The sequence below is a fragment of the Miniopterus natalensis genome, chromosome 15 (genome assembly GCF_054644295.1).
Source record: "Miniopterus natalensis isolate mMinNat1 chromosome 15, mMinNat1.hap1, whole genome shotgun sequence".
NCBI classification, from domain to species: Eukaryota; Metazoa; Chordata; class Mammalia; order Chiroptera; family Miniopteridae; genus Miniopterus; species Miniopterus natalensis.
In genome coordinates, this window is record NC_142095.1 from 28,667,497 (window position 1) to 28,739,585 (window position 72,089).

The 72,089-nt window shown below is 40.3% G+C and overlaps 1 protein-coding gene across 1 annotated transcript; it reads left to right on the plus strand.

The window, feature by feature from the left end:
• The first annotated feature begins 27,160 nt into the window (after positions 1-27,160).
• On the plus strand, positions 27,161-59,644 carry SLC25A36 (solute carrier family 25 member 36). Its single transcript, XM_016209855.2, has 7 exons — positions 27,161-27,274; positions 38,246-38,410; positions 40,918-40,995; positions 42,887-42,987; positions 50,743-50,809; positions 53,466-53,755; positions 55,775-59,644. Exons 1-7 carry the CDS (start codon positions 27,234-27,236, stop codon positions 55,966-55,968), a joined length of 936 nt encoding a protein of 311 aa, XP_016065341.1. The 5' UTR covers positions 27,161-27,233; the 3' UTR covers positions 55,969-59,644.
• Positions 59,645-72,089: the final 12,445 nt, after the last annotated feature.

Here is a 72,089-nt window from a genome sequence, read left to right on the forward strand (position 1 = left end):
GCTACAGCAAACATTATAGTTAATAATGAAATAGAAACATTTTAAAAATAGGGAATAAAATAAGAATTTCCCTACTGTTAACACTTCTCAGCAACATTAATTCGAGAATCTAATCAGTATAATAAGTAAAGAAAAAGAAATAAAAGATATACTGACTGAAAAGAAAAAAATAAGAATTCGTTTTCTCAAATGTTTGTGTATATAGAAATCTCAAAGTGACAATAAATTATTAGAATAATTCTCAGAATAACTAAGAGTTTAGCAAAGGAATGATAAAGAAAACAGAATAGTATTTACCCTCAGTGGGTAGAGAGAGAATTCAATTGGAAAAGGACATGGGTAGCTTTTGAAAACACTGGTAAGGTCCTATTTTTTATGCTGAATGGTGAAGAGAAGACCATTTATTATTCCACATAGCTTATAATATGTGTGTGAGTGTGTTTGTGTAATTTTGTTTGTATGACATACTACATAATAAAAAATTAAAAGCAAATAAAAATAATTCATTTCCTATTTCTGGGATTTCTAAAATATAAAGCATATAGCCACATCTGTTGGGGATGTTGTAGAGATAATTCTTTCTTTGACTGGGAAAATCATAACTTGCTCTTGAATGTCATTTGTCATTTTCAAAAGTTCTCTAACAACCATATATTGCCATATATTGGGACAGTGTAAAGTTGGGGTTGCCAAATATTCAGATGTTTATCAAAAAGCTGGAAATAAAAAAAATTTAATGTATGCAACTATTCTGAGACACTGTATGCATCAACACTGTGAAGGCCGAAGGACATCTATCTGTAGAGGCCTCCAGGCTGTGGCCTCTGTTCTAGACTCATCCTAGAAGCAGCCTTCGATCCTGAGTAAATAAGGTCATTTCCTTTTAGATGGGGCCTGAGTTCTCCAGGGCACCCCTCAACTCCCCATTCTCACCTCCTGCTGTCTTCATTCCTCTGCATTTGCTGTCTGGCCCAGCAGGTGGCTGAGTTTGTGAACCCCTCTTCCAGAATCTGACACTAACAGGAATCTGATTGCATTTCTCTTAATTGACCATCAGAGGGCAGGCATGGAAAATAAGAGGAGAAAACCGTAGCTTTTGCTACTACTGGTACTTTCAAGGAAAGGAGTCCAGGGATTAACCACGAAAGTCATTTTACTTGTTTATCCGAATTTAGAAGTATTCTGCGAACATAAGGTATGAAGGTGGGAATGCTCGTGTTTTGCTAGAGTTGATCAAAATCAGTGGCAACAGCTTGAAGTGGGACCTCTATAGAGATGCCGCTCTAAGAATCAGAGCTTGGCAGTGCTCAAGCTTATAGCTCAGGGAAACCAGGGCCTTGGCTCATTTCAGAAATTCTTACCAGTGAGCAAATGATTCAATATGCTCCCTCACAGTCACACTTTTCTGCTGAACACGTCTCCTAAAGAGAATCTCTCCAGGTCTGCTTTCCTCAGGAAATAAGGAGAGACTATATATGGGGCAAGATGGGGACAAGCGAGCCTCAGTCACAGGCAGTTAGTGTGTGGTATGCTGGCAGATGTTTAGCAACCAGCTCTCAAAACAAATAAAGAAGCTCTGATCTGCAGCATTTGCCATTTCCTAGCTTGGCCAACTTTAAGCTGCTTTGGCTCACTGAGAAGTCAAAGAAAAGAGGGCCTTGGAGACAGGTTCGGGGAGTTAGCCCAGGACAAGCTGCAGCTGCCCGTTGCTGCCCTGGTTGCAAGTGTCCTGGGGTCCCTTAGAGTTTAGGAGATAGTGCCTGAGAGAGAAGAAGAGCGGGAAGGGAAAAGTGTGGGTGTGCTCCTTTGTTTTGAGGGTTTTTTTAAAGCTGGGATTTTAGGGGAGGTGTTAAGGGGGGATCTCAATAGAATATTCACCAGCTTTATGCTAATGTACCAAAATGAGATTTACTCCCTGAACTTCTTCCGTCCTTGGGTGTGGTTGTGTGGCTGGCAGTTAGACAGACTTGAGCAGAGCAAGGACAATGGGCCAGGTGCGAAAAGTCCCCAGGGCAGAAAGCCCCGGGTGCCTAGCAATGGACAAACCTGGGGAAAAAACCAGGACCTCGCCCCCAGGGTAACCTTTCCTCTCCTAGTGTAAGGCTGGTCATGCGGTTCAGACCCCCTGACCTTGCATATCGCTGGCCATGCAGTTGGGGCTCTCCCCTGACCTTTCCTCCTCTGGCATGCCACTAGTCACGGGGTAGACCCCTTTGGAGAAGGAACAAGGGGCCGAAGAGCGGCCTCATGTGATTCTCACACGGGCCTTTGCACAACAGTCCCTTAAGCATTAACCCCTAGGGATAACATCCAGGCCTTGGTTGTATTTCAGCTCCAGGCCCAGAGGGACAGCAAAACCAGAGACACGATGCCATGGCTGACACCAGGACCAGCTGCACTGACTAAGGACCCTGGCACCCACCAATCAGTGGAGGCCACGACCCTAAAAGGACACACCTGGGAAGCTGATGAATATTTTATTGAGACCTCCCCTAAGCCCTCCCCTAAACCCCCAGTCTTTAAAAGTCCTTAGGATGGAGGACCCCCTGCAGCTCTCCCCAGGAGAGCTCTCCCGTGACCCCCTTCCTTTCTTCCCCTTGGCCTATAACCTTGACCTTCCTCTCTCCTAAGCTCCAAGGGCCCTTTTGCCTCTGTAACATTTCCCGAGTCCATTTCTTTCACAGCTCACTTATTCTACCTCTGTGACGTTCTAAATAAACTTTCTCTTAGAGTTTGAGTCTTAGATCTGAATTCTTATCCAGAACTCAAGTACCAAGGTTGCTCAATCAAAGTCCAGTCCGACTCCACTGGTCTAACACCTGGTGTCATTATACCTCCAACAGATGGAGCAAATGATACTAATTGAATTTCTGCTGTCTCCCCGAGTAGGGTGATCTAAGCTGTTTACACTCTGGCTGGGGAGAAGTGTAAACCATTTACTCCAAGTGTCCCGAGTTAGGAAAAATAGGATTTTGTGATTTATTAGATAGCTGCAAACTGCTTGACATTTTATCTATCTCAGTTTCCCTATTTCACTTGTCCTGGCTTACTAGCCTGTCTCAGTCTGGGGACTGGAGAATGTATCCAGGGAAGAGGCCACATCAGCATAAAAATGGACTTGAGAGAATTATCAAGGTTCCAAGCACCTGAGGCATGGAGGAAGGGAGTAGTCTCCAGGTGGACGTGTCTCTATTACCCTGTGGATTCTTCATCCCTTGGAGATGTCAAAGCCAGACCAGGGCCAAAGCAATCCCTTTAAAGCACAGGGCTGGGCATGGAGCCCTCTCTCCCAAGCCTGAGCACATTTACTGGGCAGAAGTCCCTCCTGCTGAGTCTCCGGATGACCTTGGTGTTAAATATTCCTACCTACTTCAACAGGGCTCCTAAAATTTCATTCACTCAGGCGGAGAACTGAATACCTACAGTTTGCTGGGACTGAGCTGTACGGCAAAGGAATTGTTACCAGGGAGATGAGACCTCAGTTCTTGCGTTCTTGAGGGAAAGATTTCAATCAAGAAATAGTGTAGAAAAGCAAGCAAGAATTTATTGGCTGCAGCAAAAATATACTTAGGACGGTGAAACAAGAGAGGTGCTTAGACGTAACAGGAGAGCCTAGGCTGGGCTGCTGTGGCTCACTGAAGTCGGAGAGAGAAGGGGGGCTTGGAGACAGGTGCAGGGGATAAGCCCAGGATGAGCTACTGCTGCCCATTGCTCCCCCAGTTGCAAGTCTCCTGGGGTCCTCTTGGAAGGAAGAAGGAGAAAGAAATAGCTCTGGTGTGCTCCCCTGGAGGAGAGAGTGAACTGGGACTTCATTTTCAGGGGTTTTAAAGGCTGGACATTTAGGAGAGGTCTTAGGGGCAGATCAACAGAATATTCTTCAGCTTTATGCTGACATAACAAAATGAGATTTTCTTTTTTTTTTTAAATAATATTGATTTCAGAGAAAGGAAGGGGGAGAGAGAGAGAGAGGGAGAGAGAAACGTCAATGATGAGGGTCATTGATCGGCTGCCTCCTGCATCCAATCAACCCCAATGAGGGGGATCGAGCCTGCAACCCGGGCATGTGCCCTGACTGGGAATCGAACCGACATCTCCTGGATCATAGGTCAATGTTCAACCGCTGAGCCATGCCTACTGGGCGAGAGTTATTCTTAATTTGTCTGTTCTTGGGTGTGGTTGGCACATGGCACTAATTGGGTTTTTGTTATTGCCTCAGAGTAGGGTGATTTAAGCTATTTACTTTCTGGCTGGGGAAGGAAATGCAAACCATTTACTCTCAAGTGTCCTTGATTTAGGGAAGAGACGATTTACTAGGTGACCACAAACTGCTGTTTAACTACCTGTCTCAGCTCCCCTATTCCACTCATCCTGGAATTTTCCTGGCTTCTACTATGCTATAACAGAATGAAAAGACCTTTCTGCCCTAATGCTCCCAGAAGGGTAGTTCATTACATTGGGCCCTCACTTTTACTTTAGAGCAGGTTTGGCAAACCAGGACTCGCAAGCCAAACCCTGCTGGCCCATTTTTTACCACCCATGAGCTTCGAATGGCTTTTACATTTCTAAAGAGTTTAGGGCTGGGGTGGGGGGATTGAAAAAAGATATTTTATGGTATGGGAACATTACATGAAATTCTAATTTCAGCATCCAAGGATAAAGTTGTATTGGAGCCCAGCCCTGCCTGTTGGTTTACACGTTGTCTAGGGCTATTTTGGCGCTACAACAGCAGAACTGAATGGTTGAGGGAGGACGGCCACAAAGCCTCAATTATTTACTCTCTGACCCTGTACAGAAACAGTTTGCCAACCTGTCTTGGGAGTTAAGTTTCTTTCGTATGTTTCTACAGAAAAGATTGGTGATGTGCAGAGTAAGAAGAATGTGAGCCCCCGAGAAGGGAGGGCAGGGAGGGGCAGGGAAGGGGGTAGCAGAGGTTCTGGTGGGGAGAACTGCAAAGTTTGGCTCTTCCCTCCTGGAAAAGGGGCGCTACCCAGAGGCAGCGAGGGCCCAAGGGCGCCCCGGGAGGACGGGAAGAGGAGGAGGAGAGGCCAAGCAGCCTCTGCACTTCACTGTCAACCAGGGCCATCCTTGCCTTTGCTTTTCACATTAATCTCATTTATAGCCTCCACTTGATTGGAACATTAAATCTCAGGGGTGGACGTCCCTACAGTTCCTTCGCTATGTGAGTATCTTTGTTGTTAAAATGGCATTGGCTGCTCATCATTAAACCTCTAGAGCAGCTCTGTCTACTAGAAATAATGTAAATTTATAGCGACCTCATTTTAAACAGTAAAAAAAACCCCAAAGACCTGATGCTGTTAATAAAGTATCTTGTGTATGTTACGAGCCATTGAGTTCACTCTGATTCCCGGAGACCCTACGAATGAGCGAGTCCACAGTGTCCTCTCTTCAGCAGCCGTGCTAAGCTCCTTTAGACTCATGCCGACAATTTGTTTTTTTAATCCTCACCAGAGGATGTTTTTTCCATTGCTTTTCCGATAGAGTGGGAGAGAGAGAGAGAAACATCGATGTGAGAGAGACACATCAATTGGTTGCCTCCTGCACCCCAACCAGGCCAGGGGTGGAGCCTGCAACCCAGGTACACGCCCTTGGCCGGAATCGAACCACAGACGCTTCAGTCTGCAGGCTGACACGCTAACCACTGAGCAAACCGGCCAGGGCCGATGATTTCTTTTATAGTCAATCCATCTGTTTGGGCTACTGCTTTTTCTACGGCCCTTTATTTTTCCCAGCATTATTGTCTTTACCAAACAACTCTACCTTCTCATGATGTACCCAAAGTAGGATAGCTTCAGTTTTGTCATTTTTGCCTTCAGCAATAATTGAGGCTTAATTTGCTCTAGAACCCATTTGTTCATCTTTCTGATGGTCCAGGGTATCAGTAGAGCTCTCCTCCAACACCCTGTTTCAAGTAAATTTTTTTTTCTTATCAACCCTCTTCACTGTTCAACTTTCAAATCAATACAAGACTGTGGATGATCTTGCTTTGGTTTCTAATGACACATCTTTGCTCTTGGTGATCAAAGTATCTTACTTGATCCAATATATCCAAAATATTATCTAGTCAACATGTAATCAATATAAAATTATCAATGAGACATTCTGTATTCTTTCTTCATACTAAGTCTTTGAAATCTGGTGGGTATTTTACACTTACAGCCCATCTCAATTTAAAAATCTCATGCTAGCCGGGCCAGCATGGCTGAGGGGTTTAGCATTGACCTAGGATCCAGGAGATCGAGGTTCAGTTCCAGGTCAGGGCACATGCCGGGGTTGCGGGGCTTGGTCCCCAGCAGGAGGCGTCCAGGAGGCAGCCGATCAATGACTCTCTCTCATCATTGATGTTTCTCTCTCTCTCTCCCCCTCTCCCTTCCTCTCTCTGAAACCAATAAAAAAAATATATTTTTTAAATCTCGTGCTAAATTTTCATCAAAAATACTTGATCTGTATGCTTTATAAAACTCAGAGTTGAAAAAGTAAACCATATACTCAAATTATCCTAAACATATTTAAACATTTACTAATAACTGAGTCAAGTTTTGGTTTTTTAATGTAAATTTAAATTAACTGACATTAAATAAAATTAAAATTTAGTTCCTCAGTTGCACTAGCCACATTTTAGATGCTTAGTAGTCACAGGGGCACTGGACTACTGTGCAGAACACAGAGCTCTTCAGGAGTCCACAACACAGAGCTGCCATGCATCGTTCCCTGTGGTTGGTTTCTACAACAGCAGGGCGACAATAAATATTTACAGAACACCTACTCTCTCCCCCGGAGCTCTCCAAACCAAGGAAGATAAGATGTGTGATTTCTCCATGTCGATGGACTGCAAAGGTGACCTTCCCCAGGATCATCCACTTGGAGGAGGTGGCTCATCTCCTGTGATTCGAAAAGAGCCCCCAGGAAAAAGGAAGGGTCTTCTTTAGATAAACAAAATGTAGTATATTCATACAATGGAATATTATTCAACTATAAAAAGGAGTGAAGTATTGATGCATGCTACAACATGGATAAACTTTACATGCTACAACATGGAAAACATTACACTTAGTGAAAAAGCCAGACAGAAAAGAGCAAATAGGCAAAGCCACGAAGATAGAAGGCAGATTAGGGGTTGCTAAGGGATGGGCAAGGGGGGAGTTGGGAGAATTGGAAGTATGCGGTTTCTTTTGGGGTGAGAAAAATATTCTGGAATTAAATACTGGTGATGGTTGTTCAGCTCTAAGAATATATTAAAAACCACTGAATTACTACACACTTTGAAATGGTGAAATTGAGGGGACGTGAATTAAAGCTCAATTTAAAAATGTACATGTATATAAATTGTATCTTCCACTCCTCCCCATTCTCACTGCCGCTACTCGCATCCAAGTCGTCGCCTTTCATTCCCAGCCTTTCATTCACCTGCAAGGGCCTCATAACTTGTCTTCCTGCCTCCATTCTTACCCACTATAACCCATTCTTCACACAGCAGCCAACCCAGGATTGTGTGTCTCTGTGTGTGTGCACCATGTGATTTTTCAAATGTATTTATTTATTGTGTCTAATGTTTTACTTTGTGATAATTTCACACTTGTGTAAAAAGTTGCAAAAGTAGTACAAAGAGTTCCCATGTGCCCTTCCCCATCTTACACAATCATCGAATGATCATCAACACCAAGAAATTTAGACTCTTCTATTAACTAACCTATAGACCTCATTTAAATTTCACCAGGTGTCCTACTAATGTTCTTTTTCTGCTGCAGAATCCAGTCTAGGAACCCGTATTGCATTTAGTTGTCCTGTCTCCTTAGCCTCTGCCAGTCTGAGACAGTTCCTCATTTCTTTGTCTTTTATAACCTTGACATTTTTGAAGAAGAGACTAGTTATTTTGTAGAATGTCTCTATTTGAATTTGTTGGATGTTACTCATGACTAATGTCAAGTTATGCATTTTGGGCAAGAACACCGCAGAGGTGATGCTGTGTCCCTCTCAGTCATCTTATCAGAAAGCGCATGGTGTTGATTTTCCCAGTATTAGTGATCGCTTGGTTAAGGGGCGTCCCCAGGTTTCTCCTCTATAAATTTGTGAGTTTTCCCTCTGAAATCAACAAGTATCTTGTGGGAGATACTAAGAGGCTATGCAAATATCTGTCTCATCATACTTTTGCCCACTAACTTGGATTAAGTGCTGATTCTTGCCTGCAACAATGATTACTGCACTGTGTGTCCAGTGATGTTCTATGTCCATCATTTCTTCTGTTAATCTCCTATAATGAAGAGCTGTTCGTTTATATATTTATTTGTTCAGTATAAACTCATGGGTATTTACTTTGTTCTATGAGTTATAATTCATTACTATCACTCCATTTCTTGCACAAATCGTCCTGGATCTAGCCATTGGGAGCTCTTTCGAGTTGGCCCCTGTGTCCTTTTGAAAGGTTCTCATCACTTTCTGAGTACTTCTTTGCTTTCTGGCACAGCAAAATATTCCCAGCTCATCTTGTAGTTTCCTTGGCCCAGGCCTGCAGTCTCCTCTGTTTAAAAGATCATTTTGGCCAGGTCATCCCTAGCCTCATACCCCTCAGTGACTCCCAGAGAACAGAATCCTGTGGTTTCAAGGCCCTTTAGTGCTTCTCAAGCCTCCGTCTCTCGACATTTTGCTCGTGCTCATTTGCGCTCTAGTCACACGGCTATTCTGACAGTTCCTAGGCCACGCCCAGCTATTGTGACCTCAGGGCCTTTGCATGGCTGGCTCTTCTTCATACTTCAGCTGTCACTTCACATCACCTCCACAGAAAGGATTCCTTGCCGTCTCTACCTGAAAGAGCACCCCCCTCAATTGACGCATCGCACCACCACTCCCCCATCTTTCCTTGACACTTAGTGTAATCTCTGTTGTGTCTGCTTTAAAACACACATATTGTAAAAACTTTTTCTTTACTTTTGGCATTTTATTTTATTTTTATTTTTTAAAATCCTCACCCAAGGACATGCTTAGAGAGAGGAAGGGAGAGAGAAACATCGATCTGTTGCCTTCGGTACACTCCCCAACCAGGGATCTAACCCAAGACCCAGGCGTGTGCCCTGACCGGGAATCAAACCAGCAACCCCTCGGCGCTCAACCAACTGAGCCACTCAGGCCCAGCTCTTTTGGCATTTTAAAATAATGATCAAATAAATATCAAATGGGTTCCCACTTGCTTGAGATTTCTAAAACCCACTTGTTTCTGATTGCTAAAACATCTTCTGGCGTGGTGAGGAGCGTTGTTTTTTTTAGGCAGTAATGCTACAATGACACAGAACTGAGCTCCATAGACAAGTAAGCAAAGGCATCAGGACAGGGCTTTTGGGGTGTGATTCCCCCCATCTAACCACTAGCAGCTATCTCAGTATTAGAAACAGTCTGAAAACTGTCAGGAAGATATTGCCAGGCATGAAGGAAACAGAGCACCCTTGTGGGAAGTCTTCCCGGATCCCCACAAGGAGTCACCATTCTTCTATCCCCACAGCACAGCTGCTCTGTTGGGCCACTGAGGCTTCTGCTGCGTCTTAGCATTATCTAGCCACAGCCATCCTCCCTATTAGCCTGCAGGCTCCCAGACAGCTTCCTCTGATCCACTCCTGCACCTCCAGCGTCCAAATGGAACCCAGCAGGTACTCGCCAATGTTTATGGAGGAAAGGAATGTGTACGTGCTTTTACCAGGGAAGCCTGGGAGACAGAGCAGGCCTGAGCCAAGTCCTCTCCTAGAGCTGTTCCTAAAGGCGCCACTGGCCATCTGGGAGGACCGAGCCTCCAAGTGTCAGGCCCTGGGCTAGGCCCAGGGTGCAGGGATGAGCAAGACAAATGCCTGCCTGTGGAGATGAAACAGACCCCACCCCTATGGCAACTGTGGCAATTGAGGAATGCATGGGACTGGGGGACACTGAAGAGGGGCAACTAACTCTGTCTCAGGCAGTTAGGGCCAGGAAACAGGTTCGCAGGATGGTACCTGAGCAGAGTGAGTAGGAGCTCACCCAGGTGAGGATGGAGGCTGTTCCAGGCAGAGGGAGCCAAGCTTGCAAAGTCACATTAGGAGAACTCGGCTAACCCATTCCTCCCCCAGACACCCCTCGGGCACTGCCTTCCTCCCATCGCCACCGAGTCAGGGAGGCAAGGAGAGCTCAGGAGACAGACTGGGGCTAAGTCGCAGAGTATAACTTGCTTTAAAAAACAAAAAAGAGCGAGCCCTGCCCCTCCTTCACCAAGCCTCAAGAACTGACCAAGTTCTTACAGGGCTTACAAAAGTCCTCTTGGTTTCTACCTCTTGGAAGTGCCTTTTCCTTGAAGATATGATGCTCCCAGACCAACATCTATCTAAAAAGCATAACCTGATTCACTTAGCCAATCACATTATCTGCCTCAGCCCTCCTTAATGGGGAAGACAGAGGCACTCAGGTTTATGAAGCTCCTACTCTGTGCCTAGGTGCTCCACATACGTCACCTCCAGTCACCCTCCCCACACACCACACAGCAGGCATTAATATCCCTGCTTACAGACGAGGAACCTGAGGCTCAGAGAGGTCATGCGACTTGCCCAGTATCACACAGCTCATAAGTGGCCTACCTGTCTCGCTTTATCCCCTCGCCCTTGTTGCAGGCTGCTAACAACTTCACGATGGGGCTTCAGGGGTGAAGGGGTGATCTGTATGAGGCCTTCAGGGGTAGGATTTTCCAGGAGTCTCCTTGACCAGGAAGAAGAACCAGCCCCATTTAAGACAGAGGTGCAGTCTGGGTCCGGCTCAGTTGACTCTCAGTAAAACATACATACTCACCTCTAGGAGGCTTGTGAGCGTGAATCGAGTAAACGCCTCACTCTGTGCTCCACTAGCCTGATCCGACCGTGCTCCTGCTCTCCACGGACACTTTGTGGTCCAGCCTTTGCCCAGTTGGTGTCTCTGTGTAACAGGCATGCTCCCGGAAGGAATCAGGCAGTTCACTCAAACGATTTAACTGAAAAGACTTTACAAAGGCTTTACAAAGGTTCTAAAAGGCAGGGATACAGCAACTGACAAGAGTAGCTACCGAAGTACTACCTGTGCCGAGAAGCCCTTTCTACCCTCAGATCTGAAAGAACAAAAAAAGGGGAGAGAATTACTGAGTCTAGTAAAAGCCAGGGCTTCTGAGGAAGGTCTGCCCACAGGAACTGCGGCCATGTGTCAGCGTTTCTCAGACTTTAGAGAGCATCAGAATCCCCTGGAGGGCTTGTAAAATACAGGCTGCTGGGTCCCCCGGAAGGCTGGGAGTAGGGCCAAGAGCTCACACTGCTCACAAGCTCCTGGGCGATGCAGGCGATGCCGGTGTGCTAGCCAGTCTTTGAGAACCACGGCCACAGAGGGAGGAGATACGAACAGCCTGGCCTTTCTCTCCTTCCACCTCCCAATCCCCCGCTAGTGTTTTCCTTTGGCTGAGCCCAACCTGACCCCAGAGGGCAAGAGCTAGCGTGTCCTCTGCTGGACCAAGAGTAGGGAAGGGAGTGGATCTGAGAGGCGGGGAGCAAGGGGTAACCAGAAACTCCCCCAACCCTCCCCTTCCCCTCTACCTCGGTCGGCCCAGTAAGCAGAGGAGCCCATTCTCACCCAAACACTGTTTCTGCCCAGGGGCTTCTCTGAATATTATTCTTGAGCGCTTGAACACATTATATTTTTCTCAGAGGCTTAAAAAAAATTATGATTCTCTCGACTGAATGACATAAATAAGCTATTGCATCTGGTTGCCCAGCAGGAATCGGATGCCTTGCGCGTGCTGCGAAGTGTTGCATTCACGCCTGCGATAAAGCTGTCACCCTCAGCCTTCCGTTTCAGCCTTTCCAGGAGGCCGGTGTTCTGATCAGCACACGGCGTTTTTCTTTCTCAGAACTGAAGTTTCTCTTTTGAACCTATGCAGTGATAAAAAACAGTATTTATTGAATTTTCAGTTTCTCTTTTTATATCCCTGCTCCCAACTTGGAGGGGTAAAAATATTATTTTATTTTATTTATTTTTTTTTTAGCGATGAACCTGATTCTCTGAAGATTTGGTATGAACAGTGCAGCAGGAAGAAAATCTGTTCAATTAAAGTCCATTTTCTGTTTGTGAATGAAAACAAACCATTGTTAGTAGTTCTTCAGAAACCCCAGAGACGGAGCAGCTCCCAGAATTCGGGCTGGATTGAGGAGAAGCAGCAGGCAGGGATGTGACTTAAAGGAAGCAGGGCCCTGCAGCTTCTGAGACGCGAAGACATTCCCCGCACCGAGCGCCCTCCCGCGGCTGCTGTGACACGTGTGCCCTCCCTGCTGCCAACGTTAACACTATAATTTGTTATCATTACAAAAATCCTTTCTAATAAAAAAGTAAGAATTTCTAATAACAAAATAAGATGAAAACCAAATTAGTACAATCAGGAAAACAAAAACCACTGCAGGTTTTTTGTGTGTCTTTTTCGAGGAAATGTTTGCTTATTTTATTCCTTCCCCATTAACTTTTTTAATCAATTAACTAAAACAAATAAAAATGTAATCACGCTTGTGCTTCCCGCTCCCGTTCTGAAACAATCCCAGCTCATCGTGCTCTGATGCAGAAAGTTTTTCTGGAGCTACTCTAGATATTTTAAACAGGGAGAAGTTAATACTGGGAATTGCTTATAAGGTGCTGGAAGGAGCAAAAGACAGAAATTACCAAAACATCAGCAACGGCAGGAAGCCTTTACTCACCCTGGAGCTGGAGAAGGAATAGAGGAAAAGGTGGTGTCACCCAGAGCTCAGGGACATCGCGCCCCTGAGGCCACTGGCCAGCTTCTCCCTGCTACCCCCTCAGGCGCCACCAGAAACCAGGGCAAATGGCTCTTCCCTGGGTCTCACCTTCCAGTCTCTGGCGGTGCCTCCTACTGGAAGAGCCTGACAGAAGCAAACTGAAAAGATTCTGGGAAATGTAGTTTGCAGGTTTCCAGCCTAGGGGAGTAGAGAGGGGCAAGCTGGTTGATGACAGACTCTACCCAACTCATAGGTCAAGAGGCCCACGGGGCAAGAGACCCAACCCATAGGGCAAGAGACCCAACCCATAGGGGAAGAGACCCAAATGAGTCCCTCAGTACCTCTAATGACCCTGGGCAGTGATTAGCTCCAGGATAGGCACAGGATCCTAGCTGGCCTATTCACACCCAATTGTAAGAATTACTGGGCATTAAAAAAAAAAAAAAACCTCCCACTTTTAGATATCATGGCCTATAAGGACCCTGTAAGCCTGAAGGTGCTGGAATCATCCTCCTACTGTGGAGAGAGGGCCCGCCTGGGACTGTAACGTCAGCTTTTTCAGTCACTGGGTCAACTACTGGTTAGTTGGACTTGAGATAAATTAAAAACCCTAAAACTTCTGCTTTCTTAAAAGTTTTATCTTCAAAGCTTTCTTGTGTGCAATGCTATTGATTCAGGCCTCCTCATACTAAGCTTATGCAGTGGAATTTTATTTTTTTACTCTAAATGCAAGTTCAACTAGTTCAGCAACTTTTTGTATAATACTCTTTTTTTCAACCGGTTAGCTGCAAGAGGCACACTGGTGGGCCACAAGAATTTTTAAAACATACAATACTTGACTATTAGTCAGAGGCACTGACCTTTTCCCCTTAAATGGTCAGATTAAAAAAAAAAGTAACAACAGCCAACACAACAATAGCCGTCTGGTGTGAATGAATTGGCAAAAAGTATATTTTTTGGTGTGCCTCAGAATTTTAGTAATTAATTTGTGTGTGCCATGAGTTGAAAAAGGCACTCAGGGGCTACATTCACGGTGTGGGTCGCTGCACTGTGACTCTATGATTATATGCTTTGAGAACTTCTGTAAATAATTGCCTAGGATGGGGTCCAAGCAACTTCCTATTGAGTCTAGTGTGTACAGAAGGGTGTCTCTGTGACCTGCTAGTGTGTTTGTTTGCTAAGTATTGACAAGGGTCACTGAAACCAGGAAAAACCTAGAAACCACAGCTTCTATCCCAGTCACTAGGAGAAAATCAGAACACCTCGTGTACAACCAAATGCTTTTGGAGTCCCTGTGCCTACAGCTATCAATGGGATATTATAATTGGAATCTTTCTGTTGCAGCTGACAAAAACCCAAATCAAACTAGGCTCAAAAGGGAATTTGTTGGCTTCTGTAAAGGATCATTTCAGGGAAATCCTCAGGCATGGTTGGATCCCAGTGCAGGAATATCTCTCCATCTCTAGAAACTCTTATCTTTCTTTTTGCTAAAGTCACTATGTTGCAATTCTGTTTAAGCACCTCAGGCAAACACAGGCCTGGCACTTGGTCAGAGCACATGCGGAGAGTGCTGTCCCTTTTGGGAAGTCATTCTCCAAGCAAGGACTGAACAAATGCAAGGAGACATAGGTGATAAAAGTGCCAAGGGTGGGGTGACTGGGTGGTAGAAGCCATCTGCACTGTGCAAAGAATTTTTTTCCTGGTTTTGTTTAGAATCACTCATGATAATAAAAAGCTTACTGACTTTTAGTCAATTTTTAAAAAATATGTCTTTATTGATTTCAGAGAGAGGAAGGGAGAGGGAGAGAGAGAGAAACATCAATGATGAGCCATTGATCGGCTGCCCCCTACACCCCCCTGCTGGGGATGGAATCCAAAACCTGGGCATGTATCCTGATAGGGAATCAAGCTGCGATCTCCTGGATCATAGGTCAATGCCCAACCACTGAGCATCACTGGCCAGGCTTTTAGTCAATTTTATTACTATTTTTAAATAATCTATAGACAGAATACACCTTAATCCCTGCACTCAGGACAATGGCTCCCACCACCGTGCTGGCACATCACTAGATGTATGAGTCCCTCCTTTCATTCAGCACACTTCCCCGGAGAGCCAAACAACTCCCACAGCTTCCACCACCACCTCTTGGCCGGTGGCTTCCAAATAACTCTCTCCCTTGGTGGCACCATCAGCTGCTTGCAGGAAGGACATTTCCATTTAAATATTCCATTATGTCTGGTACTGAACTGCACCTTGCTTTTCCCCCTGTGCTTCTGATCTCAAAAGATGCATCTATTATAGAAAGCAGTGAAGAGAGTTAGTTACCAGGAATGCATGAGGTTGGCCCTCTAATCTTTAAAGCAAGTCAGCAAGGGCCTCCCTCAAACTGCTCTGTGCTGCACATCCTACGGGGCTGACCAAATGCGACCTGACCTGGACATCATTTATTCACAAATCTCTTTCACAAATGTCCAAGACACAGAGTGTTTGCTTTCCCCAGTCATGTCTCAAACAAGGAAAGGAACAAAGCACAGGTCACATTTCTCACTTCTGGCCTCCTGTTGACATGTGGACTCCTGTTTTTGTTGTGCCCAGGCCTGGAGGAGTCATTCAAGAATTCCTGAAGACGTTCTCTGGGTGGCCTCCAGTGTGTGGTTGGCAAGCCCTGGAGCCCATTTGGGACAACGGAGGCAGAGCTTGGGGACAGGGGAACACCACAGAGTTCAATCACTTTTGAAATTTATCTCCAAACTTGACCCTTAGATTCCAGAATTTCAATGGGACTATTTAGATTCCTTTCCACAACACCCCAACCTTTATCACCCTTCCCAGTCTTGGCAAGGCTAGTCCATGCATAATAGTCATTAAAATATGTGCCAAGTGCCCAACAGTTTCTTTTATATTTACACACTCACCTATTCTTTCCAACTACCCTATGGGGGCTGGAAGACTCATTTCCCCCCTTTAGAGAGAGGAAATTAAAGCTCAATGAAATGAACATGACTTGGTTAAGATCCCACAACTGGTGAGCAGAGGAGCCAGGACCCAAGCTTAGACCTGTGCGCCAAGATCTCACATAATGCTCATCGCAGGGAAGCATGTCACCACCCTGAGCAAGGCTACTCAATTCACAACACCCCTTCCACCACCCCACCCCACCCCCCGCCCGCTGTCCCTGTCAAATTAGCACCCTTAGAGAGTTGTCCCTTTGAGTAACAGAGTTGAGCTGTTATATAATGGCTGGTGTAAATTTGTCAGATTGCCTCCTGAGATCACAGCACCAAGGATGTGAGCACGTTGCCAGGAAGATAAGGAAGACACCTGCAGGCAGCCAAGTGACACATGAAAAGGGGAGACTCGAAGGGTGGGCCCTGAGGAGACTGAGCACCTGAGGGCATGGGATTCTTAGGGTAGAACCGGGGCCAGACGTTTGCCTCTGGCTGTGTCTAAATTCTCTACCCTTAACCGGGGTCAGAGGTCAAGGTGTAGGCATGACCTCTCTGGCTGCATTCACCAAGGCCAGCTGTGCTCATCACGAGGACAGACATGACAAAGGACAAAAGAGATTATGTACAGGGGTGGGCAAAAGTAGGTTCATAATAATGATAAATAATACAATAATTGATAAATAAATAACACAAGAATACACTGTTTCATGTACTCACCAACTGTAAACCTCCTTTTGCCCAGCCCTGTGTGAGGCTGTCACGTGCATTGGGGTTCTTTTCTAAAGCCACTGACCCGTCCTCCTCTGTCATGATCTTGGAGACATCAGCTCTAACGATGTTTTTAGCCTTTCATTCATTCATTCATTTGCACATCCCCTGAGCACTCCACGCTGGCTTCTAGGGAGGCAGTGAGACACAGCCATGCCTCCAGGCCACCACTGACTTCCCAGCCTCTTCTTAAAATTCCAAGCTCCCTGGTCCACTGGACCCTAGAGTGTCTTAACCTAGGATCCACTGCAATCAATGGAACCGTCACATGTTTTTATTTATGACTATGAATTTTTCTGGGGAACAGTCCCTTCCTTGGCTTCATCAGATACCCACAAAACGACCTGCTGCTCAGGGTCACTACCAGAGTAGTGCTGTAATGTTATTCTTCTGCCAATGCTTCCAACAACACGCAGTGTGCTGGAAATCCTTCCCGTGCGCACCAGCACGTTCCAGAACAGGAATGGGTTCACTAATAAACCAACCCTGAAATTCAACTTTATACAGTGAGTTCCTTTTCTAGATGAAGACTAATTTTATTCACATTTGGTAACAGGAAGCTAGAGCTGTCAACACAGACGTTTATACATGTCACGAAGGCCCTAAAATAGCCCTTGAAGCCAGCCACTAGATTCCATAGAGCTGAGGCCTTAATGGAACCATTCTTTTCTTATTGCAAAATAGTCTCCACTTTGATAAACATGTTGTCAACTGCAGCAAAAAACGTAGGTTTGGGTGGGTTTTTTTTGGTGTGTGTATGTGTTTTAAATAGTACCACTGCTGTCTGTTTACACTATATTTTCAGATTAATATTAAATTGGTGTATTTTAAGCACTTTTAAAGGGTGAAAGCCTATTTTCCTCTGCAGAAGTAAGATGAATTCACTCTGCTCTCAAGAAATGAATCCAACCTGGTTTGATAGCTTCCTTGCTGATTGCTAGCTGTATTATAGTTTTAGCAGCTAATCTGGAAACTCAACAAAATCATTGGAAGAGAAAGACTGAATAAAACTTTATATGCAGAGATCCCCGACAGTATTGTACTTAGCTGCTTTGCTCCCTCTTCCTTTCCTTTTCTTCACCTCCTGAAAGTTTTCTGAGGTCAGAGCAGGGGGTTCACTTTGCCACCAGCTTCCCAAGGACATCTGGTGTCTTGACAACTGCCAAGCAATTGTTGAGTGACTACTGTATTGAACTATACTAGAGGCACTTAGAAAAAGGCCATTAAAATCTAACTGTGAAGACAGGACTGATACAAAATAAATAGAAAGTAACATAAGATGATAGGTAATTAAATGTTAAATTATGGACAGCTGATTCAGAGTGTTATTTGAGTTTAGGGAACAGAGATGGCGATGTTGGCTTGACCATTGTGATAGATTTGAAGTAAAGGTAAAATTGAGTTGGATCTTGAAAGAAGATGGTAGTGATAAGACTAAAACTAGTACCATTCATAGAAGGGAAAAAGTAAAGAAAGTACCAATTTTACAACCTATTTCCAGGAAATGCTTTGTATGAATTATCTCTTAATCTTCAAAGCAACCCATTTCACAGATGAGGAAGGAAACTGAGGCTCAGAGAGATTAAGCACCTTGGCCAGTGATGGAATTAGGTTTGTCTGCAGCCTAAGCCCATGTTCTTTCTTTCTTTTTTTTAAATCCTCACCCAAGGATATGTTTACTGATTTTACAAAGAGAGGAAGGGGGAGAAACATCGATGTGAAAGAAAAACATCGATTGGTTGCCTCCCGTATACACCCCCACTTTCTCCTTCCCTCACCCCCTCTCTCCCTCTCTCCCTGAAGTCAGTTACCTCGTTACAAGCATTCCTTGTGCAGAGGCCACATGGTGAGAAACTGAGGCTTACCAACAACCATGTGAGTGAGCTTGGAAGCAGATTCTCCAGCCTGAGTCAAACCTTAGGGGGACTCTAGCCCAGGAGATGGCTTCACTGCAACCACATGAGAAACCCTGAGTCAGACTGTCCCAGCTGAGCTGCTTCCTGACCTCAGAAACTGTATGAGTGAATGAATGTCTGTTGTGTGAAGCTGCTAAATTTCATATTACATAGCTAACATAGGGGAAGATGGGCCCTAACCACCAGATAGAAGGGATGGTCCTGACAAACATAGCCCCAAACAGGAAAATGAGCTGTGGGATTTTCCTGCCTCCAGGCCCCCAAGCTCACTCTCCTGTTCCAAGTTTCCACACAGGTTATTCCTTCTGCCTGGTGCACCTTCCCCTGCATGTCTTCCTGTCTGCCTTTCAGGTCAGGGCTCAAACATCACTCGCTGCAGGAATCTCCCCTGATCTCCTCAGCAGGGTGAGTTGCTCTACCATCCAGGATCCCACTCTTCCCCTTCTCCCCATGCTTCCTTGTATCATAGTCATGATTTGTTGTGGCCTATTTGGTTGTTTGTCCATCCCACTAAACTGTGAGCAACTTGAGGGCAGGGCTGATCCCAGCATCTAGTTAGGACTTGGCTCACAGTAGGTACCCAGAAAGAATTAGAAGGCCTTCTAGGAGCTCAGAGCCGTAGAAAGATCCTGGAAAAGAGAAACAAGCCACTGCAAAGCCAACGATGACTGGCTTGAAAGCAAGGGGAGAATCTCTGGGGACACAGGAAAAGGACTTCCTCTCAGAGAAGCCAGGGGCCAGCACAGGGATCAAGGCAACCAAGCCACCTGCCTCAGAGCATAAATAACATTCAAACTAGGCCGGGGAAGGTGACGAGGGTCCCAAGGCCACACCTGGACCAGATAGCTCGGGACAGGACACAGCATCCAACTAAGTCTGACCATTATGCCAACCCAATTGACCTTGACCTAAAAGCCAGCCTGTCTTTATTTAGGATCCAGACCTAGCTGCCAGGAGGGAAAGGAGCTTGGGGCCAGGTGTGAGGTCAGCAGGACCAGCCAGTCTAATCTGGGGATAGACTGGTTAATCAGAAGCCAGGTTGCTAGAAGAGCCTTAGGCAGTGTGTTTATCCTTTTACCTGCTGGAGATTTTCTAGTTTTTGAATATTATGAGTAAAGCCGCTTGGGTTCATTTTTTGTTTTGTTTTGTTTCTGATGGTTTAAATTTTTAAAAATAGAATTTCTATTTTAGAGCAGCTTACAGTGGAAAGTAGAGAATTTTTACATACGCCCTGTCTCCACATAATCACAACCCACTGTCAACATCCCCCAGCAGAACGGTACATTTGTTATCTTTGATGAACCTACACTGACACATCATTAGCACTCAGACTCCATAGTTTACCTTTGGTTTCACTTATGGCTCTGTACAGCCTATGGGTTTTGCCAAATGTATAATAAAATATAGCCAGCATTACAGCATCATACAGAACAGTTTCACTGCCATAAAAACCCTCTGTGCTCTGCCTATTCAGCCTCCCCCCTCCACCCTCTGGCTATCACTGATCTTTCTACTGTCTCCACAGTTCTACCTTTTCCAGAATGTCATATGTTGGAACCATACAATATGTAGCCTTCTCAGATTGGCTTTTTTCGCTTAGTAATATGCTTTAAGGTTCCTCCCTGTCTTTTCACAGCTTGATAGCTCATTTTCTTTTAGTGCTAAATAATATTTCATTGTCTGGATATAATAGAATTTATCTATCCATTCACCTACTTATTGAAGGACATGGTTGCATCCAAGTTTTGGCAATTATGAATAACACTGCTATAAACATTGTGTGAAGGTTTTTGTATGGACATAGGTTGTCCAGCTTCTCTGAGTAAATACCAAGGAATGGACTTGCTGAATCATCTGGTAGGAGAATTTCAGTTTTGTAAGAAACTGCCAAACTGTCTTAATATTTTTTGTGGCTTGTCTTCTCATTCTCTTAACTTGGCTTAACTTTTTGTATTTAAATCTTTGATCTATCTGGAATTTGCTTTGATCCAAGTAGTGAAATTGGGAACCCAAGTTTTGTTTGTTTGTTTCTGATGTGACAAGCCAGTAGTAATCCCAACATGATTTATTGAATAATTCATTTCCCCTCACTAATTTGAAATATGTATTTGGATCTGAAAAACAATGCTTTTTAAAGTCTGTCTCTATAGGCATCTCTTAAAACAAGAGATGCCTACATACTACCTAAGACTTCTTTAAATATGGCAAGCTGCCCTAGTCATCTTCATGCACGTATTCCCCATATCCTAGAGTTCTTTGTAGATTGTGGTTGTGTGAGCCACACTGCTGAAATTTCCCCAAGAACAAACTGGGGACTCCCTGAGAACAGAGACCATTAGCTTGGGACCCCCTAAACTTATCTACTCTCTCAAACCAGCCATTCCCCAGGGGCAGCAATCCAGTTACCTTCACACAATAAGAAATTGCTTCCCCAACAGGGAAAAGGGCCCTTTTGTTCCTATGAAGGTGGGAATACCCTGGAGCAGAAGCTGTACCTCCTCTGAAAATCCCTGGATACCTGCCCCCCACACTGGCCATTCCCGCCTCCTTGTTGATTATTTCTTAAAACTGTCCCTGGGCCCTCTGTAGAGAAGGTGGCAATGTGTGCTGTGGTCCCAGTAAAATCAAAACCACTTCTGTTTGGTGTTCATTGCTGACATTCCTCCAGGCCACTTGGGGCTGGAGAGTGGCCTCGCCTCACCCCACAGCAGGCCACCTCAGGTCAGGTTCTCTTTCCTCTGCTCAGGGGTCTGGGCAGGAAGAAGTCTTCAGCTTGACCTCTTCCCCTCCCATACCCCACCTCCTCCTGGACCACTTCTGTTTCCCCAGCATTGCCAGCTGCCATCCTTCCTTCCCTGGGCTTCTTCCTTTCTCTCTTTCCCTTTGAACATTTGTTTCCTATAAATACTTTTTATTTGCATTTAATTACACACAGTTTAATCCTTTCATATCTCACTTTCAAGATGTATTAGGCAGGACCAGAACAGTGTTTAATCTAGGGCTAATTCTTCCCCCCTAGGGAGGCCCTTCTGAGTTCTGTACCCAATGCCCATGATTGGTAAGAGTCCCATACTGACTGATGGGACTATTCCTGGCCCTGTGTGAATACCAAGTACTGCTCCCTCTAACTCTATTGTTACCAGGTGAAGTGGGGGGTCCTCTTCCCCACTAGGTGCTTCTGGGGATGGACTTCTTAAGATATCCGGAGAAAAATAATTTTTGAGATTTGCACGGAAGAATGGGTGATTTTTATTTGCGTGGAATTAAATCCCTCCTTTCTAGAAGTGTAGCTGGGGTTTCAGTAGGGCTAAAATCAGGGCCACCGTCCAGTTTCCACTCCTTGTTACAGCTGGATCCAATACAGCATTAGGCTAGCGGCAGTCCATTCGTCCATTGTGAGGGGGTCTGCGTGGCACAACGCCAGGAAGCCAAGCATGCCGAGAGGAACCAAGAGCAACAGGAGAGTGAGCTTCTTTGTTTAGGGGAGTATATATCCCAGATTTCCTCACACTTACAGTGGCCACATTCTGGTCAACCATCTCTGTCCCCAGGCAAGTATCTTCCCTAATCATCCCCACTTTACTGGGCATGTGTCTATCTTCCCTTTGTCCAGTCCCCTTCTCCCAGTGTTTTGCAGGGAACATGCCTGTAATGTCTGGCCTTCCCTTTGCTTCTTTCCTATTATTAATAACTAGTTAATTACAACAGTATCACTATGAGGAGGTTTTGGGTTTTTTCCTTCCTCAAGTAGTTTCTTCATGTGCACGCAATGATCAGTACTCAGGCTAAAACTTAAGGAGGGCCCTCTGCAGATATCTGGGGTTCCTGGCACTCTGTCCCACAAACCATAGCTGCCTTGGTCTCTCTGGACTCTCAGCTACATGTCCTCAACCCAGAGAGTCTGCAAGGCTCTGCCTGTTGCATCGTCCTGCTCTGTAGCCTGGAAACTTTCTCCAGGCAGTAAACTGGAGCAATTGATGGCTTGCTTTGTTTGTTACCCGTCTCTTAGGGATTATCTTTCACTGCCTATCAAGTGCCTTAAAAACCATAGGCTTATATATTTCGCCTGGTTTTAATGGTATTTCTGATCCTCTGTCTTGCTTGGAAGTAAAGATCTTACAGAGCCAAAATTATGAAAAAGCTGTGGAAACTACTTTAGGTATTTCCCAGTCAGTGAAGACATAAAAACAAATTGTCTAACTGTGGTCAAGAAGTTGGATGGAGATGGTTTCATTGACATTCTGGAAGAAGTCATTAAAAGATCAATTGAGCAAAGAGAAACATTCAGTACAGAAAGTTCTTAGCATCCTGTGTTTCTGGGAGATTTAAGGGCCTTCCACAGTAATGCTGACGGGGGTGTGGGACTTTTCCTTCCAGCACTGATCTTTGACCCCAACCCCCAGTACAATGAGACTCCCCAGTGCTGTTCTCCATCTCCCTTCTGCTCACTGCACTACTAAGTAGTATTTGAGGGCATGGCCTGGAGTGGAGGCTGGAGAAGGTAGAAATCTGCTGAACCGGTTCTCCTAGCCCCAGACTCAAGGGAACTGCCACTTGCTAATCAATCTGTTATTGCTCTTTTCTCCACCAAATGTGTGTTAAGTGCTGCCTCTCATCACATTGCCGCCAAACCAGAAATCTGTGCTTTTAACCACTGGCCCCTGACTGTGGGTGCTAAGCCAGTGCTAACTTCTTGCCAGGTACTGTGGGGGAGAGAAAATATCAACTACACTTTTTGGCTTTGTGGGCTGAAAGATCCAAATTAGCACATGTCAAACCATTAAAGAACATTCCAAGGATAAATCCTAGATTTTCATTTCCAGACTGAAAAGACCCACTGAGAGTACCCAGCGCAGTGAATGAAGAGACCCCACCACCAACATGGCACTTTGTCATGAAATTTCTCCAAACCAGGGATTAAGGAAAGACCCTACAAGGTTAAAAGAGCAAAAAACATATTATATAGAAAGACCAGAGGTACAGATAAACTCAAATTTCTCAATATTAGCCCTGGAAGCTAGAAACCATGGGGCAATGGCTTCACCAGTCAGAAGGAAAATGATTTTTTCTTTTTTTGTTTACAGCAGTTTTATTTATAACTGCCAAAATTTGGAAGCAACCAAGATGGCCTTCAATATGTGAATGGATAAACAAATTATGGTACATTCAGACAATGGAATATTTAGTGCCAAAAAGTAGGATATCAAGCTGTGAAAAGACATGGAGGAACCTTAAATGCCTATTGCTGTGAAAGGAGTCAATACGAAAAGGCTACTTTATGATTCCACCTGTAAAGCAAAGCTATGGATACAGTAAAAATACCAGTGGGTCGGGGATTGGAAGCAGGGAGCGTTATCTATTTCCAGTGCTAGCTCTGCTTGTCACCTGTGTATCAGAAGAACCTTGACCCATCATTGACTAGAAATGTTACACAGAAGAGCTGATGGGAGTGATGACTCACTGAGACATCAAACCTTCGTTCAGGAGCAACTGCCCTCATGACTCCATCTGGGCAGAGTCTCCTTCCACGATGGCATCTGAAGGAGGTTCAAAAGGAAATGGTCACATTGTAATAGTTATTGCTCATTATGGGAATAACTGGTACTGCACATGAAAACTCTGGCTCCCTCCTTACCAGTTTCTGAAGCTTCATTAAATGTAATAATGATGGCATTCACTATGTCAAAAACATGAAGCTAAAGCTATTGTCTTAAAAAATATCTAAAATGGTGTAGTCACTTTGGAGAACAGTATGACAGTTACTCAAAGGGTCAATCATAGAGTTATCATATGACCTAGACTTTCCACTCCCAGGTATATTCCCAAGAGAATTAAAATATATGTCTAGGCTAAAACTTGTACACAAATGTTCATGGCATCATTATTCATAATAGCCCCAATTGCCCCAAAGTGGAAACAATCCAAATGGCCAACAATTGAGAAAGGATAAACAAAATGTGTCATATCTATACAATGGAAAATTATTCAGTCGAAAAAGGGAATGAAGCACTGGCACATGCTACAACATGAATGAACCTTGAAAACATTATGCTTAGTTAAAAAAAAAAAAAAATAAGCCAGACACAAAAGGCCACATATTGTATGATTCCATTTATATGAAAAGTTTAGGTTATGCAAATCCAGAGAGATAAAAAGTAGATTAGTGGTTTGCCAGGGGATGGTGGAGAGGATGATGGGAGTGACTGCTAACAAGTTTGGGGTTTCTTCTTTGGTAAGAAAAATGTTCTAGAATTAAGTTGTGGTGGTGGTTGTACAACCATGAGAATATAATAAAACCCACTAAATTGTACACTTTGAATAGGTGAATTTTATGGCATGTGGGTGATACCTCAATAAAGCTGCTATAAAAAAAGAAAGAAATATCCACTAAATATTAATGCAAAGGTTTTGGGGGAGTACAGCAGGGGTGCCAAGTTTTATTTCTACGTTTTTGGTTTTTTCCAAATTTCCCTCTCTAATGGGAAGCTATTTCTTCATCAACTGAAGCCCTGGAATCAGATGGATTCTGTTGGATTCATATCCAAAGCTCCTTCTGGATGAACTGGATAATATTGGGCAAGTCACTTAATTATTTTACACTTCCATCTCCTCATGAAAAATTGGAAGGATAATATCACTTACCTTACAGGGTAGCTGTGAGAGTTTAATAAGAGAATACTGTAAAGTGCTTAGATTGAAGCTTAGCACATTAGAAAGTGCTCAAGAAATATCACCTGCCATTTTTGTTATTAAGAATACAAGGCAGGCCCGGTCGGGTGTGGCTCAGCGGTTAAGGGTTGACCTAGGATCCAGGTGATCAGGGTTTGATTCCAGGTCAGGGCACATGCCCGGGTTGCGGGCTGCAGCCGATCTATGACTCTCTCATCATTGATGTTTCCATCTCTCTCTCTCCCTCTCCTTTCCTCTCTCTGAAATCAATAAAGATATATTAAAAAAAAAAAAAAAGAATACAAGGCAGTAAAATACTACTACTAATTATTCTAACTTATGCCTTACATAGCACTTCTGTAGGTGCTTTACATATTTTGACACATTTAGTCATCACAACTACCTTATGCCTGTTTTACAGATGAACATGTACTGTGGAGTGGATGAACACTTGCCCATGGCATGTAGTCTGCATGTTTGGTAGGAATTTAGGAGACGAAAAGAGCATAGAGAGCTGAGGCAATCAGGGAGGACTTCATGAAAGAAGTAGCCCAGGAAGGAAAGGAAGGTGAGCCCTGGATAATCACATATGAGTAGGAAAGCATGGTGAGGGCCTTGCAGGTGGAATGACAGTTACAGAACAAAGAGATGGAAAACATTAACATTTGATCAGCGTGGGTGATGCGTACAGATTAAGCATTATATTACTCTCTGTACTTTTCTGCACCTTAGAAATAATGACTAATTAACCAATATTTTCAATATTTAATAACTGTGTTTTGGAGCAATAAAACATTTTCTTTCCTGCCCAATGAGTATGGCTTAGTAGTTGAGCATCCACCCATGAACCAAGAGGTCACGGTTCCATTCCCAGTCAGGGCACATGCCTGGGTCTCTGACTCAATCCCCAGTGGGGGAGGGGGGGTGCAGGAGGCAGCAGGTGGATGATGTTTCTCTCTATATATTCCTTTCCCTTCCTCTCTCTAAAAAATATATTTTCTTTCCCTTAGTCTTTGACCTTGTGTATGTGTGTGTATGTGTACAGGGTGGAGCAAAAGGTTTAGGTTTACAGTTGTTCCTATGGAAAAGGATACAATAAACTCTGTTTCACGTACTCACGACTGTAAACCCGCCCTGCGCACGTGCACACACATATACATAGGAACATGTGCCCATTAGAGGAATGAGTAAATGTCTTCATTCGTAATAAACCTTAGTGTTTTAATTGCCTATTTTAGTCAGTAGGCTTTGGAGATTTTTCCCCCACACGCGGATCTATCTCACCCCTTGTCATAACTGCATAATATTCACAATAGGAATGTCTGATGATTTAATTCTCCATTCCCCTCTTGATGCCAATTTCCCACTATTACAAACATGGTTTGTAAACACCGTACTGTTGTTTGTGATCCCGTCTGAGTTTCCTTGTGGGAGCCTTTTCACGCATTATGACTCTGCGGTAGATGCTAAGCAGCAGAAATGTGGGTCATCAACCCGATCCTTTAAAAGTGAATCAAACGGGGGGTCAAGAGGAAATCTCAGTTCTGTTATAAGCCCAGAATTGCTCTAAAAAGTTGGGGTATTTTTGAGGTAAATCTGAGCCTTGGCACACCCGCGTCCCCACTCCGCTGGGATGCCAGGAACCCGGGCGGCGTCTCCCGGAGCGGCGTCTCCCGGAGCGCAGGCGCGAGCGCGGTGCCCGGGCCCTGCGCGCCCACCCACGCCGCCCGCGGCCGAGGCGCGAGGGCACAGTGACCTACTACCCTCCCGGCGCGCTCTCGGCCCCGCCTCCCGACGCGTTTCATTGAGGAACCCTTAGCGATCACGTGAAACAGTCATGCCGAACTCGTGACGTCAAGCAGCGCGGACCAATGGGAGCTTCTGTTTATACCCGGGGGGAGGGGGTCGCGGAATAGTCACTCCCCCGCAGCAGGCCCACCCCCGCCCCGCCGCCTCCGCGCGGCTCTCGGGCTCCGGGCGAGAGCGTCGAGCTAGAGCGGGAGGCGGCGCGGTTCCACGCTGCGGGGAGGGCCCGCCGGTTACTTACTGCAGCGGCGTCTCCGCTAGCTCGGTCTCCGCCGTCGGGACCGAAGCCGCCGGCCATCACGGGCGGCCGGATCCGCGTCCTGCCTCGGCGTCCGGAGGACATGCGGGAGAGAGAATGAGCCAGAGGGACACGCTGGTGCATCTGTTTGCCGGGGGGTACGGTCCGGGCGGCGCGCGGGGGCTCGGGCGGAGGGTCTGGGCAGAGGCCCAGGGCCTTGGCCTGAGGCGCGGGCCGGAGGGGTGAGGTGAGGGGAGGCTCGGGTCTGCAGGATGAGGGGAGGGGGATGGCCCCGGCGGGGAGGGTTGCGGGGCTGAAGCCGAGGAAGGACGTGAGGTATTGGGCGTGCGGAGCCGGAGCGAGGCTGGGGCCTGAGCGGCAGGTGGGACTGAGGTCAGCCCAGGTCTCGGGCCGGCGTGCACCCAGGCCACGCGCGGAGGCCTAGAGGGTGCCCGGGACACGGGCCCGCGGGAGGAGTGTCGCTCCGGCCTCACGTAGGTTGCTTGGCCGGGAAGGGGGGTGGAGAACGGGGCGGGAAGTGCGGAGGCCGAGGACAAAATGGGCGCCTGGGCCTCCTCCTTCCCTCCTGCCGCGCGGGCTCCGGGGCCTCCTCGAGTCGCGGCCGCCCGGCCGGGCCGCCGACTCCGGCATCCGATTTCCGGGCCCCGCGGCGGCGGGGAGAGGAGGGTCCCCGGCACCGGACAGACTTTGGTATTTTCTCTCCCGCAGTAACTGGGTTTCTAGCTGCTGGAAATTTTCCTTCGCAAGCTTCTCCAGGTTACGAGAGACAGTGCGGAGCGGCAATGCCTGCGAGGTCGGATTCTTTGGAAAACCAGTCCTCTGCTGCATCCGCTGCTTTTCCTTTTCTTAAAAGAGAAAGTGTGGGGGTACGGAGAGGCCAAAAGCTTTGGCGATTATAGTGTGTGTGCAGGATTAGGACTGGGCATGAAGTTTTAGAGTGCCAGTATGAGCGCTACAGATATTTTAAGTTCAGCCAGTTTAGTCTCCTTTTTAGGTTTGTTCCTTCCAAATTATTTGGAGAATCGTAACATTTTTAAGTTTAGGAGTTATCTGTGGGATCATAAAGAGTTATCAAAAATGGCTACGGTGAATTAAGCTGAGGCATAATTTTTTTTCTGCGTCTATGACCATATAAAGTTGCACCCCCTTAGGCCATACAGTTTGTTTTTAAGTCGACCTTTTTAAGAATATTAAAGTAATACGTACGCAATTCTTTTCACAATGTCTTGATTTTAGTTGGACATGTGGAATCTGTTGCCAATGGTGGCATTACTTTCCTTGGATTGGCACATTCATTCGACATTTCGTGCACATCTATTATGGACCAACCACCGTTCTGTCATTAAAAATAGTTCTTTTAATCCGTGAGACCCAGTTTAGGTAAAGTTTGTTTCCACGTTGCTGATTCACTTACCGATCATCTTGGCAAGTTAAATCATTTTTTTAAAAACTCAATTGGCCATGTAGATGTTACAAACATGCCTTGTTGTGCAAATATTTGGATTCCCTTTTGTAATTAGATCACTAGCAAATGCCTGAAAGTTAGGAGACTGCACTACTTCTGGCTACTATTTTGAGTGAAAAATGGACAAACCCTTTGATTTTTAATTGCTTCCTCTGTAAAATGAAGACGTCGTGCTATATGATCTCTAAGGCCCTTCTGTAGGTCCTAACATTTCTATTATTCTGCATTCAAGATTCATACATCAGCCCCCCCCGGGCATGGCTCAGCCGTTGAGCCTCGACCTAGGATACAGGCGATCAGGGTTCGATTCCCGGTCAGGGCACATGCCCAGGTTGTGGGCTTGATCAATGACTCTCTCATCATTGATGTTTCTATCTCTCTCTCCCTCTCCTTTCCTTCCTCTAAAATCAATAAAGATATATTTAAAAAAAAGTAGATCCATATATCAAGTTTTCTTAAAAGGAAGGCACATTTATTTGAAATGTTAGCTTGATTGCACCAACTTCCCAGTTTGGATTAGGATCAACTTGGTTATTATTAGTCACTTTGTTATTATTAATACATGAAAGGCCTTTCTGGTTAGCTTTTTTTCTTTAAAAACAGGAATGGAGTTTTCCCAGCATATAAACATAAATAGATTTAGGAGCCCCTCCTCCCGGGAAGAAACTAGCCTGTGCAGGTTATTTCGAGTATTAAACGAGATGCTGCTATGTAGGGCCTGACAAGATAGATGCTCAGCCTTGTAAATTCCCTTTCTTTGCATTTTGTCTTGATTTTACATTTAAATGTTGTTGCATAAGTCACTTAGTGTGAAACCTAGCTTATCTGTTTTAGAGAAACATTAGAACTAGGAAGGATGGTAAAGATGATCTATTTCATCCCTTTCGAAATATGGAAAAAATACTGAGGTGTGAAAAATTGACTTAGCCAAGGTCAAACAGGTTTTTTTTGTTTTTTTTTTAATATATCTTTATTGATTTCAGAGAGGAAAGGAGAGGGAGAGAGAGAGATAGAAACATCAGTGATGAGAGAGTCATTGATCAAGCCTGCAACTCAGGCATGTGCCCTGACTGAGAACTGAACCCCGATCTCCTGGATCCCAGGTCAACGCTCAACCGCTGAGCCATGCCTGGCCAGGCTCAAACAGTTTTTCATACAGGGAAAATGAGAAGTAAATGATCGCTAAAGATTCTTCCAGCTCTGTATTATATAAAATCAGTTCTGTTGAATATTCGGGAAGTCTGTGTGCTAAGCATTGTGGAAATTCAAATCAGACTGTGTCCGTGACATTGTTCTTAATTGAAAATGTCTTATTCTTTTATATCTCACAGTGGCTTACTTAGGCAATCAGTTTTAGGATGTTCTTCATAGAAAACTAGATTTCTTTTTTTTTTTTAATCCTAATAGAATCAAGTAAATTAGGAGTTAGAAGATTTAGTTTTTACTTTAATAATAACTAGGTAGAGAAAAGGAGAGATCTTTTTTTTAGCTCGTTGCCTGGGCAAACACAGGTATCATTTGGATTAAATTTTGAAAACTATATTTTAAAAGAACTAAGTAACCTTTTACAGTGATATTTAATCTTAGGTAAAAATTGTCTGAATGTGGAGCCTGATTATAATAGTATTTATTTAGTATGTATTTCTCAGAGAGATTTCTTAATAGTCTAGTGGCTGTATTATTAAATCAGGAACATTTGAAACAGACCAGCACTGGACCTTGGGTCTGGGTGACATACTCACATGCCTAACTCGTGCTTTCATTAGTACACCCTTTGGTCCCATTATGTTTTGCCCGAGTTAACATTCAGAGTTTGTAGTTCATTGGTTATGTTAATTGAGTTACGGAGGCAACTCACAGCAGCCTGCAAAAGGATGTCAATAGGCTTAATTTTATCTGTACTTTTAAGAACACTCTATGTCTGTATATGAATATATAAACAATATGAAATATACTTTTAAATTCTTTGCTAGAACTACACATTGTCTAGTGTTGTGTCAACTGCATGTGCCCACTGGGCAGTTCGATTTTTTTCTCTTCCATTTGAGAGAGTCTCGAATGGGAAGACTAAACCCTCAGCACTTAAGTGGATGGATGTTTTCCTCTGTGGCTCCTGTGACAGTGAGAGCTTAATATGTGCAGTGAGTAATATCTCAGATTATCTAAAAAGCTTTGTTGTTATGGAATTAATTAACCCATCTGTTCATTATTCAGCAAGAAATTCCCACTTCAGTGTCAAGTATGTTGATTCTCCAGAAATTTGTTAAATTACTTTACCTGCTTCCTTGTAAATCAGGGCAGAAGTAGAATACTTAAAAGTATAATTAATGCAGCTTATTTCCTTCCACTTTATGTTTAATACTCTTATTTTCATAATTTTTACCACCTTTTCCTTGTAAAAAGGCATTCTTTCATTCTTACTAATAGATTACAAGTCTAAGGGAAGTTGCTTGTCCTAATGTGGCATATTCTTGAAACTTTTCATGTAAGTGTGTCAGCCGTGTGGGTCATGGACCCCTGGGAGCTCCATTTTATTGGTCTGAAAGGTTAAAGCTATTTTCCTAAAAATACTAAGAAACTGTTTGCTTTTTCGCCGCATTGGCATTTGTACTAATGGTTCAAAAGCATTGATGGGTAAAACTGCTGATGCTTTGGCATGCTTCAAGACAGTGTCACCTTGTACTAGTAGTTGTTGACACTAGCAGTTTAAAACAGTTGCATTTACGAATGTTGTTGAAGCAGAAAATGTAGTAATTTTATTACGTCTTGACTCTTGAGTACTCATCTTTATATCTGTGTGACAAAATGGGAAATACGAATAAAGTGTTTCTGCATACCAAAGTAGTTCTGTAGTTGCTTCAGTCTCAAATTGAGTTAGCCTCTTTTCATGAGCATCTTTCTTACTTAAAAGAACATTTGATAGACTGACTATTCAGACTTGACTATTTGGCAGATGTTTTCTCAGAAAATGAAGGCAGTGGGCCTGTTGCTTCAAGGAAAATCACTAATAACATTTTTCCATATGATAAAATATGAGTTCTCAAGCAAAAATTATAGATTTTGAAATTGAATTAATAGGAAGTGTAATTTTTTTTAAATTGTAAAAATATATTGACATTTGGAAGACCTGTATAACCTAGTGAACCAATATGACCAGTGCATGATGTTATAGAGTCATGCACGGGTAGAAGATTCAGAATGTTAGACCAACCAGTGGATTTTAATGTAGCAGTGTGTCCAGTTTATTGGTATAGCTCAGATTCCAATTGCAACTAAACTTTAAGAACCTACCACTTGTCAGTTTTAATGTAGTGTTTAAGAATATCCACAATTATCTGAAAAAGGGGATTGAATTAGATCATTAATTAGAAGGTGTTCTGCTATGGAAAAAATGAAAAAGTGGAGCAGGATAAAGGGGGAGTAGTGGGAGTGCATTGTATTTCTAAATACGGGGATGGTGAGTCTGATGAGCCTTATTAAGAAAGGTGATTTTTGAGCAAAGATCTGGAGGAGAAAGAGTTAATTCTTCAGAGGGAACAGGCAGTGAAAAGATCTAGCGTAGGAGCACAGTAATGAGGCAAGTATAGACAGAGTAGAGCATTTTTAGGCCATTAAAGAAAGGACTTGACCTTTTTCTGAAATGGGAGGAGTCATTGCAGGAGTTTTATAGGCTAACTCTGGTCACCATGTGTTGTTTTTTTTGTTTTGTATCTATCTGACTTTTCATAAGTTAGCCTGTCAAGTATGTGGGGTATGCCCTTCATTCACCATTTCAAGAATTTGTATTGTTTCTTGCCTAAACATTAAAGCTTCAGAGAAACTACAAATATACTACTAGAGAAACAATTTTGGTAAGACTTCCTAAATGGTTTTTATAGGATTTCAGAAACAGGTTACATGTTTTGGATTGAAAAACTCCTTCCCTAACATTTTAATGAATTTTCTCCTTAGTGGTATTTCTTAATTTGGCTAATACCCTAATTAGGAAATTACAGTGAAGTGTGATTTGCAGACAGAAAAATGACAAAATATTTCAGCCTATTCACAAAACTAACACTGCAGTTGTCTGACAAAACAGGTTTGCTTAAAGTTAACACAAATATATTTCTAAAGTATCTATTTTATATATACATACACACACACACACAGCAGTATTGTGGACCCAATCAAAATAGGTTTCATACGTTTATAAATTACCTTGCATATTAAAAACAAGTGTCCTGCTCCATATGTGCTCAGAAGGTTAAAATCAAGGAAATATGTCTAACTACTACAGTCTTAGAATTGCAATTCTTTTCCATGACCCACCTTTTCCTGAGCAGAATCCTGGAGTGCCTTGGGTTCCTCTTCTGGTGTGGTTAGTAAAACTCCTTTAGACACTGGAAGATTTAGTGCTGCCCGGCAGCTTGAGGCTGTCCTGCTGATGGGGTTTTGTGTTTGTTCACCTGACATAGGAATTGATGACTCTTGGCGGCAATATGGCTGAAACTGAAACTGATCTATCTGCCTGATATTCATACTTGGTGAACAGTTTCTTTTACGTCCCTCCTATCCTCTTCACACTTCCTCAAACTTCTTATTCATATGTTGATATAACTTGAATTGGGGGAGAGCACTTTGAGGCCCCCAGAGGCTTCTTTCTTTTAAGACCTGATTTTTTGTTTTGTTTTTTAGCAAGTCTCTTGGTTACGCTGTACCTGGCTTCAAAAAAAAATCTTCATTCTAAGAAGGTTTTAGCCACTGCTTTACTCAAGGGATCATAGGCCCGTAAGTAGTTAGAACACCTGGCATGCCAGAATTTTTAAACAGTTCTAAATATTTTCTAAAATCACTGCATAGTTGTATGATGGCCTGACTCACCAAGTAACCTTGTCCTTTTATATCTTTAAAATGTATGACATCTACCTATAAAACTTTAAAATGAGCATTGACCCAAACAGTTTCACTAAGAATATATAGTTTCAGTACTCTAACCTGGGTATACCAAGGGTATGGTGACATTTAACAGTTTTGTTAGATTCTTTTTTTTTTTTTTAAATGTTTTTACTGATTTCAGAGAGCAGAAGGGAGAGAGAGATAGAAACATCAATGAATGAGAGAGAGTCATTGATAGGCTTCCTCCTGCATGCCCCCTACTCAGGATCGACCTGGAAACCTGGGCATGTGCCCTGACTGGGAATCCAACTGTGACCTGGTTCATGGGTTGACACTCAACACTGAGCCATGCCAGCCAGGCTAGATTGTTAACCTTAGAAACTGTCCCGTAGATTTCTGATGTTACAGGATAATGAACTTGTGTGCTCTTCTGCTATCAAACCTCGCTATTCTCTCTCTCCTTGGAATTCTTTTCTAATCAAAGCATCTAAAGTGGGTTGGGGAACCTTTTTTCTTCCAAGGGCCGTTTGGATATTTATAATGTCGTTCCCGTGCCATACAGAATTATCAACTTAAAAATTAGCTATGAAAAAAGCTAGATTTATTGAATTTTGAGTCCCACCTGCAGTTGCCTTGGCAGGCAGGGCCAGACCAAATGATTTCGCGGGCAGGAGGTTCCCCACCAGTGATCTAAAGCAACGGAGAGTAACTTTTAACTATAACTTTTTCTTTCAATAGTAAAGCATCCAATTTAGTCTTTATTAGTAGCAAATTATATTGTTGACATACCTGATCTGAACTCATTGGCCATATCACTGGATCAGAGGAACTCGGGACCAGTTAGAAGGCAAGAAATAAAATGACAGCTTGCTTTAAGGCACTTGCAGTGGGGATTGTGAGGAGAAATATGAAAGGAAGTTTTGAGTGTAGAACCAGTGAGACTTGGGACGATAGTTGGATATCAGAAAGCCTCTGTATCCCTTTATCTCAGTTGCAGCTGATGATTGTTAGCCTTCAATACCTCGTACCTAGATAATTATAGGAGCTTCTTTACTTGGCCTTTTAAAAAACTGTATATATATAAGGTGTACAGCATGTTGATATACATAGTGATTACTTTATAGCATATTATCTCACATAGTTAACATTTTTGTGTGATGAGAGTACCTAAAATCTACTTTTAGCAAATTTCCAATATTCATTACAGTTGCATAGTTACAGTCATTATGCTGTACGTTAGAACTTTAGACTTATTTATCTTACATAACTGCAATTTTGCACCCTTTGGCCAGCACCTCCCCATTTCTCCACCCCCTCACCCAAGGTAGCTGCCCATCTAGTCTCTGTCTCTATGTATTCAACTTTTTAAGATTTCACATAAAAGTTGAGATCATGCAGTCTTTTTCTTTCAGTGTCTGGCTTATTACATTTAGCATAATGTCTTTGTTGTTGCAAATGACAGGATCTTCCATGTGGCCTTCTAGATTCCAGATTCTTCCCCTCCTTGATCCTGGATTCTTCACAGCCTCAATATATTATACATTTCTATCTTGCTGATTTTTTTAAAGCATTATATTGGCTATGCACATTGGTGTTCATGAGGGATTTGCTTATAAATCAATAAAAATATTAAATCAATATTCATTGCTAAGAAACTTGTGGGGGAGTGGAATAAGACATAATTTTAAATGTTATGAGATTTTTATATATAATGTTTTAAAAATAATTTCTAGTTTTTTCCATTAATTGTTTTATGACTTGCTTGGCTTAAGAGAATAATTGTGCTGCCCTGTCTTCTGGATTCATAAATGAGACAAGCAATATATATCTAATATATTTTAGTTGTGCTCACATCCATTTAATTTTAAGCTGAGAATTTGTTGTCCTCAGCCCCCAGCTATTAAGTAGCACACTGCTTTAATCTTGCACTAAATTGACCAGCCCATAAAAATACCTCTATCCACAAGCTATGCGAGATGTGTAATAATGCAGAAAAACAATTTTCCTCCTACCCTTTCTGGTTAAATTTTATCTAATTAGTGTAGAACAGTGTTTCAAATTTCATAGCAGCTCACTAGTGGATTATGAAATAAATGTGGTTGCTTTATGACCAACGTGTTCATATGGAAAATAATACTAGAATAAATTCTGTTTCATCTACACACAACTGTAAACTTACTTTTGCCCACCCCTATATCCTGAAATGTTTTACGTGTGGGTATACTGCGTCTTGACATAAAATATTTCTCATGGGTTGAAGTCAAAGATTGAAAGCCACTGATAAGAGGGAGAGAAAGAGCTGGGCTAAGAATCAGGAGATACAGTTTGTTCTTTAAGTGACTGGCCGTCATCCTGGAACAGGTAATTTTCCCTTTCAGGACTTTTGTGTCCTCACCTGCAAAATAAGGAAGTTGGACCAGATACACTCTCTCCTATCTCTTAAATCCTAGGATATCAAATGATACAGTGTTTATTCATTCATTCAACACGAATGTTTGCTGTCAGTGGTTCTGGTTCACAGTAGTGGATAGAAATTGCTGCCTTCCTGATGCTTACATTATAGCATAAGGGGACACAAAAGAAAAGGTACATAAAATATTTAGTATGTTAAGTGGTGGTATGTGCTGTAGAAAAGGATAGTTCAAGGAAGGTGGACAAAGAATTGGTATGATTTTATATGGGGTGATCAGAGAGGACATCGCTGAGAAGTGACAGCTGAGCAAAGATAAGGCAGTGTGGTAATAACCCATTCCCATAATCCAGGCAGGAATGTTATAGAGGGAACTACAAGAACAAAGGTCCTGAGGTAGGATCATGCTTGGTGTATTAAACTCTAATATAGTCGTTAAGTTTGGGGGGAGTCCAAAATTATATGTGGATTTTCAACTGTATGAGGATAGGGGGCGTTTAGCACCTCTAACCCCCACATTGTTCAGGGATCAACTGTAATTAAGTTATTGCAGAGGCCAGTGTGACTGGAGCAGTGAGAAGGTGGATAATTGATGAGGTCAGAGGGACCAGTAAAGAGCAGATTGTGTAAGATCTTGTAGGCCATTGGGAGGACTTTGACTTTTATTCTGTGACTTAGGAAGTCTGGGAAGTTTTGAGCAGAGGAGTGACTGATCTAACTAAAGTTTTTTATACAATCATTCACTACTGTTTTGAAGATAAATTAGAGGGGCTGGGGCAAGGGTAGAAGCAGGGAGACACTAATTAAGAGGTTACTGCAGTAACCTCAGTAAGATGTAGTTGCTTATACACAGTAGAGTACACAGAATCAAATTATAGTTTTAGACATCTGAAAATTATATAATGTTATTAACCATTGCTACTGCAGTAAATTCAATAATTAAAAAAAGATACAGTGCCTTAGGCCAGGGTGGAAATGGTGAGAAGTGGTGAAGATTCTGGATTTAGCCCAGCCGGGCGTGGCTCAGCAGTTGAGCCTCGACCTGTGATCCAGGAGATCTCTGTTCGATTCCGGGTCAGGGCACATGCCTGGGTTGTGGGCTCGATCCCCAGTAGGGGGTGTGTAGGAGGCAGCTGATAATGACTCTCTCATCATTGATGTTTCTCTCTCTCTCCCCCTCTCCCTTCCTCTCTCTGAAATCAATAAAGGTATATGTAAAAAAAAAAAAAAAAAAAGATTCTGGATTTATTTTGAAGTTCTGAGTCAAAGATACTTGCATACTATATACATCCTTTCTTTCATGGGGTCCATTGAGTCCCAGAAATATCAACTACATTCTCTAGTTAAAAACACCTGCTGTTTTTTAAAAATACTGCTAAAATTTTAATTAAAAAATGTATTCAAAAGGTTAAAAAAAACTGCTGAAAAATAATAAAAACCAGCATTTCCCCAGTTCTTTCTTCACATCTCCCTAATAGGAACTTCCTGTAGGTCTTAGCTATTTCCTTTGGTATATTCTTTATACTTTCTTGTCTGGTAGATGAGGATTAGTTACAGCATACCATTCTTTGTTTCCCCTCTTTCCCTCCTCTCGGTATGTAGTTATTTACATCACAGTTTTTTGTTAAATCAGTAGTCAGTGCTTACCTTACTATGACTAAATATCGATGGCACAGCTAAGTTGTGTATTGACAACTTCATTTTGAATAACTTCATTTTCTTGAATAACTTCATTTCCCCTTGGAGTTAATAATTGCCTTACATTTTAAAATGTTTGTTTAGTTATGTGAGTACTTATACTTGAATATTTTCATAAGGTCAAATATATTCGCCTTTTAGTCTTTTTTCCCCGCCCTGGAGATTGTCCCTCTGAACCCTGTCATCCTAATCCTATCTGGCCTGGTTATTTTTCTAAGTCTTGACATTTCACTGTCATGTTGGGACTCTGTTCTCCCTCTCCTGGGTTATTCTGTCTTATATTCAGTTCCCTCTTTTTCCTCCCTGTGTAATTGAAATATCATTGACATATAACATTGTATTAGTCTTAGGTGTTCCCTACTTTTTAGTTACTCCCTTAACTTGTGGAACATACCCTTTAGTAGCTGTATAAGAAAGGGTACAAGATAGGAAATTTCTTGAGTATTTGTCTTCTAACTCTTGTGAGGTATTAAGCTCAGTTCCTTCTAGCTACCAAAGGTGTTTTTGTAGGCATTCAACTAAATGAAACATTTAAAAAATTATTTAGTCTTCTAAAATAGTAAATGTTACGTTTTAGTACCTTGGCAAAGCTCCAATTGCCTACATGTGTACTAACTTATGAATTAAGTAGCTAAATTTTGTTCTTTTTATTTTTTGTAGATGTGGAGGTACCGTGGGAGCTATTCTGACATGTCCACTGGAAGTTGTAAAAACACGGCTACAGTCATCTTCTCTGACGCTTTATATCTCTGAAGTACAGCTGAACACCATGGCTGGAGCCAGTGTCAACCGAGTAGTGTCTCCTGGACCTCTCCATTGCCTAAAGTGAGAGCACAGTATTATTTTTTTTTAGTCTGTTTACCTTAATGTGAATGTATTTGTTTATATTCTGTCATATTTTAAAGTTTTTACAAACAATGAGTTACTCTGAATGTGTTCATTAAAAACGATCATCCCTAGTGGACAGGAACAGTTAGTTGGGTAATATAAAATGTATTATTTCTGACTCGTGTATATTTGGAATATTTTTTGCATTTATCCAGTGGATTTATTTGCTAAAACTATTATAGGTATTTTATTTTGAATTAAGTAAGTACATTTAATTAATGGTAGTCTGTGACTTTTATGTAACCTAAACAATAATTGAGAGTTAAAGCAGACTTCTACTGATTTTAAAATGTGATTCAGTGTTTAACATTTCTTGATGTTTTAAAAAAGATTGGTTTTTATGTTTTACCATACTTCATTATGTTACAAATTGGGTTTGAAATTTCAAAACTGTTGAAACAAGGTTTTACATGTTTAAACTTAGGTATGTAACTGAATGCCTTGTGTGTCTGCCTTATCAACTCACTTTGGGACATAGTCTGTTTGAACTTGGTTCAATAGTGTTTATTTTGTAGTAGCAAATAAACTCACACTGTGTGTTTACCTTCTCTACCAAAAGATTTTATCTTTATTGCCAAATATATCATTGTTTATCTACTCATCTGTTGGTGGATATTTGGCTTGTTTCCAGTTTGAGGGTATTATGAATAATGCCACTATAGGGACATAGGTTTTCATTTCTCTTGGGGATATACTAGGAATGGAATTGCTGGGTCATATGGTAATTTTATGTTATGTTTAACATTTTGAGAAACTGCCAAACTGTGCCCAAAGTGGCTCCATCATTTTACATTCCCAAGGCCAGTGAATGAGATTTCCCGGTTCTGCGCATCCTCCCATCCCTTGTTTTGTGTCTGTTTTATTACAGCCTTCCTTGTGGGTGTGAAGTGTTTCATAGCTTCTTAACCAGGAACTTTAGGAATCCCCCCAGGCTCTCTTAGTTTCTTAGATGGCTCGTGGCTGAGTTGCAAGAGGTATATAAAAATTAGATGAAATTGTATGCAAAATTGTATTTGCAAATGTGTATTTTTTTAAAAGGACACCTTCCTTAATTTCTGAAGGGGACTTGTGATACAGAAAGAGCTAACAAACACTGAATTTTCAAAATGTGCTTTATAATTTGTCATTCTTAACTCTGCTTCTGTCTAATCTAGTTTATCAAAACTGGTTCTGGGCGCCCTCTCCCTCTTGCCGGACTTTTTCCACCCTCCTCCTCTTCTCCCCATGCACATTACCTTTGCCTTTCCCTCTCCTAAGCTCCAAGTGCCCTTCTCTTATAATTTGAAAAAACAAAAACAAAAAACTGGTTGTGTATCAGGACCTGTGTCAGTCCTGGATGCATGGTGAAAATGCAGATTGCTAAGCATTCTCTTATACCTTTTGAATCAGAATACTCTGAGGGCGGGATCAGAGAAATCTGCATTTTAAACAAGTGCTTACTGTGAGCTAGGTATTCTTTTAAGCTTTTTATATATTAACTTATTTATTCCTCACAGTAACCCCCCAAAATGAGAGTACTGTTTTTCTGTTTTTACTGCTGATGAGAATAAGGATAAGAGAAAAGTTATGTTTTTATGGTTTCACAGCTGCTCGGCTACCAGAATTAGGCTTCATATTGAGAAGTTTGGACCTGCAACTCAAATCCTTAATTAACCATCATACTCAGTTTCCTTTCAAGACATCATTCTTAGGCATATAGATGCTTAAGAACCACTGGCCCAGCCTGTTGGGTCTAAATTAAGATGCTACTCTTCCTCAATCTCTGTTTCTTATCTCCAAAACTTAATTTAATAACTCACCCTCAGAAAGCCTTCCTTCCTTAGACATGCACCTCTTCCTTCCCCTACAGAGCATATGTATCTAGCTTGTATAGTATTTGCTTATTAATATGTTCTGTTAAATTATTTGTTTCAATATAATTCTTATTTCCACAATCCACAGATTTCTCAGTAGCAAGGGCCTCACCCTCTCTTTTCTATCTTTTTACTCTGCTTAGTCTTTGTAGTAGATGTTAAATATTCTATATAGTAAATGTTAACTGAGTAGGGGGAGAAATGGTAGCAGGCCAAACATTTTAGTACCCTCAAGGATGTTAGATTTTGCCATAGCATTTCACTGGAATGGTTGGATGAGATAATGCTGCAGTACTGAGAGATTGTTCAATATCGTGGAAAGGACCTTAAATATTAGGAGGGAACTACATGTCTAATTGGGAATTGAATTTGCTGGTAAAGATAGTAAAATGGAGGTGATTAAAGATAAACATAGAATGACAATATGAAAATAAATGTAAAAATCTATACTGTTACATCTTTAAAACTTTTAGAACATAATCTAAATGGAGTTCTTATTGTTATCACTAGTAAATCTAGTATCAGTCTTCAGTAACTTATGCTATGTCAAGAAAAACAGATGTTCATATAAGTAATATTTTTCTCTTTCAGGGTGATCTTGGAAAAAGAAGGGCCTCGCTCCCTGTTTAGAGGATTAGGCCCCAATTTGGTGGGGGTGGCTCCTTCCAGGTAAAAAAAAAAATTTAAGCAAAATTGTCTCAATCTTTTCTTGTTTCAAGCTTAATGAGGGGAGATGCTTAAGTCAAGGTGGTAACGATAAAGCACTATGGTATAACAGTTACAAAGGAGCTCATAGTGAGATCAGTGTGAAGCAGTTTTGCACCAGGTTTAAGAGGCAAAGAATAAACTATAAAGAAACTAACAGAAAGAAAGGGGAAGATCTGGATCTCTAGAACTAACCCTATTTTTTGATTTAGGAAATAAGCTAAACAGATAGAATGATTTCAGTCCCTGTTAAAGAAGCCAAAAAGGACTTCATACATTAATTTGTCATTTTTCTTGGATATGTTTTTTATCTTAGACTGACTTCTTCCATGATAGAACACCGTGCAGATTTCACATTCAAAGTGAAAATGCATACCCAGCCTTCCGTACACTGTATCCAAACAGTGTACCCGTCCCATGTCTCATTATTTATTAGGTTTGAACTTTTTATGGGCTATTTTCTCTCTAAAAATTACCCCAAATTTCAGCCTTATTATAAGGACAAAAAAAGCATATAGCATAAAGCTTGGCATTATACCTTAAACACATCACCTCTTTCTCACCCAATGCACGTTCCCTTCCTACACACACTTACTCTTTTCCTTATACAAATCTATCATTAATAAACAGTTTGGTGTATAGTCTTCCATTAATTTTTCTAGCCTACCATGTACATAAAATGTAGACTTACTATCATTTACATATATTGAATCATTAAAAATATTTCGCCCAATTTGTCTTAAAGCCTTTTTTCATGAAAATATGTAGAGTTTTTTTAAAAATTGCATAGTATAACTATTCCATCATTAATAAGCATTTCCTAAATTGATAAACCTTTAGATTTATTTTCATATTTCTGCTGTTAAAAACAATGGTTTTGTGCCCTGGCTGGTGTGGCTCAGTTGATTGCAGTGTTGTCCCATATACCAAAAGGTGGTGGGTTTGATGACCAGTCAGGGCACATACCCAGGTTTTGGTTTCGAATCCCCCATTGGGTGCATGTGGGAGGCAACTGATTGATATTTTCACTTGCATCCATATTTCTCTCTCTCTCCCTCCTTCCCACTCAAAAAAAACCACACCAGTAGTTTGTGAACTTCACTCTACCTTTATCTTTGAGTACTTAAATTAGTATATTTCTTTCCTTTTTTTTTATTGTTGACAGTATTACAGATGTGTCCCCCATTTTCTCCCTCTTAGCACCCCTCTTCCCAGCCTCTGTCCCACCCCAGGCCTTCGCCCCACTATCGTCTTTGTCCATTGGTTATGCTTATAGTATATTTCTTTCTTTAGGATAGTTACCTAAAAGTAGAATTTCTGAATAAAAGGGTTTGTGCACATTTAAAATTAATGAATATTGCTCATCTGCCTTCTGAAAAGACATGCTATATTTTTGTTCTTAAATAGTAAATTAGTTGCTCTTCAACCATGTATTACCAATGTTGGCTACTGTTTATATCTTTTAATACTTTCCAAATAGACTAAACATACCACATTTCCTAAATTCAGTATATTTAATTAAGCCTTCCAGCCTTATCGTGTGTTTTCAAAATTTTACACAAAAACTTTCAGTTATACTCAGTTGCTCTCAAAGTATTGGGGCACGGTGAAGGGGGTGTCTGAGGAACTTTATTTACATTTGAGTTTGTCTTTTTCTTAATGAGTCGATACAAAAAGTGCATCAGGGTCTTCATGGAAAAATGTGTAAATTAACCTGTGGTTACAGGAGCATACAGCTAAGACTTTATGTTTTTAGATTTCTCTATTCTAAAATGATAAAGATTAATTTACATGCCACTTAAATCTTATTAATTAAGCAACATGCTTATTGATAAAATTTAAATCTTTATTTTAGAGCAATATACTTCGCTGCTTATTCAAACTGCAAGGAAAAGTTAAATGGTGTATTTGATCCTGACTCTACCCAGGTACACATGATTTCAGCTGCAGTGGCAGGTATGACTATGTAATATTAAAAAACAAAAAATTTTCTGAAACCTAGAGACTTAATATTGAATTATGATCAATTTAAATTGTAAAGTTAAGACAATGTGCTTCTCATTGATTAGCATCCACAAACAAGATTTTTACATTTATTATACAATACATTTGATCAGGAGGTAATATAAAGAATTGTTGTCAATTGGCATTTTGTAATTAGGAGTTTGTGATACATACAGGTAATATAGTATTTACATTGTCTTGTGTAGTTTACTGAATATTTAGTGATCACTTTTAACAGTTTTAAAAATCCAACCATAATTACACTTTCAGTAAATTATGGAGCTGTAATTTATTCTTCTCTCCTCAATTTCTGTTAGTGCCTTTTCCTTTTTGCTACATGTTTTGGCTTCTGTCTGAAATGTGCCGGCAGTTCTTGGTAAAGTATTCATTTTGTACTGTGCTTAAATGCTGACATTGATGTAGTACTGATAACTCAGAGTTACTGTAATGTATGTGTTTTGAAAAATATGTTTAGCATTTCATGTAAATCACACTGGATAGCACTTGAAATTTAGGCACTGGCTATGTACATGCTTGCTATAGAAATGTTTCCAGGAATTATTCTGTCACTGAGTATATATGATTCTGAATTAAAACAACTAGTCCTGGGCTTCTCTCTGCCCTGCCTTAAAGATTGGTTTGACCAGTCTGATTCTGGAATCATTTTTTGCTATGCATGTTAGACAAAGCCATGACCTTTGGTTCTCAGTAGAAAAATCTCTACAGTTTGCTGAGATTTGTTGCATATTGAACCATACCTCACATTTCCAAATTATGTAATGGCTTTATAACGTAAATTGTATCTACTTTCTTCACTTGTTGATCAATTAATTGTTATGTGCTTAACAATGAGTGCCTTAAACTGTTAACCATTTTCTGTTTAGAAATAAATTGGATCAATTTGAACCACATACTTAACGAACTAAGTGTAAGTTTGAAATGCTAATTTCTGAAGGTCAATTGTCGTATAATAAATCTGGCATATACCTTACAAAATATTTTCAGGGCTCTTTATAGTTAGTAATTGTTAACTAATTTATTGAAGTTTTAAAGCTGGAAGGTAAAGCCTTAAAGATCAGTGTGGTGAAATACTCTTATTTACTAATGTGGAGAGATCTTGGGCAAGTTAAGTAATTTATGTGAACCTCCATTACCTTAGCCTTAGAATGAGTAAGTTGCTCTATATAGATTTGGATCTTGAGAATTAGCTCTTCAGTACCGTAGAGGTCATCTGGTTACAACTAGAATTATTTTTTTATGTACTTTTTACAGATGTTGAATACAAATAGATATGATTTTCCCTCTGCACATTCAGTGGGTATAAGGTAAAAGTTAGTAGCTAATTTCAAGCTATAAGATCTTTAAGAATATATTTCTGGATTACCAGTGTTTAAACATTTTGGGGTTTTTTATTTGTTTTGTTTTTTAAAAAATATCTGCTGATTTCAGAAAGAGGATGGGACAGGGAGAGAGAGAGAAACATCAGTGATGAGTCATTGATCGGCTGCCTCCTGCACACCCTCTACTGGGGATCGAGCCCACAAACCAGGGCATGTGCCCTGACCAGGAATCGAACCACAGTCTCCTGGATCATAGATGGATGCTCAGCCGCTGAGCCACGCTGTCTGGGCTAAACATTTTTGTTTTTTAATCCCAGAAAATTATAAAGAAATGTTAAGCTTTCTTTTTTTTGAAAGAATTAAAACCAAGAAAGTAGATGAGCAATCATTTTAAGTGAGGAAAGTTGTTATGTATTCAATATTGCAAATTTAGAGTGTCAGAATATCATAAGTCCCACTGGAACTTTTTTTCCATTAGAATATCTTATCAGAATTTATTTGTATCACATTGCAAAGAATTACAGTGGAATTGTTATTCTGTACTTTTTTCCCAAATATATGCAAGTGTTAACTTTGTCTGTTTTTGTTCTAAACATTGATACCATTTCCCAAATTGAATCCTTGAATTTTGGTTAATTGATAATCTTATATTTGTTCAGAGATTATTGTACTATACATACACTTACTGTAATTTGAAAATACTTTAATTTGTTTGCAGTTACATTTTTTTCTAAGAATTGTGCTTTCAGAGCTTTCTTGCACTGTTTACGAGCATTAACATTTAGCTTTGCAGTTTTTATACATAACTACACGGTTGGTGAGACGGAATGGTCCCATGCAGACTCATTAAGGTAGCCTTTTGCCCCCTTCATTCTTGAAATAATCTAGACCAGATTGCTCTGGTTTTTCTTCAGGATCATTTTTAGAGGCCTTATAAATATGAATTGGGGGTGCAAAGTGCTTAGAGGCAGTCATGTGAAAATTGTTTTTTAACTGGCTATTCAAAAAAAATGCTAACCTTGTCATTTTAGTATTAAAAAACACAGTAAAAATAGTCCATTAATGATATTGCCTGCTATATTGCGCCATATCAAGCAACACACATTAAGGATTTAGTAATATACCTTGTACATAATTTTTATTTCAAGTAACCTCTCAATTCATTTGCCTTTTGTATTTTATCCATATGAACTGGAGTGTTAAATACTAAATCCTTTTTATTAAAAGGACATTTTGAAGTGAATCTTATTTTCATTTGTTGTAGTATTTCAAGGGAATACAAAAGAATTTATAAACCTTCAAATTTGAGCTCTCAATTTTCATGCACTGAAAAAATGTTTTTAATTGTGAGGCTATTTAATCAAATTAAGTAATGTTGACATTTCATGCTTTACCTACCTTTCCCCCCCTACATATGAGCTTTGTCAGACTAAATGAAACTTAGCTATCTGAGGGTATTTGTGTGTTTTTATTTAAATGAACTTGCATATCCCTCTGTACACACCTACACACAACTGTGTATACAAAAAAATAGAGTAAGTTTTTCTTTCTTTTTAGTAATTCCCAATTTTTAAAAGTTGTGATCTGGAACATATGTACTTTTATATACAGCATTACAGATTTAAAGGAAATGACTTCTAATGTTTATTGGAGTATATATTCAAACAGTTAACTGCTCAGTTTTTAAAATACACATAATTGTTTAATGTTTTCTAGATACTTAGTAGGCTTTATTTGCTTGTAACATTTACTTTTATTTTTCAAGATATATTTTGCTGTTCAACTCAAAGTTTATTATTAAAGGTTAAGTTTTTTGAGTAAAAATTTAAATAGAAATTTTGTCTTACATATATAAAATATTTTTTTAAATATTTTATTTGTCCACGGCAGTTCATTCAGCCAGATTGATGGTTGGACAGATGTTTTATGTGTTTGTGTGTAAACATTCTTCCTGTTTTTTGTTTTGTAGAACACAAGAAATTAAATACAAAATAACCCAAAATATTCCATAAAAATGGATGTGCAATATTACTGGCCATAGTGCAAAAGGTGAAAGGTACTACTGTAGCAACATATACTGTACTATATTTCATTTAAAAAATTATAAATCATTACAAAGTGAAGTTACTTGGATATTCAGGTTTTTTATTTTAAGATTTACGAGGTAGGCTAATTGTTGTGATTTCATCTTGGATCATGGTAGATGATAATGGTAGGAAAATGGGATATGATGATCCCTTCCAAATATTTTCTTAGATTCCCCTTTGACAAGGTTAGCATTTTTTTCTTTAAGGCAAAATTGGTCTTTTAGGTAAGTATTTGGACTCTGAAACTGCTGCAGATGGCAAAATTTTCAGTACTCGGTTCATTTTTTAAAATTTATGGCCCATTTTGATACTTCTTTCTTTTTTTAACTTAAAATTTTCAAAAAGTTAGATCTCACCGTAAATATTTCTCAAATCCTTCCAATGGGATTCATTTTGTACACATGTTTCTGATGAGGTCACTGCTTGTTGTTATGATACAGAAAAGCCTGTGTCTATTTTAGGCATTTACTGTACATTTCTCCCGAGAAAAGAGTGAGATCGTGTCATCTCATGCTCCCCATCCGCAGGTCACTTCCTGTAGAAATATGGACTAACTTAAACCTCGTGAGTACTGATCTGAGCATCTCTTGCAGCCTCTAGTTTTAAGAAACACCCCCCTGGGCATTAATAATAGCTGTGGAATTAGTAAAGGTGGGAAATGAGCTTGTATTTCCGGAATTTGTGTGTGCGTTATCTGAATTAAAAACTTTAATTCTGATCCCTTTATAATATTCCTTCTAGAAGGATAAATGGGTAACTTTTCAGTCATCATGTAATAAAAGCCTGGGGTCCTCAGGTTGGCCATAATAGTTTTGACCACCAAATAAATTTAATGACACTATTTAAGATACACATAGTTGTAACTGGTATCATGGCATCCTACAACTTCTAGAAAAAATTGTTTTGTTTGCACAGCATAACATATTTTAAAAGTCTAATACAGTGCTTTCTATTCTCTTGTCTGTTGATACTTGGCTTTTTTCTACTCTCTTACAAAAACATTGATCTTAATACTTACCATTACTTTCCAAATAAATGCAGGATAAGAATATATAGGATCTTAGCTGTTTTGTTTTAATTTTTTTTTTAGTAGTGTTAATATATTTCCCTTAATTAGGTGGGCTTTGTTCTTACTAAAGAATTTAATTGAAATGAAAAAAATACTAAAAGTGCAATACTACAGGTATCACTCACTTAATGAAATAGACATTTTCAGCGAGTTTATATAAGTGGGATTTCTGTTAATCTGGTTTTTAATTGGTTTATGTCAGCGATTTTCAACCAATGTGCCACAAGAATTTTTAAAGCATGATACCTGACTATTCAGTCGGGCACAGACTTCTGTTCCCATAGAAAGGCAAATACAAAAATGACAACAGCCAACAAAACAATAGGACGTCTGGTGTGAGGGAATCAAAATTATACCTTTTCTTTTTGTCAGATTGGCAAAAAATTTTTTTTTTGGTGTGCTGCAGATTTTTAGTAATTAATTTATGTGTGCCATGAGATGAAAAAGGTTGAAAATTGCTGGCTTATTTTATCATATGGAGTCTTAGATGAAGCAAAACTTTAAAAATTGTATTTTATGAGTTTTTTTAAACTTTCTAATAAAATACTAACCACACTACTAACAGTATGGCCAGTATACTGCCACATGGCTTTAATTGACTATGGAGCAACATTAATTTTTAACCCACAAATAGATCCTTTGTATACCTCTTAGTCAGTTTAAATATTTAACAGGGTACTCAGAATATTACTGTGAATTAGCATATTAGCAAAATGTCACAAAATTTAAATGCCAAAATAAAAAGTAATTAGAAATTTCTAAATTTCAGGGGCACCATTCCCAGTATCATTGTGTATGTTTTTCTTAGGAAAAAAATAGGAAAAGATGTTCAGTTTTGGATGTTTGTCGAGTTCAAATTGCCTTACCATATATAATTCTAAATTAGTGATGCATTTTTGTTTCTTCCCACTTATTTCATTTTTTGAACTAATAGGTTATATTTTTCTAGTTTTAATTACCCTAATAATGTCTACTTAATTTATTGGAGTGTCTTTGATAAGATAAGACCAGTAGCTAAAAACCACTGGATATGTCTAAATTCTGTAACCTAATGGTTTGCTGGCAGTTAGGCTAGTGTCTTTATTCAGAGCTAGTTTATTGGGAGAGCTGAGCTGAAACAACGATAGTAAACAGAGATTACTGATAATAGCAATTATATAGGGATTAGATGACAACATTCTCTCACCTAAATTTTAATGTGTTCTATCCCATAGATTAATTTGCATCTGGAAATGAATTTTTAGTTAAGTGAGAAATACCTGTTGTTTGCTTCCTGTCATTGTTTACTATGTACAGAGAATAATTAAAATAATTTATGGGTATTTTGAAATTTCATTTTTTTATAATATAAATATTTTAAAGTTTACATTTCTGGAGGTTTTTCAGCCTCTGAGGAATTTTGTGACTTGGAAGAGTATTAAGCTTTGGATACTAAGTTTTAGAAGAAGAACATAATTACTTTTTAAAATACTTTGGTGCTTATCTTCTTTTCAAATAAAGTATAATAAATTGAATGAGATTTTTACCTAGATAGGCTGTTTTTTGGGGGTTTTGTTTGTTTTGTTTTATTTAGTTTAATATAAGAATTCCCTGTTTTAGCCTTTTTAAATTTTCACAGAATAATTAATAAAAACTATTTGAGTAATGTGGACTATTTTGTTGGTTTGACTGCTTAGCTGCTTTTCACTAATAAACCCCTAATATTGCTGTACATTCATTTAGCTAATACAAATATTTAAGTTTAAAAATAAAGAATTATTAAATTAAGGATATGACCAGAATACTGATGTCTGGTTCATATTAGCTTTAAAATAAAATTTGAATACTTTTAGTTTGACTTTTACTTAGAAAAAGTGAGGTTTAAGAGAAGAAAAAATATATACTATATAATTTTATTCTCAAACTAGGCCATGCAAGAGAAATATTTTCCAAACAAAATATTTAAACTCATCTGACAGTTTCATATTTTTCTTCTCTTTCCTGTTACCAGAATATGAGCATGGAAACAACCTTAGTCCTGGCAACATGTCTAACAGTTTAAATTTTTATCATTTAGTACTGACTGATGCTTATAAAATTATTGGTCCCATTTTAGTTTTATACATATGTATGTAGTATTAAAAGCACTTATGAGAAAAGGAGACTATATAACCATTACAAGATTATTTAAAGAGTTCTCACATCAAATGTTTATTTCATTTAGTTGCTTGATAGATATAGTTTGAGCATACCTTTGTGAAACATCTGACTGTTTCTACAGTGTTAAAGCAGTAGATTAAGGGAGTAAAATTTGAGTTAGCTAATTATCTGACATTATAAAAAGAAAAAGAACCTGTGTGACTGAATTCCACTTTGTGTATGATTTAGTAAAATTATTTTACTTTATCCCTAATATACACCACAGCGTTTTTGTTTCTGAAAGTACTTTACTCATATTAAATGTGCTGGCTATAGTCCACCTTTCTAAAAATAATGTGCTTGACCTATTAAGTATTTGATAAAAAGTATTACTTCAGTTTTAAAGTAAACTAGAGCTACCTCTACCCTGAGTTTCTCTCTTCAGTGTCTATAAAATATGAGAGGGAAGTTTCCATTTGTAACTTTTTGAACTTTTGAGTTTTTGTATGTGTTTAAGTGTATGAGAAATATATTTGTCCTATTAATCCTAACAGAAACCTTACCTCTTTGATACCATTATTTTAACAGTATTAAGTATATCTATATAAAGTATTCATAAGGCCAAAAATCCTTTCTGATATGCAATCCGCTTAAAATCAAATATTAGTAAATGCTAAGATATAGAATCCATTTTGGACATAGTGATTGTAGTGTTTGCGTGGTAAAAAGCCCTATAGAATACACAAGGTTTTTGTATGTTTATCTATAGAAATGGGCTTCTGAATTTAGTTAGAGAGTAGAGGACATCCCAGAGGATATCCTGAATATTTTGGGAGAAGAATTTATATGTAGTCAGATTTTGCTCTTAAAAGATTATCTTTTAGTTATTATGGTCAGAATTTGAAAACGTAGATTGGAAAAGTACAAATGTTCATGTTTGTATGGATTTGTAAAATAAAAGTGTAAAATATATCAGTTAATATTTTAAACATTTATTTACATTTTCTTTAATAAGATTTATATAATTTTTAAAACCTTAAAATTAATAGCATATTTATTTTTACCAGAGTTCATTTTAAACATGTTTGTTTAGGTTTTACCGCAATCACAGCAACCAACCCCATTTGGCTTGTAAAGACTCGGTTACAACTTGATGCAAGGTATGTTATTTCATTAAAACAAAATTATTAAACTTGATTTCAATTTTTTCTATGAATTTATAGTAGTGAGATTTCCATGTCTCCCCTTTGCTGCTGAATGATTTTGTTTTGTTTTAGAATCTTGGGTCTACCGCCAGAAGCAAGTGTATAGTTGACAGTATGAGACTTTCGGGGAGGATAGTGTATTGTGTGTTGTGTTTTTAAATAAAAGGATAAGGAAGAAGGATACATTCACCCAGCCCGAATAGTGATGTTTTCACTACATTGGTGGTTATAATCAGCCTCTCGACAGCTAAATAACCCACCTAATCAACCAGTCTAGACTAAGTGTTTGAGGATCATTGTTCAAATTCATAACCTTGCATACAGAAAGTCCTGGCATGGTCTTCCTCTCCTTTATTCATAGGCTTCATCTGTTATCACTGACAACTTCATGGTAGCAAGATTCATTCGTTAAATAAATCTATTTTGAGCAGGCAGTGATAGGTTCTGGAGATATACCAGGAAATAGTGGTGACCAACTTTGATGGAATAGTCAAGGAATGGTGTTTTGAGCCCATTGTAAGCAGAGGCAACAATCAGTGCAAACCATGCAAGTTAGGGCCTTTGGCATGTTCTGGGACCTGAGAAAAGACCGGAAGCAATGCAGCTTAGAGTCTTGCCATCTCAGCTCTTGTTGGCCTTTAGAACAGAGGATGGGGGAAAGCTAATGCTGTTGAGTGGAGAGATGATCCCATCTGGTGTATTATAATAGTGTTAATAGTTTTGAAACCAATTTAGCCTCTCAATCTAGAGTAGACTATGCATCACAAATTTCTATTGTTTTTTTCTATTTTAGGGTTTGGGGAGTAGTGTTATATCTTGTAGACTATAAATAAAACTGATCTAAGAAATTATTAACAATTACACCTGATTAAAGGTCTGTTTTCCACATTCTGTCATGCTGAACTGCATAATGTTTGGAGACTTGAAAAGAATGTCTCATTCTTTCATCTGGAATACATTTTTTTTTTAATATATCTTTATTGATCTCAGAGAGGAAGGGAGAGGGAGATAGAGAGAGAAACATGATGAGAGAGTCATTGATGGGCTGCCTCCTGCATACCCCCTAATGGAGATCGAGGCCACAACCCAGACATGTGCCCTGACTGGGAATCGAACCACGATCTCCTGGATCCTAGGTCGTGAGCCATGCCTAGCTGGGCTGGAATAATTTTTAATGACATCTAAAGTGTTGTAGCAAAACTCAACATTTATTTCTTAAAGCCAAAGATCTGAAAGGTGTTAGTTAATAGTGGATAAGACAAACTAAAGGCTAGGAAAAGTGTGAGGTGCCAGCCTATTTTATACTATATAAACTACTAGTGGTATTCTTCACTATGTTATAGAGTGGCTTTATAGGGATCCAGGAAAAGCATGGATTAAAATTATTTAATGTTATTCTTTCACTTATAATTGTAACACAAGTCAGCACAACTTCTTGGGCTTTGGAGTGAGGAATGGGACAAGTTTGGGGTAATCATGAAACATTGATTTAAAGATGCTAATTTATAACACTGCATTCAAGAACAGGACTGATGTGTTTGCATATTACCCTTTGGGACTTGTAGCTCTTTTAACTTTGTAAGAAAGGATCTGATGGCAGAAACTCATTCCAGTTGGTTACATGGGTTATTCAACTAAGAAAGTATTTATTCAGTGTCATTAGTTGAGGATGGCCTTAGTTCATAAAATTGGAGGAATTTGTAGGTTATCAGGTAGGTGTCTTAGTTGTGGTTTTATTTTATGTCAGAAACAGACTGTGTATAATTTATAAACAGGTAAATCTTCTATTTCTTTCCCTGGAGGTAGCATTTAAATCCATTTCTTGTACATGGGGTTCTGTTGGGGGAATCATCATGTAAGGTTATTTTTATAAACTCAAAATTATATGCTTGTAAGAATAGATTATGCTGTACCCTTAAGTAGCAGCGCTAAGAAGAACATTTTCTTGGGCCCAATGTTCAATAAATGCTTGGTAACTGTAGAGGTCCTTGTTCACTACTCACTAGGACACTGAAATGAAAGATAGGGCCATGGCCTTCAAAGAATTGGAGTAAATTTGTCTTAAATTCACCCAGTCACTTTTTAGGAAGAACTGGGTATGCTGGAAGAATCCCTCGAGTGCACAGAAATTAGATTAATCGTGCTCCCCTGCTTTTGTGATGTACTCTCGTCATTGGTGTCTCAATCATTTTTTATGTTATTAAATGCAAAAGAAATCTTCTTAACTTAGAACTGAATTTAATATGATGTGTTTTTTGTTTTGTTTTAATCTTGAGCTGCAGTCACAGTATGTTTGGACGAAGGATTTTGTTGCTTATCCCTACAATAGAAACTTCAGTGAGGACATGAAACTGAAGATTCAGTACAGTGTATTTCACATTCAGTAAAATAAACTACTCACATTATCCATCTGATATGACACATTGGGGATAAAAGAATATAAAATCTAAAATGAATGTTTTAAAATTCTGATTTCACTTCTTCATGAGTTAAAGGGAATCATTCTTTATGTTAGAATGGCATATTTCTACTATGTTTTGTTTGCTTTACTTAAAAGCATGTACTACTTTATTTACATTAAAAATATTTTTTTTTTAATTTTGCTTTTCAGAAACCGTGGGGAAAAGCGAATGGGTGCTTTTGAATGTGTTCGTAAAGTGTATCAGACAGATGGACTTAGAGGATTTTATAGGGGCATGTCTGCTTCATATGCTGGCATATCAGAGACTGTTATCCATTTTGTTATTTATGAAAGTATTAAACAAAAACTACTGGAATATAAGATTGCTTCTACGATGGAAAATGATGAAGAATCTGTCAAAGAAGCATCAGATTTTGTGGGAATGATGCTGGCTGCTGCCACCTCAAAAACTTGTGCCACAAGTATAGCATATCCACATGGTAAGAGAAGTTGAGTTTCTATAGGTAATATTTTGTTAACTCAGAAATACTCTCCCACTCCAGCCAATAGCCCACTTATTAGAGCATTTAGAGTTTTACTGAATTTCCATATAACTAAATACAGTTCTTAGGAGTTCATCATAATGGGATTAAATCTGAGTAATTAAAGCAATTTTAATAGATCAGTATATGCTATAGTAGCATGGCGGTGATTTAGCATGAGCTCTGGACAGATTTTAACCCAGAGTCAGATTCCAGCCAGATGACTGGGCAAGTTTCTTTTTATGCATTCATTGGTTGGTTCCTGTATGTGCCCTGATGGGAAATCTAACCTGCAACTCGCATATGGGGACGACGCTCTTACCAACTGAGCTACCTGTCCAGGGCTAAGTGCTTCACTTTCGTTACACTGATCAACATTTACATTCACCCTGTAAAGCTAAGGCTCTGTGGTTAAAATGGTAGCAGGAAAAATGAACAGGTCTAGGAAATAAGTGTTTGCTTTAAAATGTAATTTGTGAATAAAACCAGCTCTAACCAAGCTGGACTGTGAATTGACCCGTTTCCTGAGGGAAGCCCTGACTTCCTTTAAGAGAAGTCATAAAAGGACAGTGTCCACAGCATTGTTTGGGCTCGGGCCTTCTATGGGAGGACTAGCATGGTGACCCGCTAAGGTGAGAGAGTTTGGGAGTTTTAACTTTCCTGTTCCTTCAAGTGACATGATGTCATTACGAGAAGAGGTACAGTTTATAAACAATATTTTGGAGTGGAACTTATAAGTAGCGTGAATTTTTAAGGTAGGACACCGAGATTTCGAATGTTAACATTCACATAGTGGAAATGGCTTTAGGCCATTTCCCTCAGGCCCATCAAGAGTAGTATGTTGAAAAAGTTTGACAAATAATGAATGTGGAAGGAACAGACTCTTCTGTAGAAAGCTCTGCATTTGTTTCCAGTCCCTATCCTCAACTGTTGAAAACCTCTCAGTAGCCTCAATTTCCTCACCTTTTAAAATGAAGAAAATTTGGACTAATTGTAATCTTTAAGATCCCTTTCAGCTTGCCCTGGCCAGTGTGGTTTGGTGGGTTGGAGCATAGTCCTGTGCCCCGAGGGCTCATGGGTTTGATTCCCAGTCAGGGCACATACCCAGTTTCGAATTTGATCCTCGGTTGGGGCTTATGTGGGAGGCAGCCAAGTGATGTTACTCTCACATCGATGTCTCTCTCTCTCTATCTCTCTCTCTCTTTCCCTCCCTCCCCCTCTCCCCCTACCCCTCCCTCTCTCTTTCCCCCTCCCCTCATCCCTTCCTCTCCCCCTCTCCCCATCCCCTCCTCTCCCCCTCTCCCCATCCTCTCCTCTCCCCCTCTGTCCTCCTCCCTCCCTCTCCCCCTCTTCCTCTCCTTCTTCCTTCTTCTCTCTCTGAAAATCAGTGGAAATATGTCCTCAGGTGAGGATTTACCAAAAAAAGAAAAAAAGTCATTTTTAAAAAAAGACCCCTTTCGGTTCTAGAATTTTATGGTTTTTGCTTAGTTGCTTCCCAGATGGGGCCTTTTGGCTGGCAGCTTGTATTTTAAACATTTTCAGTCTTATCCACATGCAGTTTATGCTGGCATACGCAGACCACTGTGAACAGATTAGTAATTCTATTTTCTTGTGCGGTCCACTTTTCTGCCCCTTTTATCTTTGATACCACCACCACTCCCTTTCCTGCTGCTTCACCTTTTTCCTATCACATTTATTCTCCCTTTTATCTGTATCTAGAATACAACTGATCTTTATTTCATTCTGTTTTTTACCATTCGGGAACCTGTGAAATTTTATAAGTATACATGATTTTAGCCAGCTTAGAAGTTTGATAGTGATATAATGTGACTGGTTTCAATAAGTTACATATTAAAAATTACTACTTATTTATCCTAAGCTTATGCTTACAGGTAAATGGGATGTGTTCAATATTAGGAGAGTATGAAGATAATCACTAATGTTTAAATAAAATGACTTTATTTTTTTCCTAAACAGAAGTTGTAAGAACAAGACTACGTGAAGAGGGAACAAAATACAGATCTTTTTTTCAGACACTGTCTTTGGTTGTTCAAGAAGAAGGTTATGGATCTCTTTACCGTGGTCTAACAACTCATCTGGTGAGACAGATTCCCAACACAGCCATTATGATGGCCACCTATGAATTGGTGGTCTACCTACTCAATGGATAGCAACACCAGGCCGCCACACTATAAAGAGGGAAGACCAAAAGATTACAGTGGACCATGGAGTATCGGAACCAGCATGGTGGACAGAAGGAAAATGGTTTGGGAACGTGTAACTATGCCTGAGTGGAAGTCTGGTTGTCAGAATTCAAGTAATCATAACCACATTACTTGATCTTTTCAGTAACGTGAATAAAACCTGGCTGCCTTCAAGAAAAAGCCTTTAGAAGCACTCCTTCCTCAAAATTGCCATTTTCTCTACCCATGTCCATGAGACACAGTTGCATTTTATTTATTTATGCCAGACAGAGCATAGTGTTTATTCCTTGAATACTTCTCCAGTCTTCTAAACAAAGCCAACCCTAGTTATATACTATCCCATAAACTATCCAGAGATAATAATGACGGTCATAAATTTCTCACTTTGGGTTTCTGTGTAATTCTTATAACAGGAATAGTGAGATCCTCACTATCATTTTCACATTAGTCCTTGAGAGGATCTGGCTCAGTACTTTAAAGTTAATTATATAGCATCACTTGTCACTTTTTGACAACTAACAGTGTCCTAAATATCTTGATATTTTTATAATTAAAATGTTCTGTTTCCCACTGCTGCAGGTGCTTGATGTTTAGCATAATGTGGACACTTAAATTGTTCATTTATGTATCAAACTCAGATGGTAATAGTTTGGGACAAAATAAACCAGTAAAATTGATTTTAGGCCATTTCAGTAACTTGAGCATATCCTTGTCTTTTCTAACTTTGTGACACATGAATGACTGCAATTGTCTTTTCAGTGATTTATTGGTTTTGAACTTGAATTACCACACATCATGCCTAAGCATCATTTCTTTAAAGTGGAAAAAATTTACCACTTCTGGGTCTTTCTCAATTTGCTTTCACATTAAGAATTTGGACCTTTGAATTATTTCCAGAAGATCTGTATAGACTGTGTTTATTTCATAGAGAAAATGGTAATTTTCAGCTTTGCCCCTACAACTTTGTTTGGTGTTTTTTTTTAAGGCTACAGAAATACCTGGGGCGTGCTGTCTGATTGAGCAGGTATATGATCTTAATTGACATAGTTTTGTAAAGGAACAAACTGCTTTTGCAAAGAAATTTATTCTATCTTAATTTCTTGAATGGCAAATCATAGAAAGATTCAGGTTAATTCAGATGAAATGTGCTAACAGGATATAGCTTTAAAATTTGCTGTTGAGTTCAGCTGCACCTTTTAATACTTTAAATGTATTATATGTCTGGCCCTTAGACAGATATTGGCTGTAATTCTATTAAGAGACGTTCGGTTACGGTTGTTGCTGTTCTGGTGTAAGAAAACTGCAGTTAAACTCCAGTGTGGTACTCACTTCAACACTCATGAACTGCATTTGTGCAATGGCTTTATCTTAAGAATGACTCTGAATGCACTTTGTGGCCTTTGGGGGGCAGTAGTAAGAGGAGAGAATTCCATGTTAAGATTATTCTTTTTAAACATTGGCCATGTATCAGGCAGAAACAGTGTTCTTAACATTTTTCCGGGCTTTAGGTAGTGTTTTGGAGATCTTTAATGTAAATGTTTAAGTATTCTGTATACCCTATAGTGACCTAATGTAGAAAATTGTAGCATGTCACTGCAAGCTTTCTCTGCTGTCACCAATGAGACAGTGCCCTCTTAAATTCCTTCACCTTCTTAACTTCCTTGTAATCAACAGTAACTGGATGTTTTTGAGGTGCTTTGATTGGAATCTAAAACATTCCAGTCTATTTGGAGACCAAAGGCAAATTCAGTTTCATTACCTTTGGGATTATTCATAACTTTTATGGTGAATTTCAGCTTTGACATTTATTATGAGGAACATGCCAAAAAACCTCCACAAAAAATAGGGTTTTCTAACTTAAGTCTGTAGAGAAAGTCTCCATCTATAGTGTTTGCCTTTTCAGGTGCCACTTGTCCTGCCTAACATAGTGCCATTTACCTTGTGAAGATTGGTAAATACTAGTTGTATTGAATGTTGGACAGAGACTCTCCCTTATCTTAATGATCTCAGTCCCCCACAAATGGTTATGAATGATGTGAAACCAGCAGCTAAGGAACATCTTACTATTTAGTTGTAGCAAATTCATAACAAGTGTCCTTCAAGGATGAACATGTATTCTATTCCTGTTTGTATTTAGCAAGTAAAACTTCCGTTGACCTTTAGTGCATTATATTTAGCTTTTAAAAGTGAGTTTTATATATGGACTGGAAGGAAAAGATCTTAGTCTTAGGCTTTGTTCTCTGTGCAACAACTGGAAAGGAGCACCGTTGTTTATTTTAATCGTCTTTTCCTCCCCAAAGCACAGTCTGTTATAGTTTACTTTATGTATGACAGAGTTAATAAAAAACAACAACTAAAAATTATAAAATTTGTCTCTGAAATATTTCTTTGGCGATCTTGTTTTTAATTGATGCAAATGTTTAAAAAGAAACGCATACTTAAAACATTGGACTTTTTTAAAAACGGTGTTTTGTTTTCATCTGTTTTCTATCGTATCATTTTATTTCTAATATAGAGGTAGTCAGCACTCTTCAGATGGGTATGTACTTTTATTGTGGAATCTTCTTAGTAAATTAAACAACTTATTCAGGTTAAAGCACTAGATAGTGAGAGCATACTCTCATAGTGCAGCAGAGAGAACTTGGGTACCTGTGGCTCATAGAAAACAGTTTCCTAAATTTCAAAGTCCAAATCTGAGAACCAAACCCTGTGGTTGTGGGTTCCCTGTAGTGCTTTTAAATCCAGGAAAAAACTATCACCAAAGCCTTGTCTTAATTTTTATTATATATGTAACTGTGGAACCAGCCTTTCTGGATGGGGCCTACAAGTAATTGATTTGTAACTCTAAAACCAAGATAGACTATTAGATTTTTTTAATCCATCCTTTTGTCTCCTAAAACCTAATGGCCATTGTAGAAAAACATTAGTATATTAGGACCAGCAGAGTGTGGGTTAAAAATAATGACTGTTTACTCTTAACTGGGGCATAAACATGTCAGTATTTTTAGATTTGTGTTCAATCACTAAAAATATTGATTTGAACTTGAAGGATTTCAATGCTAGAAATCAGTCTATCCTTTACTCCCAGCATTGTTCATGTCCATCTTTTGTTGTTTACATGCTCTTCTGCCCAGACTGTTAAGTACTATAGGGACCCTTTTGGGGCTGATAAATAGTTCAACTTTTTCTTCCTCTAATATTGATCATGACTTGAACATTCCTAAGAATATAGATAGTTCTGAATGATTTAAATTGGAAGGAATTTTAATTATATAAAAACGTTTAATGTACTAACTCTGCCTCCTCAGATCTCTGTCATGCCCTTATATTTCTGGTTAAGCTATGTACTCCTTTTTATGCTACTCCTTTTAGAAACTGAAAATTCTAGTTTCACTCAGTTTTTGTGTTAATAAGTATTTTGAATGTGTACCCCTGCATATGTGAACGATTAAATCTTGACCTTTCAGTCATAGCTAAATAATCAACTTCAAGAGTTGATATCTTTTGACCATTTATATGAGGGTTGCTATTGTATTCTGTACATGGCTGTAAATTATGTGCAATTCCTCTGTATTTATGTTAACTAGCTGAATTTTATTTGAATTGTGAAAATTTAAAAAATTAAAATATGCTTATGAACGTACAGTGTTGTTTTTTGAATCTATATGTATCCTAATGTTCTGGTATGGTGAGGATATAGTCACACTTAGGATTATGTGTAGAACAAAAGTGCATTGCCATTTTCAAGTTGTGTGTTAGGCTCCTATCTGCTATTTTTTTCCTAGTGAAATCTCTCGGAATCAAAAGATCAAATAATCGAACTCTCTCATAGTCAAGTAAGAAATTTCTGTTCTTTCATATTTTCCACAGGTTTATTGATCTTTAAGTCCTGTACTTTGTCTGTATCAAAACATGCAATTTGCAAAAAACATCTGAGAAAGTGAAGCAAGATTATGTTATTTGATTAATACCTCCCTAGGTTGTAATGGATATATATATGTAGCTTTTTTGTTTGTTTTAGTTCCAGCCTTTAGGAAAGCTAAGGATTTAAAAATTAAAAGTAAAAAGCTGGAAGCTTGTTTAAAATAACCAAATGAATCTGCATATGATAGGCTGAAATACAAGTGACACAGATGTGTGTTATTTAGTACCTCCCACTTTACATTTTGTCTAAGTTTTCCTGAATCGTAGTCACCATCAAACATCACCCAGTTTTGTAGGAGAGGAAACCAGGAAAAATTTGTCATGTCCCATTTCTCAAAGTTAACATAAAGCTGAAATTGTTTGGCCTTAACTAACAGTACTCTTTCCACTGAAGGCTGAACTAGTGAAGAGAGTGACGATACTGGTAAAATAATGCGATTGGTGTGACTTAAGTGTCTCAAGTTTAAATTGTGTGTAAGTGTGCTCATTACTGAATATCAGAAGCTGATGGAGGAAGGAATTTGTGAGTTTGATTTCTTCAGGTTCAAATTGACATCTATACAACTGATAAAACACAGCCAAGCATGCAAATTGTAATGAACTGATTTCCTTTTTGCATTGCACAGACCACCTAGCTACCTTAATATATACAGAATGCAGTAATTAAAATGTATATAGTGCTATGGGGTTTTTTTGTTTGTTTGTTTTTGATATATCTTTATTGATTTCAGAGAGAAAGGGAGAAACATCAATGATGAGTCATTGATCGGCTGCCTCCTGCACACCCCTGACGGGATCGAGCCCGCAACCCGGGCATGTGCCCTGACTGGGAATCGAACCCCGATCGCCTGGATCCTAGGTCATAGCTCAACCACTGAGCCACGCCCGGCCGGGCTATAGTGCTATGTTTATGCAGTGATTTCATGTGATTTCCCAACAGCCTATAGACTGGGTGAACAGATAAGTGATGCTTGCATATTAGTCACAACTGGGCTTTTATCACTTGGGTGTCCTGAATTAACATTTATTTAGCCCTTTATACTAGGTTTTTCATCAACATGGGATGATACTGGGGCGATTGAAAAAAAGCACGCCTTTTCATTTAAAGAAAAGTGCTCTGTGGACAGGCTCAGAATGAAACATTGGGAAGTAATGAGAAATGGAGCTATGGATATAAATTGGAACAGTATGAACTGTCTTGGAAGCTGATCTATGTAGAGTTTGGTCTATATCCCGGTGCCACTGGGGAACCACTGAATGCCCCCGCCCCGCGCCACTAAGGCATCATTGTGACATCATAGGAAGTCAGACGACATTAGATTTAGTCTGTGTTGTGAGCTGCTGTCTACTACCTTTGAGCCTCAGGGATGTCTATGTTCTCTGGAAGTGATTGATTCTTTCAGAAAAACCTAGAAAGGTTTTCTGAAGAAAATAGTATTTTGACCAGGCTTTGAAACTAATAGAAATTTGATGGGCAGATATGAAGAGGAGCATTCCTTGTTGAAGCAAAGATCAAAGTGTGGTAGCAGCCCATTAGGAGGCATAACTTTTTTTATTCTCCTGAGAATTGACTTAACACCACCGAGATCTTGAAACTCAGTAGACGCAAGATACTAAATCTAGTCTAATTCAAAAGAGCTCTTCATATCCACCCCAACAAAACTTAGTGCTAAACCTTTTTCTGTGTTCTAGATCCCACTCTTTCAAAGCACTTCATACCTCCTTGAGTCTGTCATTAAATAGCCCATTATCAATCACTACTTCTGAATCCTAGCTTTCAAGGCTCTCCAGTAAGATTGATCTCCACTGTATGAACTTGCTGAGGTTTTAGTGTCCTAGGTTATATGATCTGTACCTCCCTACATTATATGCTGATTTTTGGATTTGTTTTTTGTTTCCCTCACCCCCAATAAGTGTGTTAGAGCAACTGGACATTAGTATGAATAAAAATGAACCATTAGCTCATAAAAAATGGACGATAGGTTAAAGGTAAAAATGAAAATTGCAAACCTAGAAGAAAACAGCATCTTTGCAACCTTGGAGTAGGCAAGGATTAGCGCACTAAACATTTTAAAAAGTAAAAAGACAAGTAAAAACCTCCGATGAAGAAAATACTGCATACCTGACAGGATATACAATAAAATATGAAAAAAGGCAAAGACCTGAGCAGTCTACAGAAATATAGCATATGAAAAGATGCTTAACATGATTAGAAATACAAATTAGAACCAAAAATGAGCTAACACTATGGTGCACCCAGTACAATGACTAGACAACGCTAAAGATGTACAAACAACTGGGACTCGGCATTACTGTGGAGAGTGCAAATGGTGTGGCTACTCTGGAAATTGCCATTTCTAAGAAAGTTTAAAATTCCACTCTATAACCCAGAATTAGTAAATTACTGAGGGGCAGGGGATGTTTCCCAAGAGAAAGAAGGATGCTTCTATAAATGTTCATAGCAGCAGTATTACTAAAAGTGGTCATTTTATATAAGGGTTATACCAGGCAAAGTTAGTCCATGATTGAAGTCAAATTAGTGTTGACCTGGAAGTGGGGAAGGGGAGTCATCTAACAAGAAGCCAAATGGAACTTTCTGGAGTGATGGAAATGTTCCACATGTTCTGCATAGTGGTTAGACAGGTGTGTACATAATGTGAAAATTCATTAGGTGTACATTCAAGATTTGTTTCCTTTAAACATATTTTAAAATGTAAAATGCAAAATAGTTGAGGAAAAGAGTAAATTCGAGTGAAAGCTACAGAATGAAACCCATGAAGACTTGAGATACTGGTATTAGTGGTTTATAAAATATGCTTGATATGTTTCAAGAAATGGAGGCTTTAAAAGTGAGTATCTGGTTTTGGTATCATGAGCAAGCAGGACCTCTGAGCAACTTGCCTCAACCATATCAACTACATCTCAGAACATGCTTTGTGAGGCGTAGCTTGAAAAAAGTAGAGGTGTTTCCCCCCTTCCCTTCCCCACCCCAAGCCCAATGCTAAACGATTAGAACTGAATCTGGATTCGTCAGTGTAAGGACTGGTGCCGGGGTTAGGTGGCCAGGAGCAATTATAGCAGGAGTCTGGGGCTGTAGAGCAGGGGAGTCGGAGCAGGCTGGGCTCCCTGGATACCAGTAGAAGCAGTCAGATCTTCGTAGTAAACTCTCTTAAGTAGGCCTATAGAACTCCCATAGAGGTACTTGATGATCACCAAACATAAAACCAGCCACTATGGGTGATTACAGACGCATGGAACAGCAGATTTACAACATCCGACACTTAATATCCTTAATGTGTTCCGTTGTTGGAGATAAAATGCAGAGTAGCTCTAATTACAAAGATGACCATACAGCAAGAAACAAGGAATAAACAGACTTTAAAAGTTTAACGGTACAAATGAAAAGTATAGGGACTGAAATCAAGAACTCGATGAATAAGTCAAAAATGGCTAGACATAACTGAAGATGTATCTAAATAATTTAAACTTGAAGATATATCTAAATAATTTACCTCGAAGACAGGAAAGAAATAAAGAAAAGGACTGTACGAAAGAAAAACTAGACATGGGGATGGAATGAGAATGTCTAATATACTTCATTATACTAAGTAAAGAGCATGGATAAGAGGCAACATTTTAAAAGGTTATTGGAAAATTCCCAGAGTTGATAAACATGAATCCAAAGCACCACAAATCACACAATGCGTCCTAATAGGATTAAAACATGCCTGTAAACACAGTGGGACTGAAGAGCATCAAAGCAAAGTGACAACCTTGATTTCTGCTACCTGCATGCTACGTTAGGTCTTAGGGCCAATAGTCCTAACAAGCGCAATTCAAATGCTGGGCACCCCGGCCGGATGTGGCTCAGCGGTTGAGCTTCCACCTCGAGGTAGGAGGTCAGGGTTGGATTCCGGGTCAGGGCACTGCCCGGGTTGTGGGCTGGATCCCCAGCAGGGCCGATCAATGACGCTCATCATTGATGTTTCTATCTCTCCCTCTCCCTTCCTCTCTCTGAAATAAAAAAAATAAAAATATTTTTTAAAAAAAGCTAGGTAAAATATTCTAAAAATCTTAACACCCAAGAGTTAACAATATGAAGACTGAGCGAGGCAAACTCCAAGACGTGATAGGAACCTGGAAAGTTAAGTAACCGTTGCAAACCACGTAGGGCCTAGAAGCATCTGCTGATCAGGCTGCAATTCTGGGTGGCCTTTTGGAACGAGAGAGACCGAAGTAGAGGACCAGTGTCACCCAAGTGAGGAAGTGTGGTAAACCCTTTCCATTAAGAAAGGGCCCCAGAAACTTGATCAAGTATCCACCCTTGAGCAGGATTAAAGCCCAAATCGGTACTGCTAAAGTGGGGAAGGGGACACTCAGGTCATGAATGAATGTGGTCCCAGAGGACAGAATCCCCAGTGCGTGGTAGGAGCCAATCCCATTCATGTCTGGAAAAGGCAACCCTTATCCTAGGCTGCAGTGACACCACGTCGATGATCGTGTCAAGAACTCCGAGCAGCACACAGTCAGTAAGCGCACAAGGAAACCACACCACGGGTGATGGCCCTTGGAGCGAAACCAGCCCACTCTCCCAAAAAGGAAACAGGTCTGGAGTTATCAAATATAGATTGTAAAATGCAAATTAGTGCATTTTAAAAATATACATGGCACGCTTGAACATATCTAGAAGAATGGGACACTAAAAATGGCCGAGCAGATTTGGAAACCAAATATAACTTCTAGACATGGAAAACAAAATTGAAAGCACAGTTGGGTAAAGCTGGAGGGAGCGGTTTACCCCGAAGATGGAGCAGAAGAAATGCAGAACTCAGCAAAGAGAGAAAACAGACTAAAGAGCAGACAGAGGGCTAGATGCAGGGAGGACACCCAGGACGCCGGGCCTGTGTTTGGTGTCCCAGCAAAGTAGAGAGAGGATGGATCACAGAGACCTTCGGAAGCTATAAAGGCTGGGGAATGTCTAAAACCGATGAAGAACGCCGCTCCACAGATGCAAAATCCCAAGTAACCCAGAAAAAAAAAAAAGGACGAACCCATGTCTAGACAGAGTATCATGAAACTAGATTACTCAAAGCCGAAAGAAAATTTGGGGATAAAAGCGTCCAGTTTTTCCTCCACCAGAACCTTCAGAGCAATGACAGCTGGCCTGGCAACTTCACATTCGTAACAGAAGGACACATCTTTCCAGTGAGCTGCCAAACTAGGATCTCACACCCAGAGCAAATCGGAAATGAGAATGGAATAAAGAACTTTCAGAAAAATTAAACCTGGGAGTTTGCTATCATCAGCTGACAAAAAGAAATCCTAGAAGAGGTTCTTTAGGCAGAAGGAATGTAATATCACATGGAAGGCAAGGAAAAAAGTAAACAAAAAAGCAGTAAGAGGTGGGCAAATGCAAAAGGTGATTAATAGTATAAAAAGTAATAATGATGAGATTAAAAAACATACGAAAATATAGTGCATTACAATTTTATGGGAGCAGAAAGGGAGATAAATGGAGTTAAAGTGTTCTGTGAACCTTATACTATCCGGGAGAACGAAGATTTTGATTCCTTTTAAATTTGTTAAGTCTACATTGTAAAATGTAAAATAACCAATGAAAGAACAGAAGCAGTACCACTAACATACAGAAGGGAAAACGTAAAATTATTCTCTTTAAAAATCCATTACAAAGAAGGCCAGATAGGAGAGACAAACAGCATGAAATAATATAGCTCTCACCCCAGATATATTAGAAGTTACATTAAGTGGAAATGGACCCACAGCTCCAATTTAAAGATTGCCAGATTGGATTTAAAAACAGCAACAACGAAAAGCAATCTGTGTGATGCATGGCTAAGCCATAAGACGTGTTAAGATTGAAAGTAAAAGAATGAAAAAGAATAAGAGATGGAAACACTACCCAGAGGAAAACAGGTATAACTAGATTACTACCAGAGACCTGACTGTGTCAGAGAGAGCAGGGCAAACCAGGGACAACTGGCTGGACCACTCAACACGGGCTGGTTCAAGGTCATCCATACGAAAAATTATGAACTTGAATATTCATATCCAATTGGTGGATACCTTACACAGTACTAAAAGAATCCATTTCAGATGTATTATCCTTAATGTGAGAGGCCAAATTCTAATAAGTTGAGAAGAAAATATAGGAGAAAGTCTATAAACTAGTGGGAAAAAAGGTTTTCTAAAGGAAGACACAAAAAGTGCACTTCGTACAGGAAATGATTGATACATTAGGCTACATTAAACTTTATAACTTCTTTTCTTCAAAGCATGTCCAAAATAAAGAAAAGATCCCCGACCAGTTTTGCTCAGTAGTTAGAGCATCAGCCTCAGACTGAAGGGTCTCGGGTTCCATTCTAGTCAAGGGCACACACCTCGGTTTCAGGCTCAGTCCCCAGCCCCGGTTGGTGTGCGTGTGAGAGGCAACCTGTCAATGTCTGTCTGTCTGTCTGCCTCTCTCTCTCTCTCCCTCCCCTCCACTGTCTCTGAAAAAGCAATGGAAAAAAATATCCTCGGGTGAGGATTGAAAAAAAAAGAGAAAAAATCATTCTAAAGTTAGAATAATATATTTAAAACACACACGTATATATAACTGACAAGGTATAATCAAAATATATAAAGAACTCCTGTGAATCAGCCATTCAGGACATATAAAGAACTCCTGTGAGACAACCCAATAAAAACCTAGAGACAAAAGTCATAAATAAGCATGTCACAGGAGAATAAAACTTAATATGCAATAATGTGAAAAAAATGTTCATCTTGGTAATAATTAGGGACCTGCAAAATAAAATCATGACACATCATTTTATAACCAACAAAAAGGCAAAATGAGTAAATCAGACAATCTCAAAGAGATGCAGAAACAAAAGAATCCTCCAGCTGGGAGTGCGAAGTGGCATCACGCGACACCTTGGAAACGTTTCGCCTTGTGTTATGAAGTCGAAGATGCTTGCACCGTATAAGCCGGCTCTTCCACTCCTGGGTGCATGCCCCGGAGAAACCGTGGCTCACATGCTCCAGGCAGGAGTCATGCACAAGAGTGTTCATAGCAGCCTGGTTGCAATAGCAAAACACTGCAAACATTCCACGTGTCCGAGGTCACGGGAACGGAGAACTCACATCAGCGAAAATGAATGAACCACCTGATCAACATGGCTCAATCTCGGGAACTAAATTTTGAATTTTAAAAAAAGGAAGTCACAGAAGCATACCTGTAGTGTGATTCTGTTCATAGAAAGCTCTAAAACCTGCAAAACTCAAAAAAATTTTTTTAGACAATCATACATGTGTTCAAATAATAAAGAAAAGCAAGGGAATGAGAAACCCAAAATTCTGGATGGAGGTCACCTCTGGCAGGAGAAAGGGGAGAGGATAGGATAGAGAAAAGACTCAGGAGGCTTTGAAGGAACTTGATGTTTTATTTCTCCAAGCAGCTGGTGGGTCAAGTGATTTTTTTTTCTTTTTACATATCACTGCATAACAAATTACCCAAAACTTAAGCCCTTAAAGCAACAAATGACTTATCATCTCACAGCTTCTGTGGATCTGAGTCCTGCACCTCAGGGACTCCAACCTCCACGGTCCCCCCATCAGACTGATTGACTTGATTTTCTCAAACAGCCCAGGTGCTCTCAAGCCTCCAAGCAGTTTCCCACACTGTTCTCCCAGTGGGGTGTCTTCTCCTCATTGATCTTCTCCACTCATTTACTAATATGCGTCGCCTCCCCCAAAGCCACCGGTGCTCCTGGATTGGGTTCTGCTGATCTCACAGTAGCTTGGGTAGGGTGGGCCCTTGGAGGGCAGGGCGATACCTCCCTGTTTTGCCTCCAGGACCTCGCCTGGCAGGTGAGGCTCCCCAAGTGAGACAGTGCAGAGGGAGTGAAGGGGCGTTGCTGAGGGTGTGCATAGGGGTGTGAAGGGCCTTGCGACAGTTCAGGTGGGCTCTGAAGCCAAAGGGGTTATGAAAAAGTGGTCGGTTCTCAGGCCTTTTGAATTTCAGATAAGGGATTGTACATTTGTGTTGCTTAAAACATCCAGCGCTATTTTAAGGAGGGATTTTTTTAAATTAAATTTTCTATTTTGAAAATTTGTCACACCGACAAAAGGTTACAAAAATATTACAATTAACTTCTATATACGCTTCATTTATTGTTAACTTGTTAACATCTTAGCACATATGCCTTCTTTTTCTCTCCTGTGTGTGTGTGTGTGTGTGTGTGTGTATTAGGAAGGCAACGCCCCCCAGAGATGTCCACATCCTAATCCCTGATACCTATAAATATAGTATGTTACATGGCAAGGAGGAATCAAGGCTGCAGATGAATTTAAGGTTGCAGATCAGCTGACTTTAAGGTAAAGAGAGTATCCTGAATTATTCCAGGTCGGTCCAATGTAATCACAAGAGTCCTTGTGAAATGAGAAAAAGGGACACACAAGAGTCAGAACCAAAGAGATGGCATCATGACAAAGACTCGACTGGCCATCGCAGGCTTTGAAAATAGACGGGCACCAAGAGCTAAGGAATGCCAGGCACTTCCAGAAGCTGGAAAAGGCAAAATAATCAATAATAATAATAATAAACCCACATTCTCCCCCAGATCCTCTAAAAAGGAGCATAGTCCTGCAGACACCTTGATTTTAGCCCCATTAAATCCCATTTTAAACTTCTGATTTTCAAAACTATAAGATAATACATTTGTGTTATTAAAGCCACTAAGTGTGTGGTAATTTGTTAGAGCAGCCATAGGAAACTAATAAGTTTGCACATTTCATACATATTCTCATTCAATTTTGTTTCAGTTTAGTTTTTTTGGGTTATGAGTAAGTTTTAGAGATGAAGGGCCTTGTCTTATATAACAACAGTGCAATTAATCACACTCAGGGAAAGTGACATTTACACAACACTATGATTTGAAGTGCGACGTTCGAATACTGCGGGTTGTTTCAGTAAAGTCCTTTATAGAGAAAAGGTCCTGTTCAGATCACACATCGCCTCCATTGTCATGTCTCTTTAGTCTCCTTCACTCTGGAGCAATTCTCAGCTTTTCACGCTCAGGACACTAACATTTGTCAAAGCACAGACCAATTCTTTTGGAAAATGGCCTGCAATTTAGCTTTGTCTTATTTTATCCTTATGAGTATTGAGGTTATGCACTTTGGGAAGGAGACCACATAAGAGATACTGTGAGGTTGCAGTGCGTTTAAAGAGCTGATTGTCTACTCCTGAAACAACTAGAAACGATTAGCAATGCAACCCAATTCTTCATTTGCACGAATAATAGGGGGGCAAATCCACCCCAAAGTTTCTTTCCACCTAAACATGTTCCTAATTGAAAAGGCTTTAGGAACAGAATTCGCTTAAGACTGGCATAGAAATAGGTGTCTTGCCCCTTCGGAAGCCCTAGGGGGCACCCGGTCGCCGCTGCGGGGCTCATCGACTGGCCTGTGCGGGTTCCACAGGGGGCTCTTGCCCTCCCAGCCCAGAACCTGGAAACAGCATTCGCCCACAGAGGAGCACCCCCAGAAGTTCATCACATTAACACTTTGGGAAAGTCTAGGAGATGCCTAAGGGCGAGATAAACTGCAGATGTTAAAACATGGAGAGAAATAAAGAATGGTTTCATAGTCCTCTGTGACGACACAGGGCAAATTAAATGTCATTTGAATAAATATATTCCCTATTAGGTACTTGTCTTCTAAGATACTATTTGGTCCCCTTATATATGTGCAAATATGGGCTACATATTGGTCACTTGGTGATTTAATGACATAATTATGAAGTTGAAAACAGCAGCTGGGTACTCTCAGTTTCTCCAACCCACAGGGGAATAGTTTGAAAAACACTGACATTGTATCTTTAAAACAATTTGATTCTGATCCTAATTACAGTTGTGATAAATGCCCTCTTTTTAGCTCCCTTTTGCCCCTTTCCTTTTGGGGGATGAGATTTCATGCTGACTTGAGTAGGCATTAGAGTAAATACTTTGCTATGTCACACAGGAAATCGAGGATTTAAAGTAATATTGTGTTTATTGGTGCAATTTCCTCTTTGTTCCTGGAGGGTTTCACTTTAAAGCAGTTGGGTCCAGGAGCAGAGCCAGTGACTGCAGCAGGCCCGGGCCAGACGCTCCCTCCCTCCGTCTGCATCACTGGGGGTGTATTCCCAGCCCACGGAAGCCCCACGGAACGCATCCCTGCTTTGTCACTTATTCATTAATTAATATTCAGCAAACGGGCACTGAGCTACAGAAGCATCCCGGCAGAGCCCGCTGGCATGGACGACTTCCTTCAACAGTTCTTCGTTGTTTATAGCGAAAGACCGATAGAATTGTGCTCAGTTGTATTTGGGAGAGAGACAGAGCTCCAAGGGGGAGAGAGCTGCTTTCCAAAGGACTTTGTAGGTACAGTCTGCATTTTCAGCTGTGGCCCTGGAGTTTCAGATTTGGGGACTGAGACACATTCTGAGGGCAGGAAGTCCAGCTCATTGTGCCACACAAGGAATGATGCCCCAGGGGCAGCGAACTCCTGGTGCCATGGGCAGTGCTGAGGAGGGCAGAGTTGCTCAAACAGATTATTATCAAAGGCTGCGATAGAATCACCATGGTTTCCTACTTCAGACAGCCCTGGGTTCAAAGCCTAACTCTGACACTGGGAACTTGAGCAAGTCATCTCTTATCTTTCCCATCTATAAAATGAGAATTATGATCGCTACCCCAGCAGAGCTACTCTGAGCACTAAATGTGATAAAAACTTGTAAGAAGGCCCAAAAGTACAGTGTCCTTCGGGGCCCTCCCTTTGTCCAGTCAGAGGGAAGCTGTTGACAGCACTTTCATTGAAACCCTTTGTCTGCCTGACCTAGGCTTCGAGAAACTTCTGCCAGCCTCAGTCTTTGCTGTTTCAAGAAAAAAAGCAGAAACTTGTGTTGGAAAGGGAAGGACTGGGTAGAGAAAGCATTTTTCTTTATTTTAAATTGAAAAATGTATACAGTGAGAGGGACGTGTCAGTAAGCTGAATGCTCACCCCGTGCCTACGGAGGGAAGGAGAGAAATCACCATGTAATTCGCCATGCCCAAAGCTTGGCAACGTCAAGCTGGTGCCGGGAGACAAAAAAGTTGGTCAGGTTTTTTTTGGTATAGAAAAAATATGAATTTTTGCGTGTTTCATGTTGACTCCTCTCATGTCACTGTTCTTGGGAACTCCTGTAATAGCTGCCCACTTCCCCTGACTATCAGCCCAGGGCCGGCCGTAGGGCTGTGAGCCTAAAGAGAGCTCCTGCTCATCCCTGTCACATTCGGGCTGGGCTGTCGTTAGCAGACATGGGCCACCAAGGCATTTCCTCTCTATTCCTACGAGCATCATTAGATTATAATTTCATATTATCCAAGGATCAATGAGCCAACCCAACGTTATGGGCAAGAGTCTTCTGAGAAAGCTGAGCAGCGAGGCTGGGTGTTTGCATATAAAGCAGAGAGAGTTGTGCTGAAGGTCACTCTCTCTCATCCTTCGTTAGATCGCTCCCAGATTTGGAACTGGAGTCACTGAGGGGCTCAGGACCCGGCTCTTCTAGCATCAGTGATTTCCCAGCGTCTTCTGCGTCTTCATCTGGCAAATGGGGACAAGGATCCCTGACGCCGGAGTAGCCCTTGGTCTCCAGGAGCATGAAGTAGAAGCACTACTCTCATTCTGGTGACTTCGCTGTCCTTCTGGAGCCTCGCAGGCAGCGCCTGCATTTCGGGGGGCGCCTCTGCCAGCAACTTGGAGAGAGGACAGTACCGCACACTAGGGGGCGCTCAGGCAGTTTGAGCAGTGCCCTTAGTGCTCAGGGCGACTGGGGAGGAGCCCTGGCAGGTATGGGGTCCATCCTGGGGGGATCTCATACAGCAAAGCTGACCTGCACCCCACATGAGTTCTCAGTGTTCGAGCAGAAATTCATGTAGGTGAGAAACCTGTTCTCAGTGAGCTCCCCCTAGAACTTTCTGTTTTGTGTATAAACACAAAGGATTTTTGTTTTATGTATAAACACAAAGGATTTTGGTGTGGTTTTAATGCCATGTGTCCTAGAAATACATCTACTGCGTAAATCAAGGTCCGGTTATGCTTTGTTTCATTATGATTGAAACTTTACCGATTGTTGTTTG

Excerpts from the sequence above, each read along its gene's own strand:
- SLC25A36 (XM_016209855.2), top strand. The coding sequence starts at position 27,234 with ATGAGCCAGAGGGACACGCTGGTGCATCTGTTTGCCGGGGG. Across the intron at positions 27,275-38,245 it reads GTGCATCTGTTTGCCGGGGG|ATGTGGAGGTACCGTGGGAG; the intron begins GTACGGTCCGGG and ends TATTTTTTGTAG. Across the intron at positions 38,411-40,917 it reads GGACCTCTCCATTGCCTAAA|GGTGATCTTGGAAAAAGAAG; the intron begins GTGAGAGCACAG and ends TTTCTCTTTCAG.